Consider the following 52,312-nt stretch of genomic DNA (forward strand, 5'->3'; position numbering starts at 1 on the left):
TCGCTCTTAAAGTCCAAAACGAATTTTTTGCCGTTATCAGGGTCATTGTGAATCCTGCATGTTGTGTGTTCCTCTATGTATCTGAAAAGGTGCATGCCGCGTTCATTTCTCAAAGCAGACTAATGTGATTGTTCCTCGAAAAAAGTTCTGAAATTTATGGATAGATTAATGCTAAGAGGAAATAAAGAAATAGCATGATCAAATAAAAGAAATTTTGAATATATTTGAGTTCGTCTCATATCTTGGTTTCATAAGTTCTAATGCTTTCAAGGGAGTTATTCTTTCTCAATGATTTATTTGAATAAAGACCAGGTGAAAGCTTCCCAACTTTGAAAGCGCCTTTATTGTTATGTTAATCGTTAAGAAATATACTAAGAAAACAATTGAGCGTTGCTCGAACCATTGTAAATGTATATCATAAGCTTGGCGGATCGTTTATCTATATAACATGTTGATTAAAAACTATAATTACAATAATAGTTGAAAATATCGAAAGGAAAATCTTGACTTTGTAAAATGAATCTTACTAGTTTAGTATTTTTGTTCATTGTAATATTTCTCAAAACAAAAATATTGAAAGGTAAGTTTTTAGTATCTGAATCATTTTCTAGTTAATACCAAGTTATAGTTCTAATCATCGTCATACTAAGTAAATAATTAAGTGTTGTTCGAATTATTGCAGTTGCATGTCGTAAGATTGACGGATCGTTTATTCTAATCATATGTGTTTTTAACTAGTATTTATAGTTGGCAACATTAGAAAAAACTTTTAATTTTGGAAAAGGAGTCTGATTTTTTTATTTTTTTAATCGTAATATTTCGCAAATTAAAACAACTGAAAGGTGAGTTTTTTTCTACGAAATACTTTCAAGTTAAAACAAACTACTGTCATTATCATCATTAAGAGTTCAATTAGGAAAATAATTAAGAGTTATTAGAGCTATTGAAATTTTATATCTTAAGCTTGACGGTAAATTAGATGCTTTTGTTTATAATCAAACTAATTTGTAGTTGACCATAGCAAAATATAAGTCATGGTTTTACAAGATGAACCTTTTTAGTTTAATCTTTAACGTGAGCATCCATGGAAACGAAACCGCTGACTCCCTGGCCTAGAAGGTTCTTTAGATCGCCAAGTGAGCTGTCCCATTCTTAGTGAGTCACTTACTCGTTTCTGCAAAAACCAAATTCATGAATAATTATCGGCCATAAACAAAGCCACCTTGAACGGCAAACCTTGGGCCGAAATTCAATAGATGTGAAGGACTTACTGTAATGAACCTCGAGCGGAAGCTGTGGCCCTCTTTAGACTTTCTACGGGCCATGATTCTGAAAACCTTATAAAATAAACATTTAAAAGCAGGAATCCGATAATTGTTTACGTAGATCGGGACTGTTTCCGGGCCAAGGCAAACTGCTGACCCCGTGCTCATTTTTCCTTTTCTAAACCTGCGTGTGAGTTTAGAGAGAAAAAAAAAATACTTAACCCCATGTCAATTTAAGTCTAATGGAAGGGTAAAGGTTTTTAAATTTTTACTTACCAGTTTTGCCCTATGGCACGGAGCAAAAACATCCTGGAACAAGCGGACATTTGAAGCCAATTCGTTCATCTAGAGTCAAACTAAAATAGGAGACAGAATTGGATTAGTGAAAAATTTTCAATTTTCATGTCTGGACGGATTTATTTAGTTTGCATGTTTAGCTAAACAGCTTTTTTATTTCTTCTTTTTTTTCAAACATTCACTTTTCCCGATTAAATAAATTGATGTATCTCAAGAAAATACGCAAAAGTTCCCTTGCAGATTTCAATTACATATATAAACTTTGAGTATTAGTGATGATCGTACCCCCTACCCTGTAACAAACTGCCCTACCATGGGGTACTTTGTCACAGTGCTTAGGTACGTGTGAAGTCCTTAGGTAAAAACTATTTAATCCATACTTAGACATTTTTAAGATAGCTGATTATTTTATGTAACTTGCACAAAAGTACGCACCATTTATTTACATTTTTGTTATGGCTAAAATATCAACCGAAACCTGGTTGAAATTCGCAACTAAAAATTGTGATAAAATACCCCGCTCTCCCCTACATAAAGTTCCTCCCGTATCCGTTTACCTTGCCGTGGGGGGGGGGGGGGGGCTTGCGGTGTGGTGAGTTCGGGGCGAGTTCTTGGGAGTAGTAGTGAATTCCCAGTTGCTCAAACAGAATATCGGTGGGAAGGAACTTTTCTCCCTTCCTTCCCTCATCACACCTACCAAATTCGGACAAAAATCCCTAAGCCAAAGTGTGTCTGCCGTGCCGATGGCTGCGTGGTACCGGGGGTAGTCGTGCCTCAAACGGTTGACGTCAGGGATAGCAGGAGAACCCTGGTGTAAAAGCCTTACCCCTGTGCAGGGGCTAGACCCCATTTTCCTCTCAGTTCTCATGTTAATTTATGGATGATAACATAAATAACACCTCTCCTCCTTGTGAGGAGCATCAGAATGAACCGCTTACATCCGCTAAATTTTTTATTATTAAAAGAAATGAAAACCTTACATTTACTGCTAACAAAGCTCTGGTAAATCTCATCGGTGAGTTTCAAACTAAAAAAAAAAAAAACGTACTGGTGAATTATTAGTCGAAATTAAGCACCCTAAACAAGTTCAATCTCTCCTAGCTATCAAGCAATTAGGCTCATATCTTTGTACAGTTTCAGCACACTCAACGTGAAACTTTTCTCGGGGAATCATTTCGGAGCCAGACCTTCTATTTACACCAGAAGAGGAAATTTTAGAAGAAATGAAGGAACAACACGTAAGTGGAGTGAAGAGGATCACTATGAAACGCAATGGCGTAATGCAGAATATGAAACATGTCATTCTGATCTTTACTACGCCTATCCTTCCTTCACGTGTCAAAGCTGGTTATCTGTCATGCCCTGTTAGGCCATATATTCTTAACCCGCTAGGATGCTTTAAGTGCCAGCGCTTTGGGCATTCCAAGCTGTCATGTCGTGGTACAGAAGCTTGTGACAGATGTTTTGAGGTCGGCCATGACAGCAATGAATGCAAAAAGGAATTCAAATGTGTCAACTGCAAAGGAGACCATCCCTCTTACTCTAGAAAATGTCCAAAATGGCTCTCCGAAAAAGAAATACAGGTAATCAAAACCACTAACATATCATATCCAGATGCCAGAAAAATTGTTTAGTCTCGTACGCCTTCAGCCGGACTTTCATATGCTGCAGCAGTAGGAAACGTTTTCAATTCTACCAGCACACAAACAGATCCTCAAATTATTGCAATAAGCAGCACTAAATCAACTAACTCCCCTAAATCAAAAAATAAACAGCTAAATACTCATAAGCCTCCACAAAAAAAATAGTAACGAAATTAAAATACAAAGTACACAAATCCCGAGTACAAGTTACTCATCTACATTAACTTCGAACAAACCAACTGATCAAAAACAAAAGAAAGCTGTGGAGAAAAAGAAAATGATTCAAACTCGATTAAAATTGGGGGTAGCCTCTAAACTGAGACCCCCAAAATTTCATAATTTTAAAAAAGAGGACTTTTTACTTTCTAGCAAGAAAGTAAAATTGCCAAAGTTCCAAATTGAAAAATTCAAACAACCTCCTCTCCTAGAGGAAGGCGAGGATGTTAATTTTGAAGATCTTCCGCCATCCGACGATGAAGGGTGGACGGACCATCCTCCTTCTTGAGTTGCTTTCCCTTCTTCTGGCCGTTTCTCCTTCTTTTTCTCTTCATGACCCTGAGCATTCTTTCTTGGAATTGTCAGAGCTACTCGTACAATGTCACGGACATCAAAGATCTTGTCGAATAACACCAACCGGTCATATTCTGTTTGCAAGAAACATTTCTGTCCCCTGTTGATAGACCGAGATTGAAAGGTTTTGACATATACCGCAAGGACTGCTTGTCAGGTAAACGTCGTTGTAGAGGAGTGGCATTGCTAATCTCTAATGATTACGCATCTAGCCAGCTCAATATCAACACATCCCTGCAAGCAATAGCTGCGCGCGTTCCCCTTCACTCGCTGTTCACTGTTTGTTCTATATATATTCCACCTTCTTACGACTTGAGAAGCGTGGAGTTGCAGACACTGGTTGATCAACTTCCTCCCCCATTTGTCATCTTGGGTATTTTAATGGCCATACTCCTCTCTGGGGGAGTTCAGACTCCAACAGCAGAGGTTTAATTGAAAATTATATTGAAGACAATGACCTTTGCGTTCTTAATAGCGGTGAAAACACTTATTTTCATCTTCCTACCCAGACTTACCATGCCATCGATCTGGTAATATGCTCACCTTCTTTTCTGTTACGTTGGGATTTCCCGGTGGAGGGTGGTCTCTACACCAGTGGTCACTTTCCGATCAAGATAAACTCTACTCGACGCTGCGGCCGTCAGCATCATCAACAAGTCCGACTTCGCATTGATCGAGCTAATTGGGCAGCATTTACCCAGTTGGCAGAAATAACATCGGAAGACGTGACTAATATTGATATAGATGTAGCGGTAAGCCGAGTACCCGACATTATCTTGACGGCAGCGAACGTTGCTATTCCAAGAACCACTAAAGGTAGGATCAAATTTCCTAAACCTTGGTGGAACTTTGATTGTCAGGAGGCTCATAAGGCACAAAAAAATTAAAGCATGAAACACGTTTCGTCGTTATCCAACCAACACAAAATCTTGTCACACTTAAACGAGCTCGTGCTGAAGCTCAGAGGATTCGACGAAAAAGCCAGCGGGACTCGTGGCAGGCCTACACTGTTAAAAAAATTTCCTGAAAATAACGGATAAAGTACCGGCAGCAAAGTTGCCGTAAATATTACGTTTCCGTTACATTATTTTCCGTGACTTAACAGAAGTTCCATTTCTCATTTCTCCGTTTAGTTCTGTTCTTCCATTTATAAATTTTCCGTGATTTAACGAAAATTCCATTTCTCTTCTTTCCGTTGATCTATTTTTCCGTTTTTAAATTTTCCGTTCATCTATTTTTCCGTTTTTATATTTTCTGTGTCTTTACAGAACTTTCGGTTCTTGATTTTTCGTTGCGCTATTTTTTCGTTTCTCATTTTCACATATTTTACTGAAATTTCATTCTCGTTTTTCTATCCTATGTTTAAAATGATATATATAGAAAAATAGTTAACTATTCAAAAACTATTATTGTTTTAATTTGTATTTATTACTCATATATTTTAAGTGAAATTTTTACTTGATAACTTACCTTTCAAGGCGTCTATCTCGAAATTTGCACCTTCAGATGAATAAAAATAATCGAAAAGTACCAGCAAGGAAACTAGTGGATTTAAATATAACACCAATTTTTGATGCTGATACTGTTCGATATTTCCTTCCACATCTCCTCGTACACATTCTGGCGTGGCATGGAAAAGCATACATGAAAAATAGAATATTTTTATTTGCAGATTGAGTCAAATAAAATACCATCAAAAACCGGTTGACTTTATCATGGAATAATATACCTGATGGAGAGTACCGCATACCAATTTACTGTGTTTAAAAACAGAATCATTGACATATACGTGAAGAATTTTTTGCTTAGATGATGTATATCCCCCCCCCCTCGGTGCTTTCCGCATTTTTCACTCATTGGAATAGCAGCATAGATTTTTAGTGCATAAGCATTATACTTAAGCTAAACATATCAATCAGTTCGTTTTACCCGAAATGTTTTTACAAGAAACTTGCAATAATCTCAAATAAGTTGTTGGATGAGATCCTAAGGAAATAAATTAAATAATTTATATTTTTTATTATAAATGAAATCCCGAAAGGAGTAATGAATGTTTCCAGATTTCTAAGTAGTCAAGAAAACTTATTCTTGTCAAAATTGTAATTGTATTTTCAAAGATTAACAATCTACTATGCTTTTCGCAAGAAATATAACAGCAAGACATACTTTTATTTAGAGATTCAAAATGTTTACCTTCAATCTGTCAAAAAAAAAAAAAAAAAACTGAGTGATTTTTTTCTGTCTTGCTCGCACACCACGATAATCTCCGGTTGATACGAAATGTTGGCCATTGAACTTTTTAATGACTTTCAAGAATACAACGCGTTAGAGCAAAAACAGTAACTTTATAATACGTAGTTCTATAAATTCTAAATCAGCTACCATCGGAATTCTATCAAATGCACATTAACAAGAAAAATACATTTGTATATTAACATGTACAAAGATATTCAACAATACTTACATGTGACCAGCGGTGCTAAATTTAAGTGTCTCCATTGCATCTGGACACAAGTAATCCAATAGCCTTTATTTTAAATGGATAACACGAGATCCTAAAACTATTCTCACCGCTAGAACACACAATATGACTAACGAATAGAATTGTCGTCGACGACGACGAATAAACGTCGCACAGAGGGGCATTTGAGCCAAAAAGCTGGCCAAAAGTCGAAAATGCAAACTTCAATGAGTAGCATTGACCTTAAATTTCAGAAAAGGTAGATAAATTTGGCATCACGTGGAAGTGTTCCCTCTGCACTGAGACTAACCAGTCGAATTTACCAGCAGTCAGAATTAGCGCTTTCGAAATACGGCTGTCTTCGTTTGAGTCATTACAGTTTCTCGAAGTTACTTCATTGTACTATTTTCACGTCAAAAGTAACTCTAGTGAAGTAATTTACTATTCTCGAGGTTGAGCAAGGTTCGTGCGCTATTATTCATCAGTTTTTATTTATTTTAAACTACTATTTTTACATTAGTACGGTTCGTCAAACTTCACAAAAATTTAATCTGTTTTTTTTTTTTTTTGGAATTCCTAAAAAAGTGAAGGTTTTTAAACATGTTGTACTCATTTGTACTCATTGAAAATTATACCCCGTGATACTTCAGAATCTCTATTTTGATAATCTGAACTAAAAGTTTGCCCGAATTTGCCCGAAAAAATAATAACGCGATCAATAGAGTAGTTGTAATTTTTATTTATTTCTCTTTTTTCGGTTGTTTTTAGGTTCACAGGCTTCTGTTACATCTATGAGTCGAATACAACTGCATAAGATGTTAATTGGCAGTACAGAAAGGTCCTTTGATGGAAAGTTTAAAGAACTAATTAAAAATCTAGCTAAAATTACTAACTGCCCTTGCGAAAAATTGTCGGAAGTTAAAAACACCATTAACAGTTTTAAAATTGTTTACATGCGAAAATGGATGGCATGTAATAGAATGGAAAGCCGATTTCTAGAAAACAACCAAAATTGGTTAAAAGAAGGGGTTATGTAACCTACCTACTCAGTTCCGGGTCATTTACCATTAGGAAGACCCAGTAAGGATTTCGGAGAATCGAGTGAAAGAACGAAGCGTCGAAACACATCGGAACTAAGAAAAAATGTTGCTGTTGATGAATTAACGTATGCTGCTCAAATGAGTCATCGTGCCATAGGCAACACAGACGTGGCAAAAGTTATCCAAGACATAAATAAGTCTCCAATCAGAGCAACAAAGTTTCGAAAAGCAGTCACTGCTGGTTGCATTACTATCAAAAAACACTCGCCGGAAGAGGCTTTAGCAATATTTGTTGAAGCTAATTTGTCTAGGAGTCAGTATGAAGTCATACAGCAGGCTAACAAAGATTTTTATCCTTGTTATAAATATGTACAAAAAGCAAAGCGAGAATGTTATCCGAAAACGTTACAGTTGCAAGATTTAGTAGATCACACAGTCATAAGAGTGTGCATGTATTTAGAGCCAGTGTTCCAAGCATACAGTCATGAAGAAGCTGCAGATTTTGTGTTGATTTTTAAGTGGGGTTGTGACGGATCAAAGCAAAGCCAGTACAAACAAAAATTTGAAAATGAGGATGGCACTGATGCTCACATTTTCCTCAATTCTCTTGTGCCTCTTAGATTAATGTCTGGCAAAAATGTTATTTGGCAGTATCCTTGTCCATCGTCACCTAGATTTTGCAGACCTATTAGAATAAGGTTTATTAAAGAGAACAAAGACATCACAAACGAAGAGATTTGGTATATAGAAAATCAAGCAAAAAACTTAGTTCCAACAAATGTTAGTGAAACAATTAAAATAAAACATTTGTTACTGCCTACAATGGTGGACGGCAAAGTATGTAATGCGGTCACTGACACTGCATCTACTATGCGCTGCTATATATGCGGTAGCACGTCAAAAACCTTTAATGGCTTATCAGCAAAAAGCACAGAAGATCCAGAGACTTTTAAATTCGGGCTATCTATTCTACACGCTAGGATTCGGTTTTTCGAATTTTTATTACATTTATCATATAAGATAAAAGCAGGAGTATTCAAAGGTCGTATTACAAAGCAAAATGAAAAAGATCAAATTAAGGCAGCCAAAGTGATAATTCAAAAAGAATTCAAGAATAAAATGGGATTGCTGGTTGACGTACCTAAAGTTGGCTATGGAAACACGTCTCGTAGATTTTTTGGTGACGTGAATGAAGCAGCTGCCATTACAGGGATAGATTTAGAACTAATTCTCCGATTTAAAATAATATTGGAGGTGATATCTTCGGGTTTCGACATAAATGTGGAGCAATTTGGCATGTATACCATGGATACTGCGATGTATTATGTAAATTTGTATGCCTGGCAACCTATGTCACCAACAGTCCACAAGATACTAGTTCATGCTCCGAGTATTATATCGCATGCCTTGTTACCAATCGGTCAGTTGTCCGAAGAGGCCGCAGAAGCCAGAAACAAGCATTTTCGGCAGTACAGAGAAAAATTCACCAGAAAAATTTCCAGAAAGGATTGTAACGAAGACGTTTTAAATAGACTCTAGTTAACTTCTGATCCATATTTGAGTAGCGTTAGATCATCTAACATGAAGAGAAAAAGGCAAATGATATCGAAGAAACCCATAAAAATTTTAAAATCTTTTTGTTTTGAAGATAGTGATACTGATGACAAAAGTTTGTAGACTTTCATCGCCATCATTCCATGTACGTGTAAAACAGCAAAACTATAATTAATTTGCTCTGCTTTAATTTTTTGTACATTTCACTGTGTCGAATGTCTTTTTAACAGTTAGTAAATATGTACTTCAACACTGTTAAATTGTTTGGTTTCCTTTTACATATCTAAGCCAGTTAATAATCGGTATAACTTTTATGGGTTGCGTTTGAGCAAGCAAAATTAAGAGTATACATATAACTTGCCCGAGTTTATTATTAGCAACCATTTTTTAGTGAAAAACTAGCAGAATAATCATTATATTTGGAAAATTTGATTTATGGCCAGCTTTTTGGCTCAAATGCCCCACTGTGCGTCGTCTAACGAATAGAATTTCGAAGTATTGAGCAAAATAATACACCGCAATAATATTCTAATACTGACTCAGTAAAACCTACATCAAATCACCAAGGCGATCAAAACACATCTGAATGTCTGAAAATGGCGCAAACATTTTTCCAAACTTACAAAGCCCAAAGGCGTAAAAACAGTTTCGACATAGTACTAGTTTCCAGACATGAAATAGCAAGCTATCTGTTTTGACTACGGCATCTGAGTTGTTATTCTAAATAAGCTTTTAATTAACAACATGTAACAGTGCGATTTAATAAGCACTATCAAAAAGCGATGTTTATCATAACTTGAAGGCTAATCAGAATACTAACAAAGTACAGCACAGCGGCAACCCTAGAAATGGAAAAATTCTGTTTTCATCCCTTCCTTTCGTGATATTTCTGTTGTTGGAAGGAAAAAATGCGTTTTGAAGCATTACGGAAATATTCTGTTAAAATCAGTCAGAAAACTACCTGAACTTTCAGGTTTTTTTTTAACAGTGTATGTCAGCAGAATCACGACTTTCACCCCTTCCAAGACAGTAGGGTGTAAAAAAAAATCGCTGGAAACTACAATATATCGTGAGCTTCTATTTTAGAGAAAAAGGGCCTAATTTTATCCGATCACAAAAAGGTGGCTGACTGCATGGGAACTTATTTAGCAGAAGTCTTCAGTGCAGATAACTATTTCTCAAAATTTTTAACCATCAAATCACGCAAGGAAGAAAGAGTTTTAGATTTTAATTCAAACATTTTTAATTAATACAACACAAAATTCACCCTTCAAGAACTAAATACTGCGTTACAAAAATCAAAAAACACATCACCAGGTCCAGATGAAATTCACAATAGTATGTTAAAATATCTAAGCAGATTCTTAACATCTTAACTTAAAACATCTAAGCAGCTCTTTTTTAGAAAATATTCTGCATCTGTTCAATAGAATTTATTCGGAACACAGATTCCCGAAATCCTGGAGTCAAGCAACAGTAATTCTTATCCTTAAGCCCAATAAACCATCTGAAAAGCAGGAGAGCTATAGACCTATTGCTCTCACTAGCTGCCTGTGTAAAGTAATGGAGCGGAAGGTCAACTCCAAGATGATATACATTGTGGAGTCGCACCATCTGCTCTCTTCATATCAAAGTGGATTCAGGCGTGGCAGATGTACAGTCGACAACCAGCTGCTTCTAGAAACTTCAATAAGAGAAGCATTCCTTAAACGAAAACATCTTGTGAGCGTATGTTTTGACATCGAAAAATCATATGACCGTATATGGGATCCTCAAAACCCTGCACGTTATGGATTAGGAGGTAATCTACCCATCTTTCTCTCTAATTTTCTAAGAGATCGAACTTTTCGCGTACGTGTCAAGTCTGTTCTGTCAGATGCAATTATTCAAGAAGAATGAGTTCCCCAGGGAAGTGTACTAAGCGTAACTCTTTTTGTAATTTCAATTACCAGCTTAATCGAACAACTGCCTCCCGCTGTCAAAGATACCATGTTTGTTGATGACTTTCAAATTTCTTTCTCTTCATCGAACATAAGTATGATTGAAAGACAACTTCAAATCGCTATTAATAAAGTAACACAATGGGCAGAGGAAAATGGCTTTAATTTCTCTGTTCAAAAAACTTTCTGTATCCACTTCTGCCGTAAAATAGGTCTTCATCCTGATCCAACACTTCTTCTTAACAATCAACCAATAGCTGTAAAAGATCAAGGAAAATTCCTTGGTCTTACATTTGATAACAAACTCAAATTTATACAGCATATACAAGAGTTAAGAAAGAAATGTTTACTGAAATTAAACATCCTTAAAGTCTTATCGAACACTTCATGGGGTTCTGGTACAGAGTCTCTCTTAAGAATCTACAGGGCTCTAATACGCTCAAAACTTGATTATGGATGCCAAATTTATGGCTCCATGGCAAAAAACTATCTGAAAATTCTGGATCTAATCCATAATCAGGCACTGCGCATCTGCGCAGGAGATTTCCGAACCTCACCTATCAACAATTTTCATATACTTGCTCATGAAAAATCTTTAAACAATAGACGCCTCAAACTTTTCTTGAACTTCTACTTCAAAACAAAACCTTATACTGATCACCCGTTACACCTTCATATTTTTAATCCATCAAATGATATCTTACTTCTTCATCGTCCTTCTGCAACCTCAACATTCGGGATCCGAATGCGTCGGGTGCTCTCAGATTTGCAATTGTCAGATTTTAATACTCTCAATACAATAGAACTAATTGAACCATGGTGTGAAGTAATTCCATCTGCCATCAACGACATCGCTAAATTCACTAAAGAGACTACATCCAATACAGCTTACCAACAAATATTTTATGATACAAAATGCAAATATTCTGATTATCATGACATTTTCACTGACGGATCAAAAGCAAACGATCACGGCTGCTTTGCTACAATAATAAATGGTCAAGTTACCGCTGAACAATCTCACCCATCTAGCTCGGTTTTTACATCAGAAATAAAAGCCATATTGGTATCGCTACAATCAATATCCCAATCCGCCCACAAAAAGGGGGTGATATACACTGACTCAAAGAGTTCAGTGGAAGCAATCACCCACTGCAACAATAATAAGACCCCATAGTCATTCAGTCTTATCATTTATACAAAAATCGTATAGAAAATAATTTTTATATACTCCTTTGTTGGATCCCTGGTCACGTATAGGCATTGCCGGCAATGAAGCCGCCGATTCAGCTGCCAAAGCCGCAAATATCCTAGTTGATGATAGTGTTCCTTTTGATGACATTAAAAACGCAATATCTGAATGTCTTAACACGCATTGGTCGCATTGGTAGCAGACCTGGAATCTCGAAACTCAAAATAAATTGCATTCAATCCAGTTGTCGACTAAAGGTTTCAAATCATTACAACTTACATGAGAGAACAAAGTTTATTAACTCTTCTTCGCATCCGTTATACCAGGTTCATCCATAAATACCTCTTATGCCGTGAACCAGCTCCAACTTGTATTAAATGTAACGTCAACGAGTGTTGCATACTTTATGCAACTGCCCAAATTTTAACCAAATACGTTTTAAATATTTTAATAATTTTAATCCATCTCTGAAGGAGTTGCTGGAGGACCCACCCCATCGCAATTTGTACTCCTTCCTCCAGGAGATTAGCTTTTCCTTTTTAATTTAGTTTTTGTGTCGTCAAAATGTAATTTTGTCCCTTTCCTTGTTATTCAAGGTTTTTTGTCAGCATATTGTTTCATACGTTTTTAAAAGTGTTTAATGTTTACATGTTTTTTATTAATTATTTTAAACTACTGATGTTTATACCTTTCTCCCAAAAACATGTTTTATTTTATTATATTCTGACCTGATATTTCTGCATACATTTTAAATTAAAAACTCGTTTGCCGCAGTATAGCCCTCAAGGGCTCTTGCGCTATTAAAAATAAGCAAACCAACCAACCAACCTACATAAAGTTTAGCAATTTAAAATTACGTGTATACAGGAAACCCTTTCCGCTTAACTGTATTTCCATTAGGGTTTCCAATCCCGATATTCTAATCCCGAATCCTACCGGATTCCGCAGGATATTTAGCAGGATTGATCCCAAAGGATTTTGTTTCAATCTCGCAGGATTCCCAATCCCGCAAAAAAATTTCTATTCAAGCGTTTTCCGGCTTTTGCTGCTCATAAAGCGAATATTTTCACAAGCATCATTTGAAGTTGTAATCTTCTTCGTCTGTAGAAGAGAAATCTGCAAGAAGAGCAAGAAAAACTGTGTATCTTTTTTTTTTTTTTTTTTTGAGAATTAATCGGTATTCTCATTCGAGGTTTCAGTTTTCATACTTTCAGCAATTGAGAAAATGAATAAAACTTATTAGCATTTCGAAAACCATCACTAACATTTAAAATCCAGTAAATTACGCATTAGAAAAAATGTGAAGTTACAAAAGTGTGAAGTTAAAAAATGTCACGAATCAAATTCATTGATACAATGACCAACGTTAATGAAGACATAAGGAGTTATTATCAAAGCAAATTAAATTGTATACAGCAAAACACATATCCAACAGGCATCTTGTTGTCTGAAATTTGCAATTCTTGAGAAAAAAATCCGTCAAAAGAAAATTAAAGTATAGGTGATGAGGTTAATGCAGATCTCTTTCTAAACGTCCACAATTATTTAATTTTAGTAAAACCAATTGCAGCGGAGCCACAGCACGTTTTTTCATCAAGTGCATTATTTTTAGAGCAAAAATCCTTTACCACCGCATACGAGCGGCACACTTTTGCTTACCGTACGATAATTGCTAATTAGGATCTGATTTTGTAGTGCTTTACAATTGCTGTACGGAACTCAAGAAGACTATTAGTTCAAGTCACAAAAGCAGTCCTTCCTAAAAAGCACAATTTTTTCTATTTGACGTAAAAAAAATAATTTTTTAGAAGAATCAAGTCAATCCCGCAGGATACCGGGATCCCGCGGGTATTTCTCCTTGAAAACCCGCGGAACTGAATTCGGAACGGAATTGGAAACCCTAAATTCCATGCACATTTTCCAACTTAAACACTAACTTCTATCGTTTTTTTTTTTCATAGGTGAAGATCCTTTTGAGGCGTTTTTTATTCGTTTCCAGTGTTATGGAGACTCGCAACCTGGCTGCACAAAGGACTTTATTGACGAGCATCCGGAATTTTCACTCTCCAATAATGGAATTACCAGAGCAGACACTTTTTTCTACCTATTCACTCCAGAAAACCCAGAACAACCCGAGCTGTGGCATAAATGCGCTGAACTTATACCTCCTGCTACGAAGTTTAATCCGAAGTGCCGAACAGAAATTGTCATACCTGGGTGGCTTTGTGGCGCTTGCAACATGGCTATTTTCAGGGCAAGTATATGTTTTTGAGTTATTTTGTTCAAAAGAGTCTTTGAACGTAATGCAAGTACTTTTATGGTAGTCGTATATGAATACATTTATTAAGCAGTTTTCAGTACGCTATAATCACCTATTTAAAAAAGACACCATATCTCAGCAGGTTTTTTAATGATATATCATATCATATCACACTCCAAGGTCCCCCGTTCATACCACTATTTCTGGTTTAAACGGTTAGTTGGGGCTCTGAAGACAGTTCTGTTTTATTTTATCTAGACAAGAAAACGAGTAATAGCTGGTCCAGCACTTCCAGAAGGATTGATTCACTTGGAGGAATTTGTGACAAGGACATATTTAACGTGCTGCAGTCACCATTAACAAACACGTTAACCATTCAAATACGAGTCCGATGCCTTATTCATCAGGCTACCACGGCATTTTAAATGATATAAGGTGGCGTAGTTGCTGTAGATAGTTTTATTGTTTCAGTTGCACTGAAAATATAGAGCACTCTGACCAGTTCAAAAGGTTGTCTTCAAAACTGAAGAGCTTAATTTTAATCATAATACATATTTTTGCATAACGTTTCTTTTTTCCAGATGCAGCTTGCATTCATTTGAAGATTCGTATGAAAAATACTGCTTACTAAAGCTCATTAATCCTCTTTCTCTTGATACAATTTGTCCGGTCAGTATTTTTCACATAAATAAAACCAATATATCCTAGGTATTTTTCTCAATTCAAAATAGTGTCCCTTTCATTACCACCAGTAAAATAGCAAAGTAAATTACTTACATGAAGCAGAGACACCCAACTAGAGGAGGGGGGGGGGGGGGTAATGGCACAGGCTGCGACATTGAAAATTTTTTTGGGGAAAGGGGGTTGTTTTTTCTTTTTTTTTTCAGGGGCTTTCACTCTTGGGGGTCAGTGGTATGCAGGAGGTGCGCCATTGCTTTTAAAAGGATAGGCACCCCTATACGAAATAAAGGCATTTGGAGAGTTAAATATGGATGGCTTTAACGGTTCGTTCAAGATGTTAAAAACGTTAACAAAATCATCCTTACTAATAATAAAGCTCAAAGTCTCTCTGTCTGGATGTCTGTAGGATGTCTGGATCTCTGTGACACGCATAGCGCGTCAAATGCCGCAAGTCCTGTCTACTGGTCAGAGGAGTCTGAGTGCGACGGGAAGGTCCCGGGTTCTATTCGCGGTTTGAGCATGGATGTATTTTCTCTCTCCTGTCCTTGTCCCTTCTTTGTGTTATTGTGTTGTGAATGGTTGCCTACCCTATAAACGGGTCCTTATGGCATGTGTGTACTGTGGAAGTCGGACTTCACACCAAATTACGGTACAGTTGGAAAAGTGAAGCAGCGCACCCTAAATTGCCAGCCTAACTGGCACACGACAACAATAGCATCCATTCAAATTTATAGGTGAGGTTGAATGGGAAAAATTCACTTCTATAGTATACTTTAGTTATTGTTCAGACGGTTAGTTTTCTTTCAAGTTCTTGAATTTGTCTTATATTTCAAAATATGTATCAGCATCATACCGAGAGCTTGAAATCTGACCAGTAGAAATGAATCGCAAAAATAAAAGAAAATATATATTATCCATTTACTACTTTATTTTATATACAGATTCAGTTGCCGCCGTGTTAATAAATATTTTTGAATTTGACAATTCTTTGCAGTTTTATAATGCGTATATTAATAATTAATTAAAATAATTGTGTAGAAAATATGCCAAAATCCTCTTTCAATTTTATCATTACTAATCATATACATTAGTAATGAACAAAATTTGCAAGGATGAAACTGCATTTAAATAGGTTTTATGAAGGTTTTATTAGCCGTCCTGTAAATAGGACGATGGTAAAATCCCCTGCTATGCGCGCTCCATACAAAAGTAGCTGAGGAGTGGAGAACTTGATTGCTCTCTTTCAAAACTCAATACTATGAAGCTTTCTCAAAACAAGAGTTGAAAGAGCAGGTTTTTGGGGGGTCGTAGGGAGTTTTTTGTTGACTAATTTATCATCCACACTCAATACGTTGTGATGCTACCTTCCGGATTGAGTAAAAATATTTGCTGTTCAAAATATGAACGCTGATCTCAGAAGCAAATAAATTAAAGAAAGAGTACATGTGACATATTGAATAAGAAATTATTATCAACTGAACTAGCTATAGATAGAATATGTAATGTCATAGGTGGATGAACCCATGAGAGTGACCTTGACTTGAAAATATTGCCATCTGATCCAAATATAGTCACTGATGATGAAGAAATTCATAAAAGTAATTCTAGCATTCTGTATAGTTATGCTGATTTTGACGAAAAACTTCTAGACTCCTTGAGCAATAAACATTTCAAAAGGAATCATCACTGATGAAGAAATTAATATACCAAAATAAAAACGGCCTAAGTGTGTACCCGAAGTTTGCATAACTTTATGAAACACTTTAAAATGAAAATTCTCAGAAGATATTGTTGGACATAATTTCAGAAAAACACTCGTGGAACTTTTCGAGAGTGTGGTCGAAAATATGATGAAAGCAGCAAAGGAAAGTAATAAGTAACCCTCGCCTAAGAATAACAACGATTTTTGTTTGCAAACATCAAAATTGAAACACTTTTTGGGCATAATGTTATGTAGCGGATATTATATAATACCCAGTGAAATGGGGAAGATGCTCCCGATAAAGGAACAACTTTTGTTCGTCAAACTATGTCATGAAAAGAGTTATTTCACATCAAGCTATTTTTACAATTTGATAATACTGATTTAGATAGCTACTGTAAAGTTCGCCTAATTTAAATTTTTTTTAATGAAGCTTTTCAAAAAATTGGTGTGTTTTCTGAGCATTCAACCATTGTTGAAATAATTGCCCTTTATTTTGAAAAATAGAGATGAAAAATTTACATAAATGGGAAGCTCATGAAGTTTGATAGTAAACTCTCAATTGTCAACTCTTTTGGTGGTTACCAATTTCTATTTTATACTACAGGGTCCATTATGAAAGTAATGAGCATAATGTTATTGTGACACGACGATAGATGGCATAATGGTAAAACCGGATGGGAAATGTTGTGGGGGATATGCCCTTTCAATACATCCAATCGTCAGTTGAGTTCGAGCAGTGTGAGCGGAGATACGTGCCTCCGCTTGAAGTGCGTTTTCAACTTTTGTAACATAACCCGATGGAGCGTTCGCTTGAACAACGATACTCCGTAAAGTTTTGCAAGAGGCTCGGAAAAAACGCAACCCAAACATTCCAGATGCTGCAAGAAGCCTTCAAGGATGACTGTATTTCAAGATCACAGTCTGAGAAGTGGCACAAGGCGTTCAAAGAGGATCAGGAGCTTCCTGGTCCGGAGGATCACCCAGGTGATCCCTCACCCCCTCACAGTCCCGACTTAGCTCCATGTGACTTCTTTTTGTTTCCACGACCTAAGAGAGAGAAAAAAAGGAAAACATTGGGAAACCGTGGAAAACATCCAACACAATGTTAGAACGTTCCTGTGAAGCATTCCCATCGAGGAGTTTCAGGGTGCCTTTCAGGGGTGGCAAACACGTCTCCGCAAGTGTATTGATGCAGGAGGAATGTGTTTTGAAGAATATTTAACATTTGTACAAATTACGATCAATAAATATATTTTACCAGTAAATGCTCATTACTTTCATAATGGACCCTGTATATCAAGGAGTACAGAAGAAAAAGATGTCCGATTCCGAAAATTGTTTCGATTGTCATAACAGAGCTAAAAAGATGAAAAATGAAAAGAATTACACGCAGGTAACACAGTTAGTAAATAATACAGTTGTTGATAATTTGCTGTCCATTATTAAAACTTCAGCAGGGCACAAAACATACATTTTTTTGTCTTATAATATTTTTGTCCATCTCAAAAACAAACAACTATTTGAAACGGAAACAGTAAGGGAAATTGGAATGAGAAAATGTCCCTCAGAACCATCCAAAATCTTGAAAATTATGGGATTTGAACATCCGACAGGAAATTTCACATGAAGCACAAGATCGTTGAAATGATGGCAAAGAAGTATCACTCATCAGCAACTTCGAAGATACAAAGTTTTTCTTAAAAAAAAAGAAAGAAAGGAAAAGAAAAAAAAAACACACACAGAATAATGAAGAATTGAAACAAAAAGGAAAAATATTTCATTTAGTACTAGTGTAAAAATGGTATGGACTCATATGAAAATCATATAGAAATATTATGCATCCATATGTAATACAAAATGGTAACGACCGGCCATAATTTCGAAATGCCTTTGAAGCAGTACTGGATGCTGCTTGGAAAATATTGAAACTGTTTGCTTCAGAAGAAACCTTAACATGTATTGAAGCCTGTAGAAAAGTTACTATTGTTTACATGGGTTTGTGTGTACGTCTAAACATTGCTGAAAAGCAACTGTCTGTTCATCAAAACAAGACTCGAACCATACAGAAGAGCCTTTTGAAGCTGCAGACTGAAAACGTTTTAGTAAAAACTTCGAACTGAAAACAACACAATAAGTTGAAGCATTGTACTAAGAAAAACAGTGGCAGTTCATGAAAAATATTATTTAGGACTTCGCGTAGAGTGTTTTCTTCCATTTCACACGCACCAGAAAGCTTGAGTGAAAAACCAAGTATACAGTAGTTGATGGTACCATTGTCCTATATATAGGACAGCTTGTAAAATGGAACCGAATACGTATTTGGTAATGTTTAAAATTTTAAATGTATTCCTGAGGTCTCCTTAGTCTGTAATAGTAATTTTTATGAAAAATATTAAGTTTTTCATAATGTGGTAAAATATGGGTTAAAAAGTAAAATTGTCAATACGCAACTATAATAATGATTATTTTAAATTTAAATTCAATACTTTAAAATTAAAAGTTTACTTTCAGCAAACAGTGTTAGATTCAACTTCAAAAAACTTTTTTTTTTTGCATACTTCGTATGTTCTTATGGCTCCTTTCATCTAAAGAATAGTTCAGGTTACTGATGTTGGTAAATGCTCACGATGCCAGTCACATTTTCCTGCTGGGACATGAACTAATAAAATAAAACAGTATGTCAGCATGTACGGGTAATTACCAAAATAATGGAAACACTCTAAACAAATGTGTTGGGAATCGCTACTCTGCCATAAATGTTCTGTTGATAAAGGTGCCTTCTGACTCTAATCACTCACACTGGTGAATCCAGATGGTGATTGAGTTCTTTGGTCATTTTTGCTGATATTGTTTGCTTTTTAGACATTACAATCCTCTTCAATACCGTCGGTTTCTTTTACTAAGCTTCTCTTTCCGTCCACTATTTTGCTTTGCCGAGCTTGTCTTACCGCGTTGCGTGTATGCTGTCATGACTTTAGATACTTAACCTCTAGAAACATCTAAAAGTTGAGATGTTTCAGTTACACTTGCTTCAGCTAGAGGCGCTCCAACAATTTGGCCTCTTTTAAAATTTGAAAGGTCCGATATTTCACGATCTTGAAAAAAAAATCCAAGACGTCCAGAACTTCAGTTCATTCACCATATACTACCAGAATATGTACATTGCTATTTATAAAAAGAACAGATATCTATTTTCATTCTTTATTACGTACGAAGCACAATCCAACATGTCACTTTTATTCACAGGTGTTTCCAATATTTTGATAACTACCTGTAAATGCTTCTTTTCAATGTTTGCCGCTGTTATTTATTTCTTCTTGTTCGATTACTATTACAAATTTCCTCCTACATCTTTATCCCTTTTTCTCTAACTCTCTCAGTTTGTCTTTTCATAATTTTTTGTTAATCTGGTATTGTTTACTAGTTGAAATAACTGCAAAATCTGCTCTGAAATGTACTTTCAATTGCTGGACTTGACTATTTTCTTTCTGTTTTACACATTATTTTGTAATGTCACTAAAGAACGACTTAATCATTTTTACTTCCTTTTACAAAAAAGGAAGTATTGTATTCGCGAAAAAATTTTCACACACAAATTGACCTTAATTTCCATTTTGCTCACCCCCGAATCAATGTTGAGTTTTTTTTTTTTTTTTTTTTTTCTACTCGAACACACGTGCTTAGATACCTAAGAACGTATAGACGCCCGAAATATCCATTTTGACGATTCCCAAGTTAATTTCAACGAGTTTTCTTGTGACATCTGTATGTACGTATGTATGTGTGTATGTGCGTGTGTATCTCGCGTAACTCAAGAACAGTATGTCCTAGAAAGTTGAAATTTGGTACGTAGACTCCTAGTGGTGTCTAGTTGTGCACCTTCCCTTTTGGTTGCATTCGGGTGTTTCTAAAGGGATCTTTTGCCCCTTTTTGGGGGGAAATCATTGCTAATTTCGATGTAAACTCTTGTAATTTGGCGGACACTTGACGATATATCGCCGGTATTTTGGACGCCAAGTTTTGTCGCCAACTTTGCGACAAAATTTGGTCTTTTTTTAAAAAATCTGGTTTTAATTTGACCAATGTTGGTGATATTTAAGGAGTAAACTATTGAATCACATTAAAACTGACAATAATGAGAAAATGACATTAAATTGGAGTAAAATGAAGTCATGCGGTGCACACATCAGCTCGTTTTATTTTATGCATTTTGTTTTCAAGTGTACCAAATGATTTTAATTTGCTTTTGCAGGAAATAAAGGATGAAATATTGAAAAGGAGTGAATGTTCCAACGTGTTTGTGATTGATTATATGTGGGGAAATTCACTTGATTACACAGAAACCCATGAAAATTTGTTAATTCTTTCTGATCAAATAGCCTATCTTGTTAGAAAACTAAAGGTACGTGTGTCTTAAAAGTATGGTTTTTCTTTCTTATGCTTGCAGATGTCATATTCTATTATTTACTGATTCCTTATCCCCCAAAAAGTTCTATATACTTAGCAATATTGTTTTAAATAACAGGATATGCTATTTTTTTTTTCAATTACCTATTGTAATAAAAATAGTTACAATGACCCAAAATCCAAGTCGTTTTTGTTATTAGTAGGGGAAGCTGCTGTACCAACGGATGCATTTTTTTTCTTCAACTTTTGCTGGTCTCTGGGAATGGATAATCGATCGGAAACATTTTCTGGCAGAATTGACAACTTATCATCTAATTTGTCAATTTTTGTTAGATGAAAATCTCAAACCTTTCAACTTCAAAAAAAATTTCTTAAAAACCATCTTTTTTGTCCGTGGGTACAACACCCCATTCACCCCGCGGACAGGTGCCTTTGTACCCATGGACATACAAAAAATTAATTTATAACTAGGTCTAAGGAATTCAATTAAACTCAATACATTTTCATAAGCCATTTTGTATTGAAATACTTCAAACATCTATTGAAAATAACATTAAATAAAATATCAAACAGAGTTAAACTTTGAAAATTAATCGAAGGTTTTTCCCTTTTTTAAATTTTTTTTTAATTTTTAACATTAGTGAACTCTTTAAAAAAGTTATTACTCTTAAGAGAGTTAATGATGTTATGAATAATTAATATGTTTTTAAACCAAAAAAAAAACTAGATTCATGATATTAAGGCTCTCTACGTACCAACATACTAACCTCAATTTATATGCAGATTGGAACCTTTAACCAAAGTTTACCCATAACAAAAAAAAAAAAAAAAAAAAACTCAGTTTAGATTAAACCAACGAAAATCTATAAAAGTCGACTGCAAATGAAAACCGGTGGGATTGACGGTCTGTAGATAATACTACAGATGGGGGTTACTTCAACACTATATCTTCAAGCCCTACTTTAAATTCATCATCATTGGTAAAAGCAAATTTCGGACATTGATGACAAGGCACCATTTTGAGGTACTTCACATAGTAAGAAGACTCACGTGTGACCCAAGGAGACTAAAAATTGCCGTCCGTGGGTACATACGGTTATGTGTCCTTGGGTACAAAGGTACGCCATTTTGGCTTTGCAAGCCAGTCACATCGACAAGACCACAGTTTTAAAACATTAAAAATCAGAAATAAAACCTTCAAAATATCGGGAATCATGATACCTACAACAAAAAAGAATAATAAAATCCACGAGGGACGTTAAAAAAATGAAATTCTTTGTTTTATTTTACTTAGATCCTACTAAAACCGAAAAAATATGATAGAATCTTAAATGTTCTTTTGATGGCGTTGAAACTTCCTGGGGTACTGGAGAGGGCTGTGACACACACGTTGAACCCCAATTAGGATCTCTCTCGACGATACCCAGAATTTCCCGACCACCGTCCGTAGGTGCAACTATGCGTGGGTATTGCAGTTCCCCCTACAAGATGTACCATCCGTACAGACTTCAGAGTGGTTCATTTATCATGGCGGGAAAAAATTTTCATTTTTATTATTTCCTTTTTTTCTGTTCTACAACTGTGAATATGTAAAAATTAATTTATTGAAACAAACAATGCTTATTTAAAAATTAGAAATGAAAAGTGAATTATATGATTATATTTTGGTTATCCTGCAAATGCGCATGTGATTCATTAATTTTAATGTTGGAAAATGTATGGTGTTTTCATTTCAGAGAAAACATCATTTCGGTTTCGTTGACAACTAAAATAGTATCTAAACAGAAGACATTCAATAGAGCTTTTTCAATAAGTTTTCCTGTGAGAAAAAGGGCAAAAATATGGTAACAGTTGAGTTAAAACATGAGACAATCACCAAATTTTGCCTACTTCCCTATAAAATAAAATAAATTAATAAATGTGTGAAAATATGTCTAATTTGCTGTACAAAAAAGAAAAAAATAAATAAAAGTTTAATAATTTTAAATTTTGAAAAATGAAGTTATTTAAATATAGGTCTATATGCATGTACCCAAAAATTATCAACCGATTATCAGTAAGTTACCGCCCCTAAGTCATTTTGTTGCACTGTCGGCTTCAACGAGATGTTATCTGCCTCAAGCTCGGTTATTCACTAATACAAATTGATCAGTTCTAATGAAAACGAAACTGCCGTCTCTGGATATGATAAACGGCTTTACGTGTACTCAACGATTATTTTGATTTCCAGAAGCATTTTTTATTCGAATTATTATTGAGAAAATTTTTTAATAAACTAGAAATAAATTAAGTAAGAACAATTATTGACATTGAAATACAAAGCGATATTTATTGCTGACAATGGGCGAGAAAAACCATCATTTCATCAAAACGTTTCCAATACACTATCAAATTTATTTTGTCTTTATCATTGCAGAAAAAAAAAACTGCAGTCGATAACTAAATGAAATAACGCAAATAAATATTCTCATTTTATACGATGATAATATGATAAATATTGATTGTAGGATACGATAAACGAGAAGGGGAAAAGAGAGTCAGAAAAGTATTTCCAAAATACCTTGAGCAAGCAATCCACTATTAAGGAATTTTTCAAAAAATAACGCACTAAAAAATGTGCTAAAACAACGATTTCAAAACTAGAGTGGAAAGTTACTTTTTATAAGTTTGATACGTACTTGTAATTTATGTACTAATTACACTGTGCGGCAAAAAAAAACCCCTTCAAAATGCTTCTGACACTTCATCGGCTGATTCTTATGTAAAATGAACCCCTGAATCCGAAACTGACCTCCGTTTTCTCCCTATACGTACCATTTTTTTAAGGCCCCCCAAGTTTTTTTTCGATTTTCCTTAATTTTAGAGCAATTATTATTATTATTATTATTATTGAGGGGAAAGGAGCTTTATATTAACTGCTAACATAGTCTTGGTGGGCAAGAGAGGTTCACAGTTCAAAATCATGGACACCGATCGCAAAAAGGGGGACTTGTGGGGGTTATACCCCCTTCCTTCCAAATATTAGAAAAATCCCGAAAAACGATCTTTTTATTCGGCTTTTTTAAAAAGGATGTTTGTAAAAAACATTTCGGTGCAGATCGAGAGTATAAGACTCGCTTTTTGACTCCTATGTCCAAAAGAATTTTTGCGACGCAAAAAAAAAAAAAAAAAAAAAAAAAAAAAACTATTACGTGAATGTCGCACGTTGCATACGAGTTGAATCGCAGATCTTCATTCAAAAAGATATTCTTCTGGCTGATTCTTATATAAAATGACCCCTTCTTTCCAAATACGACCACCTATTCCCCCCATTAAGCCCCATTTTTAGAACCTCCCCCCCCCCTCCTTTGCTTCAGAGCCATTTTTTTCCATTTGGAGGGGAAAAGAGAATAACCGTAAACATTATTCTGAAGTACTAGAAATGGGCATAGCTCAAAATCTTACACATATGTAGCAAAAATGAAAATATGGGGGGCACCCCCTTCCCCCAAACAAACAGTTCAGCAAAAAAAAAAAAAAAATTCCAAATGCTTCTGAGGCTATTCAAGCTTATTCTTCTGCAAATTGATCCCCTGAGTCCGAATATGATCTAGATTTTCCTCCTACACGTACCGATTTTAAAAGAAAACCCCCTTTTTTTATTGGGTGGGGGTGGGGGCAAGTTTTATTTTTTAGTACATATGCACAAGATTTTGAGCATTGCCCATCTCTAGTCATTCAGAATAATGTTTACGATTATTGAAATGCTCTTTTTCCCCTGCAAATTAAAAAAAAAAGGGAATCAGAGGATGGGGTGAGGAGGTTTAAAAAGGGGGCGTTAGGGGGGGGGCGAAGGTGGCCGTATTTGGAAACAAGGGGTCATTTTACATAAGAATCAGCCAGAAGAATGTCTTTTTGAATGAAGACCTGCGATTCAACTCGTATGCAACGTGCGACATTCCCGAGACAGTTTTTTTTAATATATTTTTTATTTTTTACATCGAAAAATTTTTTTTGGACATGGGAGTCATAGAAGCGAGTCTTATACTCTCGTTCTGCTCCGATTTTTTTAAACATCTTTTTTAAAAAGTAGAATAAAAAGATCGTTTTTCGTGATTTTTCTAATATTTTGGGGGTTATATCCCCCCAAGTCCCCCTTTTTGCTATCGGTGTCCATGATCTTGAACTTTGAACCTCTATTGCCTGGCAAAACTATGTTAGCAGTTAATATAAATCTCCTTTCACCCCCCAAAAAAACAATAATAATAATAATTGCTCTGAAACTAAGGAATATTGAAAAAAACTTGGAGGGGGGGGGGCTTAAAAAATTGGTGCGTTTAGAGCTAGAAAACGGAGGTCATATTCGGAATAAGGGGGTTATTTTACATAAGAATCAGTCGACAAAATTTTAGAAGTATTTTGAAGTTTTTTTTTTTTTTTTTTTGCCGAACAGTTTTATTGAACTTTTTAGCAATTACATTAATTATTTACTTTATATAGCTATTGATTTATTATTATTATTATGATTTAAGACAAATGTTGTCAATTTAGAATGGTAAATAAAATTTCCCGGCTTAATCAAATGCCCCGCTTTATCGAATAATATTTCTTGGAACCGACGATATTCGATAAAGTAAAGTAGTTTCATAGTTTCATCGTCTCCTTTAGGTATTTGTAAATATATTATACTTATTTTATCTCATAAATACTTTTTAAAACATTCTTATTTTGAAAATACCATTAACTTCTCTTTCCTTGTTGTACTTACCGTAGACTACTTATCAACTCACTCCGGAGGATTTTACTTGCACAGGTCACAGTTTTGGTGCACAAACTTGCGGATTGCTTGGACACAAAGAGCGTATGGCTGTTATAAATGGTAGAGTATTAAAAAATATTTCAATATGCGATTATGTGTTAATGGCGGAAGAGATCTATCCCTGACTACATTTAATTAGTACAGCACTCGAGACAATAAAAGAATGTGGTTCTTACAGGATTTTAAAATATTTTTACTTTTTTTTTACAAAAAAGGAAACATTGTATTCGCGAAAAAACAAATTCACTCAAAATTCGGCCTTAATTTCCATTTTGCTCATCCCCGAATTAATGTTGAGTTTTTTTTTTATTTTTTTTTAAACCCGACCACACGCGGATAAGTGCGTAAGAACGTATAAACACTCGAAATATCCAATTTGACATTCCTCGAGTTAATTAAAACGACTTTTCTCGTGACGTCCGTATGTACGTATGAATGTATGTGCGTATATATGCGTATGTATGTCGCATAACTCAAGAACGGTATGTCCCAGAAAGTTGAAATTTGGTATGTAAACTCCTATTGGGGTCTAATTGTGCACCTTCCTTTTTGGTTGCCTTCCGAGTTTCTAAGGGGTCTTTTGCCCCTTTCTTGGGGAAAATTATTGATAATTTCGATGCAAACTCAAGTGGTGTTATAATTTGTCGGATACTTGGCGATACATCGCCAGTCTTTTGGTCACCAAGTTTTGTCGCAAACTTGGCGACAAATTCGGCAATTTTTTATTTTTTTTCTTGTTTTAAATTCGGTTTCAATTTGGCCACTGTTGGTGTTATTTAGAAAGTAAACTAAAAAATAACATTGAAATTGACAATAATGGGGAAATTACATTAAAATGCAGTAAAAGGAAGTCATGTGATCAGCTCGTTTTTACTTCTTTACCTTTTTCAGGTAAAGAAGTTCTTTTGAACGTAAGGTAAACAAGTCATAGAAAGCACTGTAGAGTGTGGGTCAGAATATTTGTCTCCTGGCTACTTCAAAACAGGTTGAATGCTACTGGTACACCAGCTGTTGACCTGCTCATTCGCAAATTCGCTTTTTACTTGAACTCCTTATTTTACATGTATTCGATATTTTGAACTGTGTCGCAGAGCACCAATCATGCTGAGTCGCACTTTAAAATATTTGAATTTAAAGTAAACAGGGAACATTGACTGTTGAATTTAATCGGTATTTTTTTATTTTTTGAATAATTTCTTTGAAATAAAGGTTTTTTAATATTTCTACTGAACTCCTTATGTGGCTATATTTACATACATTTCATTTTATAGTTTTATTTATTTATACATATATATATATATATATATATATATATATATATATATATATATATATATATATATATATATATATATATATATATATATATATATATATATATATATATATATATATATATATATATATATATATATATATTTATATATAGGTCTTGATCCTGCTGGTGGGATAGTTACAGAAATAACACCTCTAGATCAAAGATTGGATGCTGGTGACGCTGACTGCGTTCAAGTAATTCACTCAAATGGAGGGCAATGTTTTCCTGAATTTGGTAGGTGACTGTTATACACTTGATAACTTATACAACAATCGACACATCAAAAAGTTGTCAGAATGAAACGAAATTTTACACACGTAAAAACAATATTGATAAATAATGTTATTACAAATGAAAACAAAGTTATCATTTATTATGGAAAAATAACAAATTAATAGAGGTTTTAGTTCCTTGTTTTGCCACCTCTTACATACATAAATGATGTGATCCAGTCAAGCTGTGAGGCTATATCGTACGATGTGCTGCATAATCTCATTACACCGTTATTGTAAACGTGCAATTGATTCGATTTAATTCGTAGGATATCCAACTAAACAACCCAGAACCCACCAAGTGTTTCCAGATATGCTTGATCTGTGATGAAACAGAGGATTTAGAAGGTCAGAGAAGAGTGACACCTTTGCCGCGTGTGTCTGATCAATGTCGTGCTGAAAAATGACTCCTGAGAATTCTGCTATGAGGACCAACACATATATGACTGAAGCTAATGTGGGGCGCACCGCTTGAGTTAGGGTTGGATTTAGACTTAACAGGGCCCTAATGTATTTTAGTTATAAGGGCTCTTTTGTAGTCCGAAGAACTTTTCTGTCGGTTGCGTAAAAGGCCTTTTTCAATTCTTTTTGTTTTTACTATGTTTATCTTGCTCCGCTGACTCTTAAAGTCAGATCTTACCTTTTTTTAATTATTCTTGTTTATGTGTGTTCCTGTTGTCCTTTTTGGTTTGATCTTAAGAGGGGGAATTAAAATCTTAAAATAGTCAGTCATCTTACAATATTCACTGCCCTATGAAAATTAAAGAACTCTCATTTTTTCGAAGTTGCCCTTTAAAATGGCAATATGAATTACCTTAAGCTTGAATGAATAAAACTTAAGAACTTCAAGAAATCTTATCTAAATTTGATTGCGGCTTCTTTCAGATTAAAAAAAACGACCCCTATTAAGAAACATCGGAAAAGGTGGGAAAGTTTAAACTTTTGTAACGTCGCCTTAAAATTTTGCGTTAACGCTTCGATCTTTAATTTGGTGTTGCTAATATTAAGAGTTTGATAATGCCTACCGAAAATTGGTTACTCTACTCCGTAAGAAGTGTTTGGTTAAATAGAGAGACAGGGAGTTGTCCCAAACCGCTGGACATTACTGCACTGCAGAATAACTCTTACCGTGTGGTTCAAGAACTGTGGAATCCTTGTATTAGATTGAACCTCAGAGTGAAGATGGGTAGGGCAACCCTTTCTCACGTCAGCACGAAAATGGTTTTCACCCCGTGACAAGCACCCACCGCGGAGTAGCGTAGCATGTGTTTCTACCAGAGAGCTGTTGTTTTAAAACAAAATGGAAAAATCGGTCCAAGGGAGGACCAATAATAATCTAGTTGTAAGATTGTGCTTTAATAATATCTCAGTTATTTATAAATTTATTGGTTTTATAGCTAAAAATAGAGTTAGAAAGCCATTTATCGCTTTTTTTGCGAAAAATAAGTAGGCGAATAATATTACCAAAATTGACTTGAACTGAGCGCTTGCGCTGCCAATTTTTATCTCATAAAATCTTTACTAGTAATAAAGCTGAATGTCCCTCTGTCTGTCAGGATCTCTGTGACGCGCATTGCGTCTAGACCGTTCGGCCGATTTTCATGAAATTTGGCACAAAGTTAGTTTGTAGCATGGGGGTGTGCACCTCGAAGCGATTTTTCGAAAATTCGATGTGGTTCTTTTACTATTCCAATTTTAAGAACAAAACTATCATAAAATATACGAGTAAATTACGAAATTATCATAACGTGGAATCATAACATGATCACAAGCCAATTGGCGAGATACGAAATTATCGTAACATGGAACCGTAACATGGGTACAAGCCAATTGGCGAGAAAATTCACCACACATTATTTGTAAATACACAGGCAAACCAAAAGACCTTTTAATTTTTCTTTCACGGGCAAAGCCGTGCGGGTACCACTAGTACTTAATATAGATGTTTGTATCTTTACAGATGCATGTGACCTCATTAAGTCTTTTTTCCATAAAACTAATTGATGCAGTGAGAAGCAAAGGTATGTAAGTGGCAAAATTAAAAATTTGGAGATAACCAGTAAAAATAGAAAGGGAATCTCTCGTCCTTATTGGGGCAAGAGATAGAATTAGTAGCCCTGGTAGGTAATGCTGTATAGTGTGATTTATAAAAAAAATTCAGTGGAATTCCTACATAGGATGTATCATTTAATGCATTTTACTCAAAACTTGAAAATGTCCACTTACATCTCTTTGCTTTTCACTGCCTCAATTCAAGTTGAGATTTCTATCTCACTTGAATTAAGCTTCATACTAATATTACATCTTTAGATGAATGCTATTCGTATGGAAATACAATTCAGTTTACTGTATCCATTGGTGCTTTTTTTTTACGTATCAGTTATCATTAGTGATTCGAGTTGTCCACGAGAAGGGGCGGGGGGTGCACAAACTAAGCTAATGCAATTTTTAGTGGAAGGTAATTTTAACGGGGTCTTTTTTTTTGGGGGGGGTGTTCCAATTCGGGGGGGGGGGACTACGTGGCATTTGAGGCGATGCTCTTGGAGGGATGGGCAATACCAAGATTATGGATTTATGATTCTCGTTTGTGTACTCAAATAATTAAAAACGAATAATTTGCATAGTTTATTTCTTATAAACAGGAAGTCCTTGTTTCTGGTTTTTTTTTTTTGATATTAATAAAATTTAGACAGTAAATATTGCAATCGTGTGTTTTGTTTTAAATGAAATATTCTCTCAATATTCTATTGTATTATTTGCATGAGGCATTATGAATGCTTTCTGATAAATTCATATGCATTCATTGAAATTTTTTTGAAACTTTTAGAAACTAATTTGGAACAAGTGGAAAATTCGTTTTTCCATTTGCCGTTCCTGGATTATGCCTCTAGCAGACTGTGTTTATACGTTAAAGGATATTCGTTAATTACGTAAGGAGATTTTGGCAATTTTTGACCTCCCTTCCCCTTCTACCCCATGTAAGGGTAAGTTAGATTTTTAACCCCCCCCCCCCTACTCTTAAGTAAGATTCCTTTCGATTTTCAAAACAAAAATGTTGTTAGAAAAGGATCAGTTACACCAAAACTTCTTGTTTGACGTTTATCAAAGATTTTTATTTTTCAACTATATTATATGATGCAATATTAATTATAAATAAAACATGCCATACATAGTGCAATGCTAATATTATATTTTACACTATTCGTTCTTTATATAAAACAAGTAAAAAACAGCTAATCCTTATACGTTTTTCCCTTCCAGACACAATAGAAATATAATCCCTGCTAACCACTTAACCGCCCGATTTCTAATATAAAAATAGACTTGGAAAATATTACGTATGGATGGATTTGCTCCCCCCTTGAAGTAATGGTATGTAGAGATTTCTCGACCCCCCCCCCCCTTTGGGACCCTTACGTAATCAAAAGATTTCAAGAAGCAGAAAGATTACAATTTGCAACCTATCGACAATAAATTTAGGGTGCCAAGGAGCAAGAAGTTTGATGCTTCCGACGTGACCCGAGCTGGCGGCAGCTTCCTCCCGATTTCAAAGTGGAATGCAGTCTCTACCAATCTTCACTCTGAGGTTTGAACACGCATTACAACACGTGCGGATGCCTTTGTTTAACTCTTCACATTAAAACAGTATTTTGTGTTTAGCTTTATTAAAATAATGTTTTGTAACAAAGAAATGAAATATATGCTGATATTGTGCAAAGACCCTCTGTCTTGAAGCATTTAACTGCTATAATCACCAGTTGAGTTTCACACATCCAAGCCGTTGATTAACGAACCATTGATTAAAGCTTTTCAATTGGCTGAAGAAAAACTTCGTTTGAAGGTTCGGTTTTCTGACTGAGATTCAAATTTGCTGGTGAATATCGCCATAAACAAGACTATTAGATTTTTTTTTCTGTGGCTACATTCAAGTTTCTTCTTGAACCAACAACGAATCAGTATCCTTTTATGTTAGACGCGACACGTTGAACAATATTATTGCACTCTTAACAGATAATCTCAAATTTATTTCGAGAGCAAATCAGAGCATCTGTAAGTATAGTAGCATTAAGCGTAGCAATAATCCGAAACATTTGAAAGAGAAAAAGTGATGTGTTATGCTTTGTGGTGAATGACTGTGGAACTTATTTAATATTGTCACTTAATAAAGTAGTTATTATTGAAACTCTGAACTTTACAAAGAATAAAACTAACAATTCATTCAACTGCCTGTCCGTATTTTGACTGCCTGTCCGTATAATTTATGGATTTGGTTTCATAAAAATCAGTTTAACATCCATACATTGCACAAAATTTTTCAGTTGGATGTAATTTTACCTGTGGCACCGTTGACATATGGCCGAATGGAGGTCTGCTCCAGCCTGAAGAGCTTTGCCGTCAAGAGACGTTAACTGCCATTGCCAAGCAAGATTATTTTTATGGTAAGCCATTATGAAGAATTAATGAAACATTTTCTGCCTTATATCGTAGTAAATATGACATCAAGCTGTTCATAAGCCATTTGGGGAGACGAAAAACGAAAGTTACGACCGAGTCTTAATCTGGTTGCGGTAACAGTAGCATTTCAGCTATCCGAACTCCAGATATCCGGTTTGCTGACTTTGCAAATCGTTTTCAGAATTTGGGAAAATAAATTGGGGCCATCGCAATGGCTGCGATTTGCAAAATAATGATTCTATCGGCACACGTGATTATCCTTCCCTAGCCAAGCAGTTTACTTCGAGCGTGATACATAGCAAACAATAACTTTAATTTTCAGCTCGGAATGTAGTAACTTCATAGTGCATACTGTTCTAATGAACAGTACTTGCAAGTGCGCATAGTACAGAAAGCGTTACCTTTCTATTTGATCAATAGGACGCTGTTTTTCTTTCAAAAATTTTTTTTCCCTTTATTTTCAACATACATTCACAAATTGATCTAAAAAAACCTCATTTCAAAAAAAATCCACTTATCTAAATGTTTAAATATCCTATTAGAGTCCGGTTCCGATTGGTTCGGGTAGTTTGAATTCTACTGTACGAGTTGAATTTACCACACCCATTTAAACTTCTCCTATTACTATTAACACAAGATATTTCTTAACATTTTTTAAATCTTGCTTACAGAACAGTAATTTTTATGAAAAGTCATTTTAGATTTAAGATCTGGATTTGCGTCGATAGAAGAAAAAGCGGGGTTCGTCAATTTATGATCAGTTTGTGAAACTTAGTGCTTTACCAGAATTAATGATACAATAATACTCAAATATTTATTTAATACAGTTCCATAGTAAGTTATTTTATCTTGAAATAAAATATGTTTACTAAAAAAGCATTGCATGATATATGAAGTTAAATCAATATATTTAAAAAAAAAACAATACAATATTTCTTGTCATCGCCTAATTTATAAGTATCTGAACAATCCATTTCAAAATTAGGAAATTTTTAATTAGGAAATTTTTAAAATCATTGATTGTATTTTCATTAGTGCCATTTTTAAAAGGGCTCAATCATTGCAGTAAAAAAATGTGTTTTGTAAACACTTTAGAAAGTTCATGAAATTTGAAATTTTACGAGATTTTTTTACACAAATGACAACATGTCGGATTAATGCATGATTTTTTGAATTTTTTTCTGAACTATACTCTCTTTCAAAAGTAATGCACGGATCACTAAATACGTATCTCACTCTTCCTCTGCCGCAAATTTTGGCTTCTCCATCCGTGATGAATTTTTAAGTTAAGGGGCCCGTCGCAATGATTTGTAAAGGCATCATGCCCGAACATGGGTTATGTTAGGCACACAAAAACAGCAAGGGACGAGGGAAAGTGGCCAGGTATATGAAAAGTGAGAAAATATTTTTAAATCTAAAATTCACTAAAAGTCAAGGAAGCTCGCAGCATGATAAAGAAAAAAACAGGTCCTTTTTTCGAAACTCCTTTGTTGCCACTTTATTTTCGCTTCTGGACATTAAAATGTTTTTTTTTTTTTTTCGTCTCAACTTTTGGCTGTGAATACATTGCATCAAACTCGGGAGCATTATAGCTGTTCATTACTTTTTTTTAGCTTTTTTAAACATCATTGCTTGCTCCCATCTCGAAGCTCTGCAGTTTTACAAGGCTTCCATCAGTGCTGAGGATGCCAAATTTGTAGCAGTTAGATGTCAGAACTATCGACAATTTCAGAGGGGAAATTGCCCAAATTGTGGAAAGAATGGAGACAAATGTGTTGAGATGGGCCCGGATTGTTGCAGCTGCTTGAAACCAAATCAGAGAAGAAATGGCGGATCGAAAAATTTCTACTTGAATACGAATGATTCTTGCCCATATATAGGTAAAATGTAAATGTATACATACTTCAATTCTTTATAAAATATAATGTAGTTTAAAGGAGATATTTCTTTACTTTTATGTGTAGGTAAGACTAGTTGTGACATTATTTAAACAAATTGTAGTATAGTTTTGTATCCATAGGTTTGTTTGTTTAAATACTTATTCCGGTTTTTATGACAGAACATTACGTACAGCTAATAGGACCAAAATAAGAACAAACAATTTCTTGCTAAAAAGGCGCGTAGGTTTTAACCTTGGACCAAAAGTTGGTTATTGCTCTCCAACGGCTGAATTTGATACCATTTCTGTATAGAACAATCAGTTTTTTTATTATTTTAAATTAAAAGTTTTTCAGTTAAAAAAAATAAATATCAGTATTATGCCTCATTAAAACAAAAATTTAGTAACCGTTTCACTCAAAACGAAATTTATGACTAGTTGAGTAATCATAATTTGAAGAAATACTATTACATTTAATACCAGTTGTTTATTCATTTTTGGGACACAATTTTTTGTCATTTTCTTTTTTTTTTTTTTCTTTTGTTTTAAATTTTTATTTTTTAAGACTAGATTTTTCTCAACCCATTTGCACAAATGAGACATTTTTACGAATATATTTGCTTTTTATGCTCGGAATTTTCAACTGTGACCTTTGATATTTTTAAATTCAAATACAAGAAACAATTACATATCAAAATATCGCACCCCGGCTAGGAAAGGGACAAAATTTAAAATTTAGGGAAAACATACATTTTTTTAAATATTTTTTTACAGAAGCTATTGCTTCATATACATTGAGGACTTCGTGCCAAGCGCCTTGCCTCCGGTCACACACAGGGAATATTTACTACACAAGAGAGGGAAATAACACCCAGGACACAGGCGGAAACCCGTAACCTCCAGCTTAGAAAACGAATCTTCTGCCACAGAGGCGTCGTAAGAACTATTGAATTAAAATCAAAATTTAATGTGTTCTTTCTTGCCGTAAAACTCTCAAAGTTAGCTTACATATCTGATGAGTGGTAGCGTAAAAGCAATATACTTAATAGTGACACGGTTAAGTAAAATAGCTCATATCATTTACTTATTCAGTCATTTTATCAAATCACTTCGTCATTTTATCATCACTGTTTATTTATCAAATAGTTCATTTACATTTCTTCATTTAATAATTCCCTTATTTATTTATTCATTCACTTATTTTCTTATTAATTTGCTATTTTATTCATTCATTTATTTATTTGCGTTTATCCTTTCATTTCCTTTTCATTTAGTCATTTATTCTTCTATTTATCCATTTATTTGATAAAAAATATCTTTGATGATCGAATTGAAAACATATATTTAGAAAAAAATTTCATTTTTCACTTTGCCCCATGGAAAAAAAGGATGAAAAATTTTCACCTTTTTTCTGATGCCAAAAATAACTGCCAAAAATAAAAAAAATAATGCTTTAATGCGGGTTTCATGGTAAAATAGATTGTTCTTCCTTTATGTACTGTAAGTTTTAGAACAAATTTTCAATTTGTTCATTTTGAAAGAAGTAAGTTTTCTTAACCATTTCACTTTGCCACACATTCCCTTACTTATATACCTTTTAAACCTTTAAAATCGTTCTCATAGCGTCGAACACAAAGCTGTCAATACTTTATTGAAATAAAATAACTAAATAGTTAAAGTATAATAGTTTTAAAGACACAGTAGATTTTTCTGTAAAATGCTATACTAATAAATTATGCTATTAACTGATTCTCGCTGTTTTTTTTTTTTTTTTCTAGATAACTCTGATATAAATGCTGAAAATTTTCAATGCTAGGGAGTAAAGAATGTTGAACAAGAAACTTTTTGTAGATTGGTAATGTTTTTTCATACTTTCGTTAATAATAAACAGTTTTTGAACAATTCTCTTCATGTTTGTTTTTCCATTGAAAAATCTGTTACAAATAAAGATAATTTCAAATGCTGTGAAGAATGCGAAAGTGATCACTGAATACACTGATAGATTTTTTTCCCCTTGCAAAATAAACAAAAGAAAAAAGATTGAATGAAGTACTTTCAGCTTATTAACCGATCCCTTTACTCTGAAATCAGAATGGAGTCGTTTCCAAAATTTTAAAAGTATTTTTTTTTTTGAAAAAGCATGCTTAAAAACATAGGATCTGACCATTTTTTAAATAATTTGTTTAAGTTTAATATTTAAAAAAGAAATACTTAAATCGGTGCGCTTTCATTGTTTACATTTCTTGCCGATGACATCACAAATGATGAAATTCCATTCTGTGTTGCCGTTGCCATTCACAGAGCAAAATATTTAATTCGCATCTTTACTCACGTGTATTGGCAACGATATGGTTGATAGCAAGGGCAGAGCGCAGTTTTGATACTTTTCTTGATTATCACAACGTGGAAACGCGGTACAAAGATGCGCCAAAAAGCATCACTTGTGAAGTCATCAAGACCACGCCTTGTTTAAAAAATCGGACATTAAAAAAAAATAATTTAAAAATAACTGTTGGGAAAATGAAAAAAATTTCTGTGTCCATGTTATTATTATTATTATTATTATTATTATTATTATTATTATTATTATTATTATTATTAGATTTTGCTTATTCTCTCAATTTCAGTGATTAAAAGTAGTACTTTTGACTGAAGGAAATAACCTCTTATATATTTTATTGCATTAAATGGAGGAGGGGAGGGCGATTCATAATTTAACTTAAGTTCCCAGAGTACTTCTTGCTGCAATAAAATTCCTGTAAAGATAACTGTCTCTCAAAGCTCCCAGGTGCAAAATAGAAATCATTAATACTGCGCAATATAATTGGAAATGAACGAATAGAAATGCAGAAATGGAAATTTTTGTCCAAAATGAAGGAAAAAAAAATCGCAGTTACAATACTTTCTCTACTTCAAACGAGCTGATGCGTGCATCACATGACTTCCTTTTACTCCAATTTAACGTCATTTCCCCATTATTGGCACTTTTAATGTTATTCAAAAGTTTACTCTCTAAATAACAACAGTGGCCAAATTAAAACCAAATTTAAAAAAAAATCCGCCAGATTTTTCGCCCAGTTGGCAACAAAACTCGGCGACCAAAGGACTGGCGATATATTGCTAAGTGTCCGCCAAATTATACCACCACTTGAGTTTACATCGAAATGAACAATTATTTTCACCAAAAAGGGACAAAAGACCCCTTTAGAAACACCCGAATGCAACTAAAAGAAGAGGTGCACAATTATATCCCACTAGTAGTCTACGTACCAAATTTCAACTTTCTAGGACTTACCGTTCTTGAGTTATGGGACATACATACGCACATGCATACATACTTACATACAGACGTCACGAGAAAATTCGTTGTAATTAATTCAGGAATCGTTATTATGGATATTTCGCATGTCTATACGTTCTTAGACACTTATCCACGTGTGGTCGGGTCGAAAAAAAAAAAAAAAAAAAAAAACTCAATATTCATTCGGGGGTGAGTTAAATGGAAATTAAGGTCGATTTTTGAGTAAATATTTTTTCGCTAATACAATACTTCCTTTTTTTTTTTGAAAGGAATTGAAAAGGAAGTAAACAGAAATCTAGAATAAAAACTAGTTGATGATTTCATCTTAAACTTATACAGTATAAATTTTAAGAAAAATGTACTATGGTGCGATTTTGCTTGACATTGTATCGTATATTTCTTAAAGGTATGGAGCAAAAACATTAAAGCAGATCGCAGCTAAATGAGGAAAATGATGTTTGTTAACCAGTCTTAATGCGCACGAACTTCTTATGATATTGTTCTATGTGCGGTAATCGTGATACTGATGCCTATCACTGTTTTTATTAGTCAGTAAAATATAATGATCAAAATTAAACATATTTTACTCATTAAACATATTTATAGATTTATTTAAATAATTAAAGTACCGTATATACGTCAATATTGTACATGACTAATAAATGTATGTGTTTTCTTAAATAATTCAACTATAATGTTCTGATTAGGTAATACATTTTAATGCAAGCTGTAAGCAACATGTCATCGTTTCGTTTGCAAGCCATCTCTTTTTGCGATTATTAGCCCTAGATGCATACCTCCAATTGCAACTAGTATGTTATGACTATCACGAAACTTTCTTTTATACCTATGTTATGAAATAGAAAATCACTCGTCATGGTATGACGGGTGCTAAGATTTCGCGAAAATGTTGAATGTTAAATAGATATACAGGGTTTTCCGTTTTAACCCGCAATACCTTTATTTTCGCAACCATTAGTCCCAGATGTATACTTCCAGTCGCCAAAATATTCAAAGTCAGATGCAGGGTAAAGATATTAAAAGTTTGAAGTAAAAATCAAAAAGAATCAACAAAATACAAAATTGAACTTTTTATACGGGCTCCAAGGTCTCCTATCTTATATTAGGGAAAAAATCTCCTTTGAAAAAATATTCCAACACAAAAAGTTTGAAATTAGTACGACTAATATTCACCGAGATATGAAACGCAGCGTTTTGTGACTTACACCACTTTTCAGTCGCCGTCAATAACACCTTTTGGGGGAAAATGTAGTTGTTAACAAGTGTTTAAAATTACATGCGTGCATAGAGTGTGATTTTCAAATTACTCGAGGTTTTGTAGTGTGTTTTTGCGTATCACGGCATAACATCTACACTTATTTTTGAATACCAATGAAAAATATAAATACCTTGTTTTTCTTTGACGACCTGTCATTTTTCTGAAAGAGCGATAACTTCCAATCTCATCTTCTGTATGGTCCCTTAAAACTTTAAACTGAAATATTTCTTTGAGTTTTGGTCGCACAAATGTCATGTTTTTTGTGTTAATAATAGTTTTCAATAGAGATTATTTCTCTGAATATTAAGCACAAATTGCCAATTACAGCAGACACGTGTATCGGCGTTACAGGGAACGCCTTTTTCAATGCAAAAAGTAATGAGCTTATGGATGTGCATTGAAAAAGGCGTTTCCTGTAACGCCAAAACACGTGTCTGCTGTAATTGGCAATTTGTGCTTTTTGACGTTGTTTTTCTTTATTGATTAGTTTGTTTTAATTTTTTACTTAATTTGTAATAATTTGAACTGACTATTCACAAAACGCACATCAAAATAAAACATGTCTCTGGTTTTCCCATAATGGCTTGAGTTGAAAACAGACCGTCAAGTTCTCTTTATTCTACGTATGACTAGCAAAACAGTTGCTTATTGTATCTTTTTCTGCCTTGTCAAAACAAAGCACTTCCCTGCTTCTAAAACAATGCTAAACATATTATCTTCTTTCAATTAAAATTAATGAATTTGAAGGGATGCAGCATTGAAATAATGCCGCCTCGCATGCTATCTCGCTAATTTCATTATTGGTGAAATCAGAGCGTTACTCGATCATCGGCTTTTATGTATATGAGAATTCCTGAAACTAATGTAATATTGCAAACTTTGTAAATTTTAATTATTTTTATGATTGTATATGTTTAATTTGTTGTAATATGGTTAAATTTGGAGCTTGTTCCATTAACTTTCCCTTAAAATTGCTGCAATTCTTCTACGTTGACTTTACCTGCTATGGACCGTTTAACATAATGCTTATGGAATTGGCGAAAAATTTAAGAGGTACATCCGAGATTCTTAATCTAACAAAGTGGAATCTTATTATTTTTCTAAGTAGTTTTTCGTTGAAAAAGGTTGCTTCAACTCTGATTGATTTAGTAATATATCGTTTAAATGTGGGAAACATCTGAAGGCAAAAATAATAAGCCAAGAACGATTTTCTACACTAAAATTATTTTTTTTAAAAAGTTTCAAACTACATTTTTTGAAAAATCATTTTAAAATCTTACCTCGCTTGCAACCACAACTGTAATACGTTTACAACAACAAATATATTAACGCTGGCAATTTTGATGGCGATACAAGATAAGAGAGAATAACTAAAATTTACAAAGACGTACTGTTTTGGATTATGTAACGTGGCTTATGTTAACTCCTGCAGAATCTCTTGTGTTTTAAATGATATTGATAATCCTAGTTTTACATAAAAAAGGTACTTTGAAGTAAGTTATCTCAGTAGAATAAAGAAAACAAATTAGTCGCTTCATTCAGAGTCAAATCATTAGTCGCTTTCGTAATCTTGTGTAATGTAAACATAATTTTGACGTCAAGCCTAAGGATGACAGAGTTTTATGATGTATGCAAATTTAGACACCAGATCAGTCTGATATCGAGATCGTGCGAGAAACGCAGAAAGTTCTATACTAGCTTGTCCCTCCGGGTACGCTAACTGTGATTGGGGCACGTTAAACCTGTAATGGTGACAAATGCTTCCAATTTTCAACAACAAGTCAATGCATCTGTAAGTATTGGATTAGGAATGGTTTGAATCCTGGTCTGGATAAAAAATAGTAAAATTTGGATAAATTGTAAGTCCATCAATCGCTGGGTTGCTTGAGCTTAAACAGATTTCCACTTTTATTGCACTCACACTTATTTGACTCACCAATGAAACTTACGAATTCAAGCGGCATATGTGACAGCAACACAATACAGTGCGTGTCTGCATTGAAGCAACATATTTTTTGTGCATTCGCCATCGATGTTAAATAACAAAAAGTTTGCTGAAAAAAAAAAAAAAAAAAAAAAAAACATTTTAAAAACGAATGTTTTCTTTCTGTAAGTTATATCTTTCTTTCTTTACATATTTTACTTTCTTGAGGGCAAACAGACCTTTGATATGAAGTATCAACTTGCTGCAACAAATTTTTTTCTTGAAAAATAAGGATTTGTACGTGTTGCGGTAGTGATAGAGCGGCCACGCCCGCAACATGTACAGATCGTTAGATTTTAAGTACAAGGCTGACTTTTTGAAAGTTGGTACGTTATATTATGATAAATATATCGTCATCTTAGAGCTATACCGTACTAGGATACCGTACTGTTATTTCTAGTATTATAAGTCTTATTGTTGCTCTGAGGTGACGATATGTTTACCGTTACATAATTAGCCGTTAACTTTGATTTTTTGTACTCTCTAAAGGAGTTGTATCATCGATACATCATAATGATATCTCATTAAATAACTTTCCAATTTTTTTCTAACAACTGTTTCTTCTTTTCTTTAGACAATTCCCATATTAATTTGGATGGATTTCATTACAAACCAAAGAAGGTGGACAATCAAGTGAAAATTCATACTGAATCAGAAATTTAAAAGATCTAGATTTTGCAACTGTCAATTTTTTATGATTTTCAACTCTTGTGATAAATAAAAGAAGTCAATATGTTTTTTCAACAAAAAAAGGCAAATACAAACCTAAAATACAATATAAAAAAGACATCATAGTTATAGGAAAACTTTCAATAAATTTAACACACAATAAAATTTAAAAATTATGAACATTTTTACTGCTGCGTTGTAGGTCACTCGTTTTTCCTCTGTTGTTATTTTCTCACTTTTTTCGCTACAGCACAAGAAACATGGAACACTTTAAATACAGTGCATCAGTTTTAAAGCATCAAATTAAAAAAAAAAAAAACTGCAAATTTTGTAACGGGACATTCGTTGTAATGGAAACCCAGTACTGAAATGGAAACATAAACGGGACTGTAAATGGTTGTTATTACATTTGGCCAACCAAAAATCTAACCATGGAGATCTGGAAGCTGAATACCTGACTAAGAAACAAGTTAAACACACTTAAACAAACAAACAATAAATAAAAAAGAAGGTGAGTCTAATAAATGTTAGAGTTCTGACAGTCCAATACAATTTATTTATTTTACTGAATCTCTGGATGTAAACCTGAAAACTTTAAAAGGTGTTTACAGTCATGGGACATACTTTGCAAAATTGACAACTAATTCAGGGTATTATGCCTATTTTATTAAGATGTTCTGCCAAGCAGTCGTGGCCCGTCTTTAGTGTGAATATTGCCCCATATTCCTTACGGCGTTCATAGACCCACTTCTCCATGTGTTTTGGACGTAGGCTCATAATTTACCTACCCAGCTTCCTGATTGTCTGACTTGATGTATCTATAATTTTCTTTATGAAAAATTTTTAAGTGAATTTCAAAGAATAGGTTTGTTTTTTGTTGTTGGAGAGTTTCTCTTTTAGCCAACCAGTCTGCCTTTTTGTTGGCGTTGATTCCTAAATAAGGGGGAATCCATTCAAAAACAATAATTTTGTTATGATTTCGCAGAGAGTTTCAAGTCTGCTTGAGTTTCAAAACGGTCTGAGTTTTCATATTGTGATTTACGGCAACAGAGAGAATGGCAGCTTTATAGTCGAATAACACGACTGCCTTAGGGAACCAGCTATTTTTTTGTCATGTTTTGCAATGATTGTGAAAATAAACCAAAATTTTGGAATAAAAATTTCACATGTAACATTTTTATAGGTGCATGTTTTGAGAAGAGTTTACTGTGCACACCAGCTCCGACGTTAACTCGGGAGAGTGTAAGTTTATTTCGTTGAAATAGGATATTTTCTTTTATTGGTATTCAGTGTAGCAGGATTTCTCGGTCTACTTGATTTGTGCCAAAACATTATCATTGCAGAATAAAATCTATGAAATAACTTTAAGAAAACTATACACTTGCTGAAAAATTATATATTTACAAATAATAAAGCTGAAAGTCTAGGACTCTGTCTGGATGTCTGTGACGTGCATAGCGCCTAGACCGTTTGGCCGATTTTCATAAAATTTGGCGCGCAATTAGTTTATATTATGGAGTGTGCACTTTAAAGCTAATTTTCGAAAATTCGGTTTGTTCTTTTTCTATTCTAATTTTAAGAAAAGTTTACCGAACAAATTATCGTTACGTCGTTGGAAGAGCGCAAATTACCATAACCTGGTGGTCGAGAAAATTATCATAACTTGGAACATAATCGAGCAAATGAACATAGCAAATTGGCGAGAATTTCATCATCCATTATTTGTAAATATACAAGCTAACCAAATGACCTCCTAATTTTTTTACTACGGACAAAGCCGTGCGGGTACCACTAGTTTATATATATTAACCTTTTACTTAAGCATTGATGAAAAGCAAACTGAACGAAATAGTGACGGAACAGGGGCGTAGCTAAGGAGGGGGTTTTGGGGACAAAACCCCCCCCGAAAAGTTAGTCTCAAAAAAAAAAAAAAAAAGAGAAAAAGAAGAGAGAAGAGAAAGAAAAAAAAAGAAGAAAAGGAAAAAATTCCAAGCGATTATATATATATATATATATATATATATATATATATATATATATATATATATATATATATGTGTGTGTATATATATATATATGTGTATATATATATATATGTGTATATATATATATATATATATATATATATATATATATATATATATATATATATAAGAAAAGTAACCCCCCCCGAAAGTCGGGTCTAGCTACGCCACTGTGACGGAATAACGTGCCCTTGCAGTGGAAATATCTTAACGGAAGTATCCAAGGTCCATTACATTTGCATTCATCCACATTATGCATAAGGGATTGCTCATTCGTAGTTCGGTAATTTAATTGTCACACCTCGCGTACTACTTTTTCCGTTTTAATGGATGAGTACTATGTTTTACATTAATCGTTCTTGGTTTTACACTTTATAATTAGGTTTAAATAAATCCTAATTTCGTTCAATGGGAAATTTCATCCTTCTCACTCAACTCCCAAAGTAATTTAAAATCTATTTCACGTTATCCTTTATGCATGAGTTTGATGGTTTTCCGTCAGAAGCATAGTTATGCTAACTAGTATCAACATTTGAGGCAATGAGAAGCAAAGGGATGTAAGTGGCAAATGTATATTGGCGACACTACAAGTTTTGGTCGCCAAGTTATGTCGCCAATTTGGCGAAATTTCAAAAAATTTGGTGACAAAAAGGATATTTTGTATCTGAGGCCGATTTGGCGCTATTGACGATATTTAGCGTTTCATTCAATTAACGTTGAAGTTCGAAAAAAAAAATGAATTTCTTAAGGATATTTCTGTGTCGGTTTGCGAGAAAGTAAGGAAGAAAACAGAATATTTTTTGGCTCCCTCTGAGGTATTATTATATATTTTTTTAAATAAATAAATATATATATATATATATATATATATATATATATATATATATATATATATATATATATATATATATATATATATATATATATATATATATATATATGTACCAATCGCCACCGTACCAATCCTGGTGAGTGTTTAACTGGATTTGGTGATTTGGACGAGGAGAAAAATTCACAAGTGACCAAGCACACGTTGGAACACTTTTGATGCATAGAGAAGGGACGCAGCTAATGTTAGCCTTAACAAAAACATCGCCTCCCTCAACATTTGAAAATGCTATTTCCCTCTATCTCGTTATAATGCACGGAGTTTGATACTCACACCCATTTTTTTTAAGGTATCAAATAAAAAAAAGAAAGAAAAAAAAAACATAGATTATTTACTAGTCGCACAAGAAAATAGTGTGGGCTCCACATCGTAGTTTTTTCTGTTGTACAATGACGCTTTGAACTAAATTAAAGTTTTGCCAATTAAATTTACTGCATAAAATACCATGAAAAGAATTCCCATGCTTTAATCCTGCCCAAATTCACATATAGAAGTTGACGGCAAAGAGAGAAATAAGCGAACTTAAAGCTTTTTATAATTCAATGATGTATTGTTTTAACTATTTAAATGATATGCTGCATATCAATGCATTTTACTTTATTTTATGAGTCCAGAAAGTTTTGTATTCGCTAAAACATTATCCTTTAAGTTACGGCCTCATCGTCTGATTTTACTCACTCCCGAATGAAGGTTGCGCAGTTTTTTTTTTTTTTTTTTCGATACCTTAGAATATGCATCAAGTTTGATATGGAAAAACAGGCATGACGAGTTATCAACTTTTGGAAAACAACTTTTGGAATTAGTCCTAATAAACTGTATTTATGCTAGAAATTGTTTCGGTGTTAAAGAAAAATGCAATATTTTAAATTTTTTTACTAGATTTCTAGGACTGACTTAACTTTAAGGCATGTCAGGCACCCCTAGAAATTGTTCGATTTGAGGGAAATTTTGCACATTAGAACCAGTTAAAAGGGTGGGAGCAATGAAATTTTAACTTTCGAAAAATGCCCTATAGCTAAGGGCCAACCTAGTGGTTATTTGTCAAAAGTTGATAAGTCAAACTTAATATGGCAAAACAGGGATGTAGAGTTATAAACTTTTGGTAAAGAATTATATGATTGTTTTTATTATTACATCATGTTTCGTATTCATATTTTTCTCGGTTAACTTTAACTTTATACTTATAAAATTCTCAGATAGAAAAATACCACTTAAATACGTATCATGATGGGTAAAGTAGAAAATGGTCAAAATTGACGTTTCAACTTTTGGCAAATAACCACAGAAGTGTTCATACATAAGTACGCTTGAATCTCGCGTAACTTAAAAAGTCTGACGCACGAAGTTAAGCTTTTGTAAGTACACCGAGTAGAATTTAATTAGGCACAACCCCTTTTGGTTCCGTCTGCTTGTTTTTAAAGAGGGGCAGAACATTTTTTCCTTTTAAGTATAATCATAAATTGGCGACCATATAGTGATGTATTGCCAACTATTTTCACTATGGTGAAATATCGCCGAGTTGGTTAAAAATTCGGTAACAAATTATATTTCGTATAAGGAGTGAGTTTGGAAAAATTGGCGATCTACAGAGATGTCCATGGAATCAGAGTTAACATAGTCAATATTTCGAAAATAAACCTCTGTAATTGACCATTATTCATTGGTTCACGATAAACTACGGGGGTAATCATTTAAATTTCTTTTCGATCACTATAAGGCCCTATTGTATTGTCGTTTTGCGCTTTATACAAGTTCTATATAAATTTTATTTAATTCAAATGCTCAAACGCGCACGAAAACATCACATTTTTTCACGTTTGCAAGTATATTTCTTGATGTTTACAATATATATAGGTCGATTAAAGGATCTAAAAGAATGTGCATTTAAGAAATACAATTTTTAATGTGTGTGAACGAATACACTAGCCTATTTTTGAGTTTTTGAAAAGCATCAACTTAATTTAATAGGTGTACAAGGAGGTAGGGCTAAATGTACACTATTGGTTTTTTTTCTTTTTAGTGATAAAAAATAAGTTCTCCAGCCAAAAAAAAATCTAAATACTTAGCTACTTACAGAAATGTTGAAATTTTTGTATTCACTCATTCTAAACCATGTATTTTAAAGAGCATTTATCTCACGGGATCGAATCGAAAATCAGATGCTGATTTCACTTTTTCAGAAGTTCAAAAAAATGTATTTTCTTTACTTTTTGAACTGTGACCACTACGAACAGTAACAGTTGTCAAATAATTTTTAAAACGTTTAGAAAAAAATGCATGTAAAAACAATGTGTAAATTTCAAATGTAATTGTTTTAAACAAGTCTGCGAGCTAATTATTTATCTTCGCTTTTTTTTCCAAAATTAATATGGTTTATTTCGGAAGGGGGGGGGGGAGAGGCAAGCGACCTCTTTTTTTCTTTTTTGTGATGAATAGATAAGATTATCATTGCATTAGTTTTCCCCCCGTTTTTTGTTACAAATGTTCATTAATTAAAATTTTATCTATTTTCAGATAATGAACTACGTTAAAGTTGCTTTGATTTCGACCGGGCTTCTTGCCGGGTCGGCTACGTTTGCATATCTCTACAGGAAATGGAAACAAAACTGGTTCCTATCTTTTATTTTTCTCTTCATTAATGACAAAAAAGTTGTCCAAAAATCTTGTAAACAATTATAATAGTTTTTTTTAAGCTTAAAACAGATGTGGGATGCATTCCCCTTCCTTCCCTTTTTTATATTATTGTGAACAAGTGTGATCAGGCAAAGTTTATTTTTTCAGCTCATAAGGCGAAGGCAAACCAGGCGAAGGCACTTGCCAAAGAAAACAGTGTATTAATCTACACTGATGGTTCATTTGATATTGATTGTAATAGAGGAGGCGCACAGAGGGGCATTTGAGCCAAAAAGCTGGCCAAAAGTCGAAAATGCAAACTTCAATGAGTAGCATTGACCTTAAATTTCAGAAAAGGTAGATAAATTTGGCATCACGTGGAAGTGTTCCCTCTGCACTGAGACTAACCAGTCGAATTTACCAGCAGTCAGAATTAGCGCTTTCGAAATACGGCTGTCTTCGTTTGAGTCATTACAGTTTCTCGAAGTTACTTCATTGTACTATTTTCACGTCAAAAGTAACTCTAGTGAAGTAATTTACTATTCTCGAGGTTGAGCAAGGTTCGTGCGCTATTATTCATCAGTTTTTATTTATTTTAAACTACTATTTTTACATTAGTACGGTTCGTCAAACTTCACAAAAATTTAATCTGTTTTTTTTTTTTTTTTTTGGAATTCCTAAAAAAGTGAAGGTTTTTAAACATGTTGTACTCATTTGTACTCATTGAAAATTATACCCCGTGATACTTCAGAATCTCTATTTTGATAATCTGAACTAAAAGTTTGCCCGAATTTGCCCGAAAAAATAATAACGCGATCAATAGAGTAGTTGTAATTTTTATTTATTTCTCTTTTTTCGGTTGTTTTTAGGTTCACAGGCTTCTGTTACATCTATGAGTCGAATACAACTGCATAAGATGTTAATTGGCAGTACAGAAAGGTCCTTTGATGGAAAGTTTAAAGAACTAATTAAAAATCTAGCTAAAATTACTAACTGCCCTTGCGAAAAATTGTCGGAAGTTAAAAACACCATTAACAGTTTTAAAATTGTTTACATGCGAAAATGGATGGCATGTAATAGAATGGAAAGCCGATTTCTAGAAAACAACCAAAATTGGTTAAAAGAAGGGGTTATGTAACCTACCTACTCAGTTCCGGGTCATTTACCATTAGGAAGACCCAGTAAGGATTTCGGAGAATCGAGTGAAAGAACGAAGCGTCGAAACACATCGGAACTAAGAAAAAATGTTGCTGTTGATGAATTAACGTATGCTGCTCAAATGAGTCATCGTGCCATAGGCAACACAGACGTGGCAAAAGTTATCCAAGACATAAATAAGTCTCCAATCAGAGCAACAAAGTTTCGAAAAGCAGTCACTGCTGGTTGCATTACTATCAAAAAACACTCGCCGGAAGAGGCTTTAGCAATATTTGTTGAAGCTAATTTGTCTAGGAGTCAGTATGAAGTCATACAGCAGGCTAACAAAGATTTTTATCCTTGTTATAAATATGTACAAAAAGCAAAGCGAGAATGTTATCCGAAAACGTTACAGTTGCAAGATTTAGTAGATCACACAGTCATAAGAGTGTGCATGTATTTAGAGCCAGTGTTCCAAGCATACAGTCATGAAGAAGCTGCAGATTTTGTGTTGATTTTTAAGTGGGGTTGTGACGGATCAAAGCAAAGCCAGTACAAACAAAAATTTGAAAATGAGGATGGCACTGATGCTCACATTTTCCTCAATTCTCTTGTGCCTCTTAGATTAATGTCTGGCAAAAATGTTATTTGGCAGTATCCTTGTCCATCGTCACCTAGATTTTGCAGACCTATTAGAATAAGGTTTAATAAAGAGAACAAAGACATCACAAACGAAGAGATTTGGTATATAGAAAATCAAGCAAAAAACTTAGTTCCAACAAATGTTAGTGAAACAATTAAAATAAAACATTTGTTACTGCCTACAATGGTGGACGGCAAAGTATGTAATGCGGTCACTGACACTGCATCTACTATGCGCTGCTATATATGCGGTAGCACGTCAAAAACCTTTAATGGCTTATCAGCAAAAAGCACAGAAGATCCAGAGACTTTTAAATTCGGGCTATCTATTCTACACGCTAGGATTCGGTTTTTCGAATTTTTATTACATTTATCATATAAGATAAAAGCAGGAGTATTCAAAGGTCGTATTACAAAGCAAAATGAAAAAGATCAAATTAAGGCAGCCAAAGTGATAATTCAAAAAGAATTCAAGAATAAAATGGGATTGCTGGTTGACGTACCTAAAGTTGGCTATGGAAACACGTCTCGTAGATTTTTTGGTGACGTGAATGAAGCAGCTGCCATTACAGGGATAGATTTAGAACTAATTCTCCGATTTAAAATAATATTGGAGGTGATATCTTCGGGTTTCGACATAAATGTGGAGCAATTTGGCATGTATACCATGGATACTGCGATGTATTATGTAAATTTGTATGCCTGGCAACCTATGTCACCAACAGTCCACAAGATACTAGTTCATGCTCCGAGTATTATATCGCATGCCTTGTTACCAATCGGTCAGTTGTCCGAAGAGGCCGCAGAAGCCAGAAACAAGCATTTTCGGCAGTACAGAGAAAAATTCACCAGAAAAATTTCCAGAAAGGATTGTAACGAAGACGTTTTAAATAGACTCTAGTTAACTTCTGATCCATATTTGAGTAGCGTTAGATCATCTAACATGAAGAGAAAAAGGCAAATGATATCGAAGAAACCCATAAAAATTTTAAAATCTTTTTGTTTTGAAGATAGTGATACTGATGACAAAAGTTTGTAGACTTTCATCGCCATCATTCCATGTACGTGTAAAACAGCAAAACTATAATTAATTTGCTCTGCTTTAATTTTTTGTACATTTCACTGTGTCGAATGTCTTTTTAACAGTTAGTAAATATGTACTTCAACACTGTTAAATTGTTTGGTTTCCTTTTACATATCTAAGCCAGTTAATAATCGGTATAACTTTTATGGGTTGCGTTTGAGCAAGCAAAATTAAGAGTATACATATAACTTGCCCGAGTTTATTATTAGCAACCATTTTTTAGTGAAAAACTAGCAGAATAATCATTATATTTGGAAAATTTGATTTATGGCCAGCTTTTTGGCTCAAATGCCCCACTGTGAGGCGTAGGCATCTCCATCATTTATCCCTCAGGAAATAACGTCAAGCTAAATATAGCCACTGGCCAAATCACCTCAAACTATATTACCGAACTTATTGCTATTAAATAGGATCTAAGTTTTTATTTCTTTTCCCCTACTCCTAAAGACCTAATAGAAGAAATTGTAGCTTTTTCCGACACAAAATCAGCACTCGAAACCATACGTAACGATGTGACAAGACTGAAGCAAAAAACTTTCTTCTCCACTCAAGATAACTTGCGTTCTCCATATTGAATCCCTGCTCATGTCAGACTTGAGGGAAATGAGTGTACAGATGCCCTTGCAAAGATAGCACGTGACCAAGATCAACCTCCAACAGTCACTTTCACAGACGTGAATGCTGCTGCCAGGCGAAGGATCTACAACCAGCATTTCAGCAAGGCAGCAATCCTCCACCTTCACTGCCCAAGAAACCTCTCTTCTACAATAGCTAGGCCACGTACTTGACATTTTAAGGACATGAAGATATTACCTTCTAATATTAAATCCTGTCCCATCTGCAAGCACCGTCTTCATTCACAACTAACCTCGGATCATATTTTTAATTGCCAGGTCGTTATTCGCTCCCTCCTCCAACTTGGATCACCACCAATTGAAATAATCCGCTACAACCACCGGGCTACAGGATTAGCAGATCTGGGCATCAAGACTTTTGGAGGCACATAAATCTTTCGCACTCTGCACTTCATTAATCATGACGACAACAAAAACATTAAAATATAAGAAAACAACTGACATTTTATTCCAAGAACATTTATTAGTACGCTTGAAGTTATCCCACACGCGATGGCACAAAGAAATGTTCCTTAAGTTTTACGTTGGGAGGGGGGGGGGGGAGAACGATAGCAGGTCGTAGTTTATACAGATACGAATATTAACATACTAGCTTTGGTAACTTAAAAGTAAGAGTTTTAAGAAGGTGTTTAATCCCCCCCCCGCCCAGCTGCGTCACACCATCTTTGTGCTTTGCTATTTTATTCATACTTTGGTTGAAAAACTTCAGAACGTAGCTCAGTTTATTCGCCTCAAAACTTTTCAAATGCTGATGTGAACCTAAAATATTATTTACCATCGCCCGCCAAAGGAACTAGAAACCCTTTGTGGGTGCTCTGCTTTTTTTCTAATGGCATGTAAGGCAAGTTTCTAAAAACTAAAACTATGTTACGACAAAATTTATTGCATTCATGCTAATAATCCATTTCATTTTAATTAAATTTTTTTATGGCTATTCATTTATGTTCCGAATTTTATTGCAGTGATGATGACACACAGGATCCTGTTGATATTCCTAACAACCGTGACGTTGCTAATCGTCACGAATCTTATGTTCTTGTTCCGCTTAAATCAATGCAGTCAACGGAACAAATTTTGCGAGATATTCGCACCATATTGGATGATGCCAAATCAAGATTAAACTCAAGACTTTAAAGCCTTTACACAAATCTGAGCCAACTTTTTTGAAGAAGTTATTTTCTACTGTGAACTTGGTACTACAATCTGTAAGAAATACTTTTAATTGAAACCACAACTATACCTGAAGCAAATTTTAATGACATGAAAAGACTCTTATAAAGAAAGTGATGCATCTTCCTCAAGAGGAGCGGTTCTTCTCCCGCAACGCCTCACCTGTTCTCTGCCGAGAAATTTTCATTTGCCAAGAAGTCGATTAGTCTGCGACTTCCGAATTCGGAGATTGACTTTCACAATGACTTATAAACAAAGGAACTTCTTTTGGATCTCTCGCCTCCTTCTCTAGCCAGAAAGAAGTCAGCGTTTCAATTATTTCCTCCAAGGACAACTTCGACCTGGATCGTCTGCGACCTCTTGATAACTCACAGATTCTATCTTGCCTTGAACGATGGATTATAAATGAAGATCAGCATCTCCTTTTAGTTCTCTTGCCTCCTTCTCTAGCCAGAAAGGAGTCAGCGCTTCAAAGATTTCTCACAAGAAAAATTTCAGTCTGGATCGTCTGTGACCCCTAGATGACTCACAGATTCCATCATGCCTTGAACGATGGGTTTTAAATGAAGATCAGCATCTCCTTTTGACTCTCTTGCCTCCTTCTCTAGCCAGAAAGGAGTCAGCACTTCAATGATTTCTTACAAGAACTTCAGTCTGGATCGTCTGCGACCCCCAGATAACTCACAGATTCCATCATGCCTTGAACGATGGGTTTTAAATTTAAATCAGCATCTCCTTTTGGCTCCCTTGCCTCATTCTCTAGCCAGAAAGGAGTCAGTGCTTTTATGATTTCTCACAAGAACAACTTCAGTCTGGATCATCTGTGATCCCTAGATAACTCACAGATTCCATCTTGCCTTGAACGATGGGTTTTAAATAAAGATCAGAATCTCTTTTTGGCTATCTTGCCTCCTTCTCTAGCCAGGAAGGAGACAGCGCTTCATCTATTTTCCAAGAACATCATCTAATTAATCGTCTTGACCGCCCAGATCACAATACTTACTGCGTCTTCATCACAAGACGTTCGTTGTTTTTCGGGGAACTTGCCTGTTATTTTCCGTTAATTAATTAATTTTTTCAATAATAAAGAAACGTTTTTTTACATTATCTGTAGTTTTATTTTTTTTCTTAATTCTTAGTAGACCAAG

The 52,312-nt window shown here is 34.3% G+C and overlaps 1 protein-coding gene across 2 annotated transcripts; it reads left to right on the forward strand.

The window, feature by feature from the left end:
* Positions 1 to 430: 430 nt before the first annotated feature.
* On the forward strand, positions 431 to 51,843 carry LOC129217609 (pancreatic lipase-related protein 3-like). Of its 2 annotated transcripts, XR_008580233.1 has the most exons (10): positions 431 to 580; positions 13,924 to 14,216; positions 20,861 to 21,010; positions 25,768 to 25,873; positions 27,243 to 27,365; positions 31,723 to 31,842; positions 33,472 to 33,738; positions 35,516 to 35,592; positions 46,398 to 46,492; positions 50,957 to 51,843. XR_008580233.1 is itself a non-coding variant. In XM_054851938.1 (8 exons), exons 1-8 carry the CDS (start codon positions 517 to 519, stop codon positions 35,551 to 35,553), a joined length of 1,161 nt encoding a protein of 386 aa, XP_054707913.1. In that variant the 5' UTR covers positions 431 to 516; the 3' UTR covers positions 35,554 to 35,626. The 2 variants fall into 2 exon arrangements, 1 of the variants encoding a protein (XP_054707913.1); XM_054851938.1 differs by lacking the exons at positions 46,398 to 46,492; positions 50,957 to 51,843 and having other exon boundaries at positions 35,516 to 35,626.
* The last annotated feature ends 469 nt before the right edge of the window (positions 51,844 to 52,312 follow it).

The sequence above is a fragment of the Uloborus diversus genome, chromosome 2 (assembly GCF_026930045.1).
Source record: "Uloborus diversus isolate 005 chromosome 2, Udiv.v.3.1, whole genome shotgun sequence".
NCBI lineage: Eukaryota > Metazoa > Arthropoda > Arachnida > Araneae > Uloboridae > Uloborus > Uloborus diversus.

Excerpts from the sequence above, each read along its gene's own strand:
- LOC129217609 (XM_054851938.1), top strand. The coding sequence starts at position 517 with ATGAATCTTACTAGTTTAGTATTTTTGTTCATTGTAATATTTCTCAAA. Across the intron at positions 25,874-27,242 it reads GCGTATGGCTGTTATAAATG|GTCTTGATCCTGCTGGTGGG; the intron begins GTAGAGTATTAA and ends ATTTATATATAG. Across the intron at positions 31,843-33,471 it reads CAAGCAAGATTATTTTTATG|CTTTTTTAAACATCATTGCT; the intron begins GTAAGCCATTAT and ends ACTTTTTTTTAG.